At 45.1% G+C, this 71,567-nt stretch overlaps 2 protein-coding genes across 10 annotated transcripts in view; both read right to left on the bottom strand.

The window, feature by feature from the left end:
- The window catches only part of Treh (trehalase), a 13,566-nt gene extending 11,764 nt beyond the window's left edge, over positions 1-1,802 (bottom strand). The window contains exon 1 of one of the 2 annotated variants that reach the window (XM_006993365.4): positions 1,491-1,802. In XM_006993365.4, the coding sequence (XP_006993427.3) occupies positions 1,491-1,717 (227 nt within the window). In that variant the 5' untranslated portion in view covers positions 1,718-1,802. The remainder of the gene's footprint in view (positions 1-1,490) is intronic. The other variant, XM_006993366.4, reaches the window with a different exon arrangement.
- A 26,199-nt stretch (positions 1,803-28,001) lies between these two features.
- Ddx6 (DEAD-box helicase 6) lies at positions 28,002-63,688 on the bottom strand. Of its 8 annotated transcripts, none has more exons than XM_015986872.3 (14): positions 63,548-63,688; positions 59,642-60,109; positions 56,491-56,554; positions 55,115-55,219; positions 42,681-42,810; positions 41,810-41,956; positions 39,817-39,911; positions 38,173-38,295; positions 36,336-36,464; positions 34,841-34,957; positions 33,474-33,537; positions 31,492-31,593; positions 29,943-30,125; positions 28,002-28,728 (listed from the first exon to the last, which is right to left on the bottom strand). In XM_015986872.3, the coding sequence occupies exons 2-13, from the start codon at positions 59,839-59,841 to the stop codon at positions 29,950-29,952; spliced, it is 1,452 nt and encodes a 483-aa protein (XP_015842358.1). In that variant the 5' UTR covers positions 59,842-60,109; positions 63,548-63,688; the 3' UTR covers positions 28,002-28,728; positions 29,943-29,949. The 8 variants fall into 8 exon arrangements, with proteins under 8 accessions (XP_015842358.1, XP_076432217.1, XP_076432214.1 ...); XM_076576102.1 differs by lacking the exon at positions 63,548-63,688 and adding an exon at positions 63,226-63,365; XM_076576099.1 differs by lacking the exon at positions 63,548-63,688 and adding an exon at positions 63,051-63,189.
- Positions 63,689-71,567: the final 7,879 nt, after the last annotated feature.

Below are 71,567 nucleotides of genomic sequence, written 5' to 3'. Positions count from 1 at the left end.
AAGACCCATGATGAGCAACAAAGACATGTGAGAAGTTCCAAAGGCTTAGAGACAACCTGCCAGGAACCCAGGAGGAAGACCATTCGGATCCTTCCTCATAGCAGAAAAGCTCTACACTGCACAAGAGACTCGTTCCCACCTGCACATCACCAAGCCCCCAATCCCCCAGAGAGAACAGCGCAAAGACACCAGAATGTGCCGCCTGGTGAGCGTTTAAATGGGGCTTGGAGCACTGGGTATCTTAGACTAATGCTGTGATTTATGGTGGGGGCAACAGGCCACACAATATCAGTTGAACCTTTGGAGACCTGGGAAGGTCACTGTGAAGACACCCCCCCCCCAAAAAAAAAAACCAACACCGAGACTCGGGGGAGTCTCCTGGTTGGCAGTACTCCGTGTGCACGTGCCCTGGGAGAGGACAGCTGGAAGGTTGAGTTCCTTCTCTCCTGGACTCTGCCCTCTACATCTGTCCCTTCAATGGCTGTCATCCACAAGCACACACGTGACTGTCCGAGTAGAGCCCTGACGTGCCAGGGACAAGCAGCGGGCATTTACGTTGCCCACTCTGTAAATAGCCTAACAGGACTCAAGAGACTGCATCGCATAGCCACTCTGAAATCCTGACTACTGCTGATCAAACAGGTCCTGCTAATTATTCCAGATCCTTCCTCTCCTTCTGTGCCACACAGTTGGTCATCAACAAGTCTCCACAACTCCGTCTTCAAAACGCACCCCTTATAGACTCCGCCCCACCCCGTCCTGCCGCCAGAGCATGAACACTGGTCTCCTTTCCCCTCATGGCCTCTTCCTGCTTCTGTCCCAGATTCCTGGGACTTGGTGACCATTGAAAGACACCTGGGAGCCTCTGCACTGCAGACCCTGCCTGGCTGTCCCCAAAGGAGGCTCCTTCCAGGGTTCCATTTGTCCATTGCCTCCTCTGAGACGCGCTCCATCGTATCACCCTCTGTTTAGTCCTTACTCAGCCCCCCAGCTTCCCTTGGCTTCTTCTCCCTCCTAGGCTCTGGTTTTACCCTTCTCTCAAGAGCTGGTGATGTGGGAGTCCGTGTGGAAGAGGGACTGGCAGAGCCATGTCCAGGGGGCAGGATGGTGCTCTCATCCGTGCATTTGCCGGCAGAAGCTTGGGCTCAGGGGACAGGTTTGACTTGCCCTGGGGCACAGAGGGAGCAGCAGGGCAGGCTGAACCTCATGGGTTCTTGCCAGATCCTAGACTCCCCTCACACCAGGCTAGGAAAGGTTTGCTAAAACCATGGAGGGCACAGCCCTGCTCAGTCCAAGGAACAGCTTGGGTGGTGAGCTCTGGCGGGCTGTGGTCAACAGCTCTGGGGTCACCCCCGACACAGTAAGTTTGGTGTCTGGCACAGGACCTACCTCTTCCTTGCCCTCTGAGAGGCCGGCCCTCAGAGGGCAGCTCTCATCCCAGCCTGCCACCCCTGCCTTCCTTCCCACACGCAGCTTCCCCAAACTCCTACCTCTCACAGGGTGGCGGTAGGGCCTCCTGGGACCCGAGTCCCAGCCCCAGCAGAAGCAGCAGGTGCAGCTCCCAGGTCATCCTGGGCACAGTGGCTGTGGCTGGAACCGAATGAGCAAGCCCTGGCACCTCTGGCTTGCGGGGCACAGCCTGCTTCACTTGCCTACCCAGGTCAGGCAAAGTCCAGGCCATGAGGTGTGGCCACCCAAGGTGGGATGTGTGCTTCATTGCATCGTGTTGTTAGCACTTTCCAGCCACAGTGGCCACTAACTACCCCATCAGCCACCATTAGTGTTTGTTTCTTTCATTTCTCAATCCCAGCTGACGTCACATGCTCAGGGACTTTCCTCAGAGTCATATGTGTGGGCACCCAAGGGCCAGGGCCATAGTTGCGGTCACCCGTGTATGAGTTAGACACCAAATCTGTGGGTGGCTCCCAAGTCACTCACGTCAGAAGGAAGCATTTCTTTTAACATTTTAGACAGAGTGGCTCAAGGCTTCTCCAGTGTGATGCCAAACTCAGACGCTGATAGTTATCTACAGGAGACACTGTGGGGACACAGGACGGCCTTTTCGGAATGGGTCAGGGAGACCCACCGTAGGATGCTATCTGCAGTGAGTCTTGAGGAATACAGTCAGGACACCATTCCACCATATGGGGCATCCAGAGACTTGGCATCAGTGCAGGGGAGGTTGTGTGGCAGGCTGAAGGGACATGTTGGCACCAGTTTATAGTGGCAATGAATGAGGCAATGGTTTATCTGATAGTCAAAAGGGGTTTATTTGGCCGGGCGGTGGTGGCGCACGCCTTTAATCCCAGCACTCGGGAGGCAGAGGCAGGCGGATCTCTGTGAGTTCGAGGCCAGCCTGGGCTACCAAGTGAGTCCCAGGAAAGGCGCAAAGCTACACAGAGAAACCCTGTCTCGAAAAACCCAAAAAAAAAAAAAAAAAAAAAAAAAAAAGGGGTTTATTTGGAGTCAACTTACAGCAAGCTCAGGGGGCCGGTTACAGGATCAGGAGAGGTGAGGCGCAACCCAACACGGCTCTCTGAAGAACTCTGACCTGGTCTGCGGTCCAGCATCCAGCATCCAGAATCACGAGGTAGCCAACTGAGTGAGCGCAGATGCACTGCAGGTCTTAAGGGGTCCCCGTCTCTGCCACGCCCCGGGCAGGGGCAGGTACCTAGCAGTCACCTGCTGCCTACTGGGGCGGTGCTACAGAGGTGAAGCCCAGACAACCACCCTACACCAGTTAGTGAAAAGGTCAAGACACAGAGGCGTTCAGTTCCCCAAAGAGAGCCAGTTGTGAGCGGAGCAGCAGGGTTAGGCTTTCAGAAGCTCGTGGCTCCACATGGTGCGGGTGAGGAGGGGAGGCGTGTTGGACAGAGACACAGGGCCCTTGGGAGGCTGCTCCCAGGACACAATAGAGGCCATCCAGGTCTCGGGCCTGAAACAGGTGTGGGAGTGGGGGGAGGCGCGGGGAGGAGCTTACTGGCAGCCATGGCTCCTTCTGAGCTCTGTGGCTGGCATGTCCTTTCCTGCAGGGCTGAGGCTGGCAGCCACCAGGCTTAGCACTGGTTGTCACCGCTAAAAGGAAAACCAGACAAATCACACCGAGCGGTGTTTACTTGAGCAAAGGAGGCATTCAGGAACCAGATGGCACCTCGAGGCAGTGCCGGGTTAGAGAGCGTTAGCCCGCCACCTGCAAGGCAGATTGACAAACAGCAAAAGGAAGGGATGTCGGTGGTGACGGCTTCACCCATGCACATTTGCCTTCTGTGGACTGAGAGCAGATCTCAGCCTGTGGTTGGCCAAAACCTCAGCCGCTGTGTTTGGCTGCCTGTGAGGAGGCTCCCTCCAGTTAGACTTCTGATTACTCACAAAGTCTGCTTATAGTCTGCAGGGGTGCAAAGTAGCTTTAGGACTAATGAAAAATTATTCAGCCTCTCAATTTTAAGAGCGCGACTAACTCCCTGGACCCAGCCATCACTTTTTGTCACCATTCTAAGGGACTTCTTTGGCCTTAGTATGGATTCACAATTCACAATGTCAAATTAACTGGTTGCTAATTCTTCCTTGGCATTTTGCTCCTCTGTTCAGATAGAATAGGATTGATATAGAAAAGATGGCTGCCAAGGAGCACTTAGCACTCTGGAGAGGAACAGGACACCAGAGAGATTATTATGCTGGACATAATAAAGGATGACGCCAGGAAGCTGAAGGACAGTCATCAACAGGTGTAACTCATCAGAATCAAGCAATTCAGAGTCAGTGAGGACAGTTGAACTGTATTCTAGTCCAGTAAGTCACAGTCTTTGTTCAGGGTCTGACTCTGATTAGAGACCCATGGTCTTCTGTGGCCTGAGATGAAGAGCCATCTATCTTGTGATTAACCCAATAACACACGTCACAGAAACCCTGAATTCCATTGTTCTGCTTTGGGTCTGAAATGGTCCCCCAAGCTCATCATGTACTGAACTCTTGGTCCCCAAATGCAAGTGTTCAAAAATGACTCTTGGGAGATGGTCGGATCATAAGGGCTCTGACCTTATCAGTGTTTTCATGATTAGGATGGCTTAACCTTGGGAGGAGGTGGAAACTTTAAAGTGGGCCCTGGCTGAGGAATGGGCCACCGGGAGTGTGTCCATAGTGCATTCCCCCTTCTGTCTCACCACAGACTCCAAAGCAAGTGGGCCAAATATAGACTGAAACATTTGGAAATATGGGCCAAAAGAAACCTTTCCTCCTCCTTTTTTGTCTGTTTCTTGAGACAGGCTCTCACTATGTAGCCTTGGCTAGTGTGGAACTCACTATGTGGACCAGGCTGTCCTAGAACTCATAGAGATCCACCTGCTTCTTCCTCCCAAGGTCTTGTGCACCACACCTCCCCCAAACCTCCTCCTTTAAATTGAATGGTTCCAGGGATTTTGTTACAGCAATAGGAAGCTCACACCCACTAAAAGATTCAGGAAACTTCAGAAGGGAGCCAGGCATGCATGGCATCCAGTCTTAGCTATGTAGAAAGCTCGAGGCTAGCCTAAGCTACATTAGTGCCTGTCTCAAACGAAAAGAAAAGAGAAAAGGAGGGCTGGAGAGATGGCTCAGAGGTTAAGAGCACTGACTACTCTTCCAGAGGTCCTGAGTTCAATTCCCAGCAACCACATGGTGGCTCACAACCATCTGTAGTGAGATCTGGCGCCCTCTTCTGTCATGCAGGCATACATGCAGAACACTGTATATGTAATAAATAAATAAATATTAAAAAAAAAAAAAGAAAAGAAAAGAGAAAAGGAAAGCTGCATGGAAGAGCCAACAAAGTTCAAGTGAAGAGTCAGGCGTGGTGCCTGCAAACCAGCTCTTAGCTGCTCTTAGAAACACCTCATGTAGCCAGGTCTGGTAGTGTAAACACCTCATGGGGCACACCTTGGATCGCAGTACTCTGGAGGCAGAGGCAGGCAGATCTCTGTGAGTTCGAGGCCAGCCTGGTCTACATAGTGAGTTCCAGGACAGCCAGGACTACACAATGAGACCCTGTCTCAAAAACAATCAGCTTCCCATGTTCCCTTTCTTTTTGAGAAATTTCCTTGAGAAAGTGTCCAGTGGGGCAGGATCTATCTATCTATCTATCAATCAAAGGCAGTATTTGCCATTCTGGGTGAGGTGGGGTAGCAAGATGGTTCCGTGGGTAAAAGCACATGCTGACAAGCCTGACGACCTGCGTTCGATCCCCAGAACACACTTGGTAAGAGACCTGACCTCTCCACACACGTGCACAAATTGAGAGCACTCGAGCACACACATGCATACATACATAGATATTAAATCATCAAAAATTTAAATTTAGCTTTCTGTAGCAATAAAACAAGGGTCAAGATATGTCTAACATCAGTTTTGTTCAGTGTATCACATGCAATCCCCAACGTGGGCAAAGAGGAATTCCACAGGTGCACACTGTTTCCATTCCCTGCTTTTGTGACACACAAATGTTCCCACCTGCCTTGTGGAGACACACTTTCTATGTAAGCCTCTGGGGGCGTCTGATTGGTTACCAAACCCAGAAGTTCCTCTAATTTACAGTGTTCGATTGGAACTTCCCGTTTGCTCCGGAAAGTCCCACTCTGTCTGTCTGTCTGTCTCTCTAAACCCCGCCCTCTCAGAGAATCTCCAACAAAGAAAAGGCTACAAAAAGTCCAATTCTGCATTCCTGGCGACTATTGCAACTTCCTCCCCCGTTGCCACCCGGAGCCCAGGTCCCCACCTAAACATTCCAGCTTTTGACCATACCTGGGCACAACCCCAGCTTGTGGTGGACAAGTCATCACCCCTCGCCTACAGCTAGATAATTCCCCTGCTTTAGTTTGGGCCTGTGGCTTCTCTGGCCTCCATCTCTGGGACTGGAGAACCCACCAGGGAGTTAGATGTTGGTATACTTTTTCAATTCGGCTTGATCTGGCTTACTGCATCAGTGGAGAAACCTATTATGGAGGGACAGAAAACCTATTATATAGGCTAGCCTTGCATGTGTTACTTGACTGGGCACTTGACTGGGCTTTAGTTCCACAACTAACCGGCACCCCACTAGCAAGAGCACGTACTCAGTAGCCTTGCTGGAAGCTTTTCTCAGCAGAATGAACGTATCTTCATCTATTTTGAGATTGCTACTAATTTTGGTTGACTATTTCATTTCTGTTTATGGGGGATGCAATGGGCACTTCAGAGACTGTGTGCATGAGCCAGATCTGAAGCAGCGAGAAGGCAAAAGAGAGCGAGCCAATTCCTCAACGGGCGCAGGGCCTTAGGGGCTGGAAGACGGGGCCACCTAGTGGCCTCTGAGCGAGTTCTCTTAAGTTTGTTTTGGGTCTGTGTAGACCTGAGCAAAGTCTGATGGGAAACTTGATTTAGACAGGGTTTCTCTGTGTTGCAGCTCTGGCTGTCCTGGCACTCACTCTGTAGACCAGGCTGGCCTCAAACTCACAGAGATCTGCCTGGCTCTGCCTCCCGAGTGCTGGCATTAAAGGTCTGCAGTGCGCCACCACCACCTAGCAATTGTGGTTTCTTAATTGCATGCTACAAGAACCATTAGATCTATTGATTGAAAGAGACTTTGTTGGACATAATACAGTGACATTATATATAAGCAATTACCCATACCTAGATAAGTAGTCCCCAGGTCATGAGTACTTGATGCCTGGAGGCACAAAATGCCTAGAGATCCATCCGCCTGCCTCTGCCTCCCGTGTCCTGGGATTAAAGGCGTGTGCCACTCCCCTCACCTCCCCCCACCCCGCTACCTTTTTTTAATTAACATTTTTTCCATTTATTTTACACACCAACCACAGTTTCCCCTCCCTCTTCTCCTCTTGTTCCCTCCCTCTGACTCCCATCTACCCCCTCCCCATCCATTCCTCCTCTGTCTCTATTCATAAAGGGGCAGGCCTCCCATGGGCTTGAAAAGAGAGCAGGGCACATCAAGTTGAAGCAGGGCCGAGCTCCCCACTACCTGCATATAGGCTGGGCTAGGTAATCTAGCATGGGGAACAGGTTCCCAAAAGCCAGCTAAGTACCAGGGACAGGACCTGATCTTACTGCTAGGAGCCTTACACACAGACCAAGCTACACAACTGTCACACACATGCAGAGAGCCTAGGTCAGTCCCATGCAGACTCCCTAACTGTTGGTCCAGAGTCCATGTGCTCCCATCAGCTCAGGTCAGCTGTCTCTGTAGGTTTTTCTGTCATGACCTTGACCCCTCTGGCTCGTATAATTCCTCCTCCCATTCTTCAGGACGACAAAATACCTTTTGCAAGCACTACTTGGACAGGATTTGTATATTTGATAGCAACTAGGCCAATAGTAGAAAATATCAGAGTATTGTGTTAATCTGTTTTGAATTACTCTAATGAAATACTTGAGGCAATTCACTTATAAAGGGAAAAGGTTTATGTTTGGCTTATGGTTCTGGAGTGACCTGGTCTTTGGGGCCATTAGTGAGGGTCCAAGATTGAGTGATCCTATTACTTTGGGCCTCTGATGAAATGCTGGCAGGACCACGTGCTTACATCATAGGCCCGGGAACAGCAACACAGAGAGACTGGTCTCCCACAGTCTCCTTCACGAGCTTGCCGAGCTTGCCGCCAGGGCCCCGAGGACATCATCTAGGCCTCACCTCTTAAGGTTTCTCCCTCCTTTGTTGTTGCTGTTGGTAGTGGTGCTTTGTTACTTTGTTTTTTGAGACTGGGTCTCATGTGGTTTAGGCTGGCCTTAAAGTCACTATGTAGTGACTCCCAGGCTCATTCTTAGCTTTCTTACGCTGTTCAGGATCACCAGCCCAGGGAATGGTGCCACCCACAGTGGGCTGAGCTCTCCTACATCAAATAACAGATATGTCACAGCAGCCTGGCTGGACAGTCTCTCAATTGAGACCCCCCCTTCTCAGGCGACTCTAGGGTAAGTCAAGTTGACAGTTAAAGCTAACTCGGACAGACCCAAACTGATCGTGGATCCAGTTCAGTAAACATTGCTCAGAATCAGTGACCTCAGGAAACAATTTTGTGGAGCTTGACTGTAAAAGAGAACTCATGATGCCGGGGGCTGTAAGAGACCGAAGGGCACAGCCAGCCCTAGTCACACCCTCCTTCCTACCTCGGGGTGATGTGGCAGTGCCCAGTTACTCTAAAGTGACGGACAGCGGTCTTGGGGAGGTGTCCTTCTTCCATCGAAATGAACACCTCACCTGCCTTCCTCCCCAGCACCGCACCCTCGGTCATGTGGGGCCTCATTCATTCCCAGAACAGGACTTCAGTACTAGAAAAGGCTTCAGGAAGGACCCGTGTCCCAGCCCTGACCCCCAAGGCACTACCTTCTGCAGAGGACAGTGAGGGCGGGGCCAAAGTTTAATGAGGTGGAAGATGGAGCCAGAGGAGGAAGTAAAGGCACCCAGGTGGTCAGTGCGACCATTCTTCTTATAGGCACCATGGCGGGAAGCTTAGCAGAACATAGACTCCAGACAGTGCAGTTCAGGAGTACCAGCTGAGGCCAGCAGTCACCACAGTGGTCCAGGAACACTAAGGCCACTCCACTGGTCTAGTTAAATCCCTCCTGGGGAGAGGCCAGGCCAGTGAGGCTAGACTTCTGAGGGCCCCAAACCCTGGTTTGGGGGGTTCTCTCCTCTCCTGCAATGCAGCTCAGGGCACACCAATCATTACCATTCAGGATTACCCCATAGGCCCACATTCCTTGCACCCTGAGGCCTCAGAAGGCCATGTATGTTCTGGGGGACAACAGATCCAAGCATTCTCCCTGGCTGTTCACCTGGACCTCATCTTCCTCTCCTCTGCCTGGGTGTCCACTGTTCTGATGTCATACTGTCCTGGCTGGTCTTGTGTGTCAACTTGACACAAGCTGGAGTCATCAGAGGAAGGAGCCTCAGCTGAGGAAATGCCTCCATGAGATGCAGCTGTAAGGCATTTTCTCACTCAGTGATCAGTGAGGGAGGGCCCAGCCCATGGTGGGTGGTGCCACCCTTGGACTGGTGGTCCTGGGTTCTATAAGAAAGCAGGCTGAGCAAGCCATGAGGAGCAAGCCAGTAAGCAGCACCCCTCCATGGCCTCTGCTTCGGCTCCTGACTCCAGGATCCTGCCCTGTTTGAGTTCCTGTCCAGACTTCCTCCGGTGATAGACTATGATCTGGAAGTGTAAGCCAAGTAACCCCTTTCCTCCCCAACTTGCTTTTGGTCATGGCGTTTTGTCGCAGCACTAGAAACCCTGACTAAGACACATACCGAGGATGAGCAGTTGTACAAGGGTGGCCCTCCCCCACCCGCAATGGTCAGGGAGCGTCCTCCTTGCTGGCTGGACTTCATAGTTCGGGAAGGTGCTATGTAGACTGCTGGAGAAGGTTTCACCCAGCTATGGACTCTGGGTGCCACACGAGTGATCCGCCAGCCATGGTGAAATAGCGGTGAATGTGCCGTAGGGGTAACCGATGGTTTTCTGATTAGACTTGAGGCCTACGACCCAGGCAGGAATTCATGTCTGATACTGCAAACCTGGTCAAAAGCCCTGGGCTGGGGACGCGAGAGGCCCTGGGGTGGAAGCGGTAGTTGTCTTGTTAAATGGATACGGTATGCCCAAGAAATTTCCCTTGAAATAGTTGTGCTTATTCCTCACCAATGCTTCTGTCAGAGAAACGTCACTGTATTTGATTGCTTGTTTGTTTTTGAGACGGAGTCTCTCCACATAGCCTTGGCTGGCCTGGAACTTCTTATATAGACCAGGCTGGCCTTAAACTCAAGAGCTCTACCTGCCTCTGCCTCCTAAGTGATGGGATTAAAGACGTGCGCCACGCCTCAGCCTAGAGAACTTTCTTTGTGCCGTGGGCAGCAGTGACTGCAGACTCAGAACTGGTAGAAGTGGGAGATTCGGTGACCGTTGAGTACTCAGTCATAAATGGGACACCTGTGTCCCTGATGCCAAGGCTTGAGACACATCAGGGAAGGGAGTGTGGAGTGTAAGAGCTAGAGGATGGGTGGACTGTCATCAGAAGTTATCTCCCAGCTACAACAATGTGGCTGCTGCTCACAGCACAAAACCTGGACAAGGCTGGGCCTGTGGACATCCTGACGTGGAGGAGGAGGGACACACGGGGCTCCAGACTTCCCTGAGGGTTTATGGAAGCTAATGGTTGCTAGGGGAGGGAGATGGGGTTTTTTTAGTCGTGTAGCCCTGGTGAGGTGCCATGTTCCTGTAAATAATCTCTCATCCATGCTCCCGTAAGCCACCCTAATGAAACTCATTGAGTCATCCAAAAGAGAGGCGCGGAAGGAAAAGAAAGACTAATCTGGAAGAGGAAGAGGACCAGAGGGATACGGAAGGGGTCATGTAAGGTAATAGAAAAGGATATGATCAAAGTATATTATATACATATATTTTTTGAAAGTGTCATAATGAAACCATCACTGTGTATAATCAATACATGCCCATAAAATATATTAAAAAGGATGAGTTGTAGGCGGGCATGGCCTGGAGGCCCAACACCCAGGCCCAGGGCCCAGGGAGAGCTGGCCTGGCCTGCAGCTCGGGCCTCTGCAGTGACCAAGCACGGCCACTAGGGGCCGCCACAGTCCTGAATGTGCTGTCCGGAGATTGGCTCTGCCTCACCTGGGGAAGGTTCTGGAGACAGAGGGATGCCCCTCACCTCATACACTGCTGACCGAATAAATGATAAAGTTGGTTTTGATTCAATTCTGGGACCGCTGGGAAGCCACCTCCCAGGTCTGAGGGAAACTGGTTTAGCTGTCCCTAGACTCGCCACTCCCACCAGCCAGGATCTGAATACAAAAAGTCCCCACCCTGAGCAGAGGGCTTCCTCTCCCCAAGGCAGGCCCTCAGACCTCTGACCTGGACCCATGGGCCCTTAATCCAGGACTTCAGTTTGGAGGGAAGGAGAGGAATGCTGGGACCCACTGGACAGGTAGGGGTAGATGTGCCCGCTATAGGGTCCCCAGTAGAGCAGGAGAGGATGAGGGGCCCTGTATTCTTGTTCATGCCTCCCAGTACATGCCTGGCTGCCCCTATACCCCTGGTCAGGCCTTGGTGGATGCCCTCTGTCTGCCTCCATACATGCGGGAAATCCCACAGCTAGAGAGAGCCCATACTGGTAGGTCAAGATCTGGTTGTCCTAGAAGGTTCCACTGTGACTGTGGGTGGTGGCTGAAGCCAGAGCCAAGGACACTGGGCCCTCAGGGAAGGCAGATCTGCCCCTCCTGACCCTTCCCTTCCCGCCTCGCCTCACGGCTGCTCCCAGTGGCCTCAGAGAGAGAGACTTGCGGGCTGAGACAGGCACCCCAGCAGGGAAGGGAGGGTCCTGCCTCCAGGATGCCAGACCTGCCCCCAGTCCCCTCACCTCCAGGTATTTCAGAGCCTTGTCAATGGCGCTAGGGTCTGAGAAGCAGCCAGCCCAGAGTGGGGTGAGGTTAGAGGGGTAAAACTCCAGGTTCTTCTTCCCTTCTTCCAAGTCATAGTCGAACCAGGCTCCCTTCTGCTCGTCCCACAGGACGGCCTCCATGGCGGCCAAGCTCTGGGACCGCAGGTTTCTGTACTTTGCGGCCTGGGCGTCGTTCCCTAAGTGGCACACTGCCGTTAGCCTCACCAGGCAGGAACCTGCCAGTGGGTGTATAGGGGACCCTCTGACCCTAAGGAATTTCTAGGTCAGAAGGGATCATCTCTTAGCTCCACTTCCTGCAGGGAGCCTCGGGGACCCCAGGCCGGTCTAGCCAGCCCTGGCATCACTGGGCTACCTGCTGCATCCTGTGGGTGTAGCAGAGGCTCACTTCAGGCCATGCGTTATCTTCTGACCGTAACTGGCCTACAAGAGGTGGTCCTGTGCTCAGCCCAGTTCTGGGGGACTTTCTTTTCTCCAACGTCCTTGTTATGCAGTTTAGGACCAAATCTACTGATCGTCTCCGATCGCTTCCTTTATTGCTTCTTATTTATTTATTTATTTATTTATTTATTTATTTATTTGTTTATTTATTTATTTATTTATTTTTCCGAGACAGGGTTTCTCTGTGTAGCTTTGCGCCTTTCCTGGAGCTCACTTGGTAGCCCAGGCTGGCCTTGAACTCACAGAGATCCGCCTGGCTCTGCCTCCCGAGTGCTGGGATTAAAGGCGTGCGCCACCATTGCCCGGCTATTGCTTCTTATTTTGTGTGCTCGGGTGAGGTGCATGTGCACATATTGGGGTGAGTGAATATGAACACGTGGAGGCCAGAGAGGAATGGCACTGCCTTACCCCCTAGACAGAGTTTCTCATTGGCCTGTGCTAGACCGGCAGCCAATGAGCTCCAGAGATCACCACCTCCGTCTCTACCCTCCACACACTAGGGTTATAGGCTCTGGTGACAATGGCTGACTTTTAAATGAGTTCTAGGGATTTGAACTCAGGTCCTCAAGCTTGCACTCTTACCCTCTGAACCATCTTCCCAGACTCTACAGATGCTTCCTTTCCCATCATGCCCTACAACTGGTTGTTTACCCGGGCTATAGCTCACTCTTCCAAATGCATCCCTTACAGACCTGCTCGGTGCCAACCAGCCCTACCACCAGAGCTCTGGTCCTGCAAGCCATCACATCAGTTGGCCTGTTTCTGCTTCTGTCCCAGACTCTTGGGACTTTGTGACTCTTGAAAGCCACCTCAGGGCCTTTGCACTCCAGACTCCTTGCCTGGCTGTCCCCTCTCTACCTGCTCAGGGATGCTTCTGCCCGCCTCCTCTGAGCGGTATCCCATCCTGTAGAGCGTCCTCTACTCTCCTTTCACATGGCCCCCCGGCCCTCCCTCTCCTTGACTGGCTTTACTGTAGTTCTAGGGGCTGGGGATGTGGGGATGGGGTGAGAGGAGCGCGCACATAGAGTGAGGCAAGACAGTGCCTTCACATCTGCTTTTGCTGCTAGAAGCCGAAGCTCAGAGGAAGCTTTGACTTGCCCTGGGGCACGGAGAGCAGTGGGTAAGCTGAACCCCATGGGCTCTTGACACATGCCGGCTAGGCTCCCCTCACACCCAGGCTTGAACAATAGAACAGCCCTGGGAGGTCCAAAGAGCAGCACAGACAGAAGGCTCTGGCCGTTAGCACAGAGGGTGAGCTCTGGCCAGCAGCCCTAAGGCCTCATGTGGCTATAGGTTGGCCCAAGGTGTAAGGTTTGGTGCCCGAGGGAGCCAGATGCAAGCCAACAGGCTGCTGCTTCCCCTTCCAGAGAACTGTCCAAGGTCTGCAATGGGGACTTGTTTCCGTGGGCAGCCTGGCGGCAGAAGCGGCTCCTTGGTGGTGGGACCTCTTGGAGTTCTGTGTCCTACGCCGGGATGTTCCTTGGACAGGAAAGACCCTAGTGAGGAAAGGGCAAGGCTTACAGGGCAGGGGTACAGGGGAGCTATACCTGAACCCTAGAAAAGGAGGGGTGCAGGGGTGTGTGGCCAGGCACGTGGGGCTTGCTTCTCTGCGGTTTGGCTGCCGGCTTGATCCATGCAGCGCCCCTCACCCCCAGGGCAGAGCCTCCCATTTGGCCAAGGACTCTACTCAAACCACAGCCACCTGTGGATCGAAAACCCAGCCCTTGCGCAGCCAAGCAGGTGCGGCAGGGTGTCTCAGGCATCCTTCTTCCTTTCTGCACAGGGCAGCAGTTTTGCAGAGAGGGGGTGGAGGCTGCCTCTGCCTCACACCAGCCAGCTGTAGCTTTTCCGCACCGCCTCTGCCTACTCTACCTGCCCAAACTCTTGTTAGCACCCCAACCACTGCGGCTTCCTGTCACCCCGTGGGAACATGGCATGGGGTCAGGGGACTCACCGTGCCCAAGTGACGGAGCAGCTCCCTGCTAGACAGACCAGGTATTTCACAGCTCATGTCAGCAAGGTCCGTGCCACCTGGTGGTCCAACGCAGGTCAAGTGGCCCCCATGGCCGTTTCTGCCCAATAGGCTGTGCAGTCCCTGAGATTTCTTTCCAGTGTTCATAAATCTCGAAGAAGGATGTTTTAAATCAGAGCTAAATCTTAGCAAACCCAATGAGGACTTGGCCACGCCTTAACAGGCTGGGAGCCCCTGGTCGGGTATGTCCCTGTCTTTGCAGGACTTTTCATTGTTAACTGTTTCAGGGTGTCTTATCTAATTGCTTTTGTTTGTTTTGAGACAGGATGGATCTCACTATGGAGCCCTGCCTGGCCTGGACCTTACTATGTACATCAATCTGGCTTCGAACTCACAGAGATCCACCTGCCTCCACCTCCGGAGTGCTGGGATTAAAGGTATTTGTCATCATGCCCTACTGGGTTTTTATTTTTATTAGGCTTATTTTTGCCGAATGGTGGTGGTGAATGCTTTCAATCCCAGCACTCAGGAGGCAGAGGAAGGTGGATCTCTGTGAGTTCAAGGCCAGCCTGGTCTACAGAGTGAGTTCCAGAACAAGTATTCTTTTTATTTGTGTGTGTGTGTGTGTGTGTGCTCATGTTTGCACATCCACCTGTGGAGGCCAGAGGCATTGGGTATCCCTGAAGCTGGGAGCTGGAGTTCCAGGTTAGCTGACTGACGTGGGTACTGGCAAACTCAAGTCCTCTGGAAGAGCAGCATGCACTTTTGATTACTGAGCCATCTCTCTAGCTCCATATTTTTGTTTTTTTCTGGGACAAGTTCTCATAGTACAGGCTGGCCAAGAACTAAGCATCCCAGGCTTGCTCAAACTCACAGCAATCCTCCTGCTTCAGCCTCTTTGCACTAGACAGCCTCTTTAACTCACAATAGTCCTAGACTCCTGTTAAATGAGACAAATAAACCCCTTTGCTGCTTAAAGGAGGAGGCAGAGGCAGGCAGATTTCTGAGTTCAAGACCAGCCTGGTCTACAGAGTGAATTCCAGGATGGCCAGGGCCACACAGAGAAACTCTGTCTCAAAAACCAAAAACCAAACCAAACAAACAAAAGAACTTCCCATTCTTCATCTCCATATCGCCATGACATTTCCAGCCACATGCTAATGTCTCCATGTTCTCACCCCATCCCCTTAACCCCTGCATGGATTTAGAGGCCAGAAGTCAGAATGGGCTATCTTCCTCAATTGCTCTCTATTTTAATTTTCAGGAAGGGTTGCCCACAAAACCCGGAGCTCACCGATTTGACTAGACTGGCTGGCTAGACATTCCCAGGGATGCTCCTGTCTCTGCCTCTCCAGCACTGGGACTACAGGCAGAGTGCTGGAGATCCAAACCTAGGTCCTCACTCAAGCCCCCGCTTTGGAGCCCTGCAGTATTTTTGCCTGCCTGCCTTAACTGTGGCCGGCTGAGGGTGCAGGAAGAATTCAAATGGCCAGCCCTGAGAAGATACAAGTAACATTATACAAACCGAGCAGGTTGTTTGTATTTATGTATTTAGGAGCACACATGCACACAAAACGTATACATACATATACATGTCATATACATGTAAGTGTGCAACAACAATTAATAAGAAAAAGGGGCCATGAATCTGAGAGAGCAAGGCGGGGTGTATGGGAGGGTTTGGAGGGAGGAATGGAAGGGAGACATGAAGCGATGATATTATAATCTCAAAAAACAAAAGAAATAATTTTTTAAAGATTTATTTATTTATTATGTATATAATGTTCTGTCTGCATGTTTTGCCTGTAGGCCAGAAGAGGGCACCAGATCTCATTACAGATGGTTTTGAGCCACCATGTGGGTGCTGGGAATTGAACTCAGGACCTTTGGAAGAACAGCCAGTGCTTTTAACCACTGAGCCATCTCTCCAGTCCAGAAATAATTTTTTTAAAGGCCATGTCCTGTCTACATAAGAATGTGTCACCAGGCTGTGGTGGCGCATGCCTTTAATCCCAGCACTCGGGAGGCAGAGGCAGGCGGATCTCTGTGAGTTTGAGGATAGCCTGGTTTACAAATCGAGTTCTAGGAAAGGCGCAAAGCTACACAGAGAAACCCTGTCTCGAAAAAAACCAAAGGGAAAAAAAAGAATGTGTCAGCTACCTCTCTGGTGGTGCAGAACATGGCTGCTTGCCTCCCTCACACTCGCCAGTCACAGCATGTGCACCTGGTCCAGCTACCTGCCCTTCATGGCATTCCCGGGCAAAGAGTTCCTAGTTTTCTGGAGGCACAGGGATCCTAGAATGACATGATTCCATCTTCCCAACCCTGGAGTGCTGACATGGTTGATGTCCTGACCAGTGACAAGGTGTCTGCTTGTAAGAGTCGGTTAAGTCAGGCGGTGGTGCACACCTTTAATCCCAGCACTCGGGAGGCAGAGGCAGGCGCAGGCGGATCTTTGTGAGTTCGAGGCCAGCCTGGTCTACAGAGCAAGATCCAGGAAAGGCGCAAAGCTACACAGAGTAACCCTGTCTCGAAAAAACATATATGTATATTCTTTAGCCGGGCGGTGGGTGGCGCACGCCTTTAATCCCAACACTCGGGAGGCAGAGCCAGACGGAGCTCTGTGAGTTCGAGGCCAGCCTGGTAGCTCCAAAACTACACAGAGAAATTCTGTCTCGGGAAAAAAAAAAAAAAAAAAAGACTCTGGTAAGCAGCTACATGTGTCACACGCACTGTCCTGTGTCCTGCTATATGTAGCCAATGGAAAGTCATTTGAAAACTAAAAAAGCCTACCAAGCGCTGGGGGGTCAGCCCCATTTGACAGGAGGGGAAAGGGCCTGTGTGACCACATGCTGGCACTGAACAGCAGCTTCTAGCCTGAGGAGCTGTGGGTATCCGGTGATGGGAGGGGACAGGGACGTGGGATGGCGGGTCGGGTGGTATGACTGATCCTCTGAGCGCTAATAGGAAGCCACACACCGTTCATCCTCCTAGAATAGCTGTGCACCTGCAGATAAGAAGTTTCTGTTGTGGTGAGAAACGGTGGAAGAAGAAATACAAAGGAGGCCAGGGCCAAGCTGGTCCTGACTGTGACAATTCTTTTCTGTGGTTGAGGTTGCTATGACCTCACACCTCCCACTCATCGTCAATCAGTGCCACCTGCGGTCATAGCCCGTCAAGCCACAGAGACACCTGCGTGGAGGGGCAGCCAAGCCCATCCCCAGACCACCCACCTGGGCCTGCTGAGGTTAAGGCTACCCCCAGTGAAAGCCTCAGAGGCATGGACCTTGGTTCCGCCATATTTGGTCTCCATAAGTAGAGAGGCATCAGATAGACTTTGTTGGAGCCTTGATTTTCTTTTTCTTTTTCTCTTTCTTTCTTTCTTTCTTTCTTTCTTTCTTTCTTTCTTTTCTTTTCTTTTTTTTCTTTTTTCTTTTTTTTTTTGGCCAAGTGGGAATAAGGATAGCTCTCTTCAAAGGCTGTTGTGATGCAGTCCGCAGGGGGCCAGCTGAGGGAAGTGTCTGTTCTGTTTGTGGGTGGAGATGCGCCAGTTAATCTCCTACCCCATTGTGCAGGCCTGTCACGTGGCTGGAGAATATTCCACTGGCTTGAGAGAAGGTATGTTTAAGGCATGATCAGGGTGCTGGCTAGTTTTATGTCCACTTGACGTAAGCTAGGATCATGGGAGGGGAGGGGACAATGCCTCCATAAGATCTGGCTGTAGGCAAGCCTGTAGGGCATTTGTTAAATTAGTAATTGATGGGGAGGGCCCAGCCCATTGTGGGTGGTGCCATCCCTGGGCTGGCGATCCTGGGTTCTATAAGAAAGCAGGATGAGAAAGCCCTGGGAAGCAAGTCAGTAAGCAGCACCCCTCCATGGCCTCTGCATCAGCTCCTGCTTCCAGGATCCTTCCCTGTTTGAGTTCCTGTCCTGACTTCCTTCAGTGATGAACAGTGATGTGGAAGTGTAAGCCAGATAAACCCTTTCCTCTCCACGTTGCTTTGGTCACGGGCTTCATCACAGCAGTAGTAACCCTGCCTCAGACAGACAGGTCTCTCTAGGAGAACCTCCTTCTCAGCCACCACCACAAAGCTGGACCCTCCTGCTTATGTGACACCAGCTTGTGGCCTGAGACATAAGCGCAGGGCCCACCTGGGCACCTCCACAGCACGGGTCAGGGGAGCAAAGAGCAGCCTCAGAGCATTGTGCAGGACAATGTCCCGCAGTGTCCTCTTGGCTCAACTACTCATGAGAACAAAGCAGCGTAAAGGACAGCTAGGGATGCCTAGGGTCACAGGAGCCACAGCCCAGCAAGGGAAATCGATCCAGAAAAGAGGAGAGAGAGGAGAGGAAGCAGGAGGGACAGGAAGGGGTAAGGGGAGGTTAGGAGAGACCACATGAACAGGGTAAAACAGCAGAAGTAGAATAGGTCAGATGTGGTCAGATGTGGTGGCGCACACCTTTAATCCCAGCACTCTGGAGGCAGAGCCAGGTGGCACAAGGCCAGCCTGGTCTGCATTGTGATTTCCAGGACAGCCAGGGCTACACAGAGAAATCCACCTCAAACAACTTCCCACTCCAAAAAAAAAAAACAAAAAACAAAAGTTTCGGCAATTTGGCATTCTCTCTCTCTCTCCTCTCTCTCTCTCTCTCTCTCTCTCTCTCTCTCTCTCTCTCTCTCTCTCTCTCTCTCTCTCCCTCTCTCCTTCTCTCCCTCCCCCCCTCTCCCTCTCCCCCACCCAAGACAGGGTTTCTCTGTGTAACAGCACTGGCTGTCCTTGAACTCACTGTGTAAACCAGGCTGTCCTTGAACTCAGAAGATCCTCCTGCCTCTGACTCCCAAGTGCCGGGGAATAAAGGCGTGCACCACCACCATGCCCAGCCAATTTGGCTTTCTTATTTTCACTGAATTAGCTTATATTTATCTAATCTTGTCCAATGCCCCACCCCCTGCAACAAAAGATGCAAAACACACAGCAGCATAATTTAGAAAGTAAGCATTAGCCCGGCGGCGTTGGGGTGCATGTCTGTGGTCCCAGCTACTGGAGATGCTACAGTGAGAGGAACCTCTGCGAACAGAGATCGAGACCAGCCTAAGCAACACAGCACAGCCCTGTCAAAAGAAAGACAGGGTGGGGAGAGAGAAGACAGCGTTGCCATGATTATTGGATCAATCAGGGGGCCTGGGGTCTTTCATTAGGTCTGAAAACTTGGCAGCCAGTGCCTGTATTTTCTTCTCACACCTTTTGTTTTCCCCTTTTCTTCCCTCTCCTGCTCTTACCTTCCGGGTAAGGAAGCTCTGGGTGGCTGCTTTGTGTAGCTCTGCTTCCTCTCCACTTCCCTCTGGTGCAGTGTGACCTTCAGGCCACAGTGACATCGCTCGCCACATTTTCTTCTCCCACAAGTTCTGTTTTCTAAATCTTGCTCAAATTTTCTTCCAGCCAGTTTTGATCCGAAAGCAAAGAGGGGAGGAGATTTAGGGGAATTGGCTAAATTGGCATCTACGACATGGAGATTCAAGTGGCCAGATGACAGAATCATCATCGTCTACACCTGCTTACCCGGCATTTAATCACGTCTCTTCTGAAACTGTTTGCATGTATGTTTGGTGCAGCATATGTGTGCCCCTGTGTGGGTGGAGGCCGGAGGTTGATGTGTCCTCCTAAATCCATCTCCACATTATTATTATTATTATTATTATTATTATTATTATTATTATTATATTATTATTTTGATCCAGGCTCTCCACTGAACCTGGAGCTCACAGATGGAGTGACGGTAGCTGGCCAGCAGGCTGAAGGGATTCTCTGCTCTCCACCCCTTGAGGCTGGAACCACAGGCCTGTGCCACCACACCTGGCTTTTTCACAAAGGTGCTGCCCCAGATCCTCATGCTTGTGTTGTGGGCACTATGCTGTCACCCCAGCACCCCCAAAACAGATCCCTTAAAAAGCCTGGTACAAGAGGCATTGGGATTTGAAGTTTGAGATCATCCTTAGCTACATATTGAGCTGGAGGTTAGCCTAGGGATACGTGAGACTCTGTCTCCCAAAACAAAATATTAAAAACATGCTAAACCTCACTGTGGGAGCAGATACCAATTCTTTCATGTCGCTTTCTCCTCAGTCCAGGCTTAAGCCTCTTTTGGCTGAGGCCCAAACCTTTGACTAAGGCACGAGAGGCCAATCTTTATTATTATAGCTGACGCGGTGGGAGAGTGGGGGAGAAGAGAACTGAAAAATAAATGAAAGATGGAGAAGTACTCAGAACTATGCAGTGGGCCGCATTTCTGCAGCTGGCGGGGCGCTCAGAAATGCTCTGTACTTTGCTTCCTTTGAGTACTTGGCTTGTCCTGAAGCCTTGCCTGTTGAAACAACCCACATCCTAAAAAACAAACAAAAAAGGGGGGGGTACACGCCTTTAATCCCAGCACTTGGGAGGCAGAGGCAGGTGGATGTCTGTGAGTTCAAGGCCAGCCTGGTCTGCTGGACAGCCAGGACTACACAGAGAAACCCTGTCTCAAAAAACCCAAAAACAACAAAAAAAAAACAAAATAATTTTTCAGATCTGGCAATCAAACTCAGGGACTTGCATTCAGTAGGCAAGCACTCTGCCAGTAAGATACATCTCAGGTGAAACCTTCCTCCATGAGACGTCTGGGCTGTTAGCTGTTTAGGCTACCCTAAGACAGGGTCACTTTGGTCATCCTATTGGACGGGAGCCCTGGGGACCTACCTTGTCACAGACATATTCTTCCTTAGCCTCCGAGTGCAGCTACAACCCAGTTTCATTTTTTCCAATCAAGATCGGCCACTGAATATAGTGTTTGTTTTGCCTGTTGGTTCCTTAATCCCAAGTGGGCAGGGAACAATCTGTCGCTAATTTAATGGAGCCATCATCGAATCCCTTGATGGAGGTATTCCTCCAATGAGAACCAAAACTTCTGGACCAACAAAGCTCAAAGCTGCCTTATAGTTTAATGAACTAGGTGATACGTCGTGTGTAGTGGGCAGCTCAAAGCACGTTGACTTGGTAACACATACTTAATGTAGTACCTGATGACTCAAGTTTTGCTGATAGCAAATTAGGAGCTGTGTTTCAAGCGTAGAATAGTAGTCAGGCAGTGGTGGCATACTTTTGATCCTAGCACTTGGGAGGCAGAGGCAGGCAGATCTCTGAGTTTAAGGCCAGCCTGGTCTACAGAGGGAGTTCCAGGATAGGCAGGGCTACACCAGTGAAACCCTGTCTCAGAAAAAGAAAAATAATATATGCAGAAGATGGCACAGCTGTCCATCAAAATCCTCAGGGTCTGTGCTGTGGTTCACCTAAGTGATTCTGGCAAAGGCTTCATAGAGCATCATCCCTTCCTGTCACAGACACTGAGACGGACCCTAAGGACCAAATGCACATCTGATACATCCTATCCCTGTTGCAGTCTCCTCTTGTCCTCTACTACCCTCAAAACCAGCAACAACTCTGATTTTTCAGCAAATGGTTAGAAGAAGCCATACAAGTTCAGTAGACCTTGTGTCTCTAAGTTGTGGGATGGTCAGCGGAGCGATTTGTCTAATCCTCAGAGAGATGTTGCAACACGTCCCAGTCCACGGGGTTTCCAGAAATGTCACTGAAGAAGCAAGTCCATGATTTTTGGTGGAGGACTTATTTTATCTGACATAGTAGACCAACACAGTGTCCCATAGATCCAGAGGTGAGTAAGGCCTCTCCGCACATGAGGGGGGCATCAGCTGAAAGTGAGCTGTTCTGAAAATAGTTGTCCGTCTGGAGCAAAAAGCTTTCACTAAATCAGGTGGTGAGGGTATACAGCTTTGGTCTAGCCAAAACCCCGAATACCACATCTGGAATGGCAGCTGGAGTTTACAATAGTCCACTGTCATTCTCCTGAATTTTCTTCTGCACAGACCAAATACATGCATGAGATGGAGATATGGTAGTAGCATTCATCTTCTCAATCTTGTTTTGGCAGAATGTGCTATTTTTGGTTTACTGTTTTGACAGTTCTGGTGGCTTCCATTTGGCTCTCTCCCCTTCATCCTCCATCCCTCCCTTCACCTCTTTTTTTCAAGATAGTTTCACTATGTGGCCCTTGCTGGTCTGGAACTTGCTACATAGATCAGGCTGACCTCAAACTCAGAGAGCAGCCTGTCTCTACCTCTGGAATGCTGGGATTAAAGATGTGGGCCGCACCCAGCTTCTGTTTGGACTTTTCTATCAGGATGTTCCTTATTATGTGGGTCAAAGGACTCATCTGTAGACTTAGCTGAGGCTGTCAGTTCCCACCACATTGCCTGGACCTCTGCTTATACAAATTAAGTAAAACCTCTGTAGATTGCCATCCATTTCAGGCCTAAGAGCAAGGTAATCAATTAGCTAAAGTTATCTACAGATGAAGAGAGGACCCTTCTTTAAAATACCCAGGTCTTCTTACATAAACTCTAGATGTTGATCGCATGCTCTTAATTTTCTTGCTAAAAATCTCATCCACCTTCCTCATGCCCTGTCATTGACCACCAGCCACAATTAGAACTGAGGTTATCACTGTGTGTCATGGACTGTCCAGTTGCCTGCCTGGTTCTTTCCCACAAGCACATATAAGCTTATTGCATTCATCAGATGTAACTTAACTCTAGAATCTCATTTACTTTTTCCTTTTTTTGATTTATTTCAAGACAGGGTTTCTCTGGCTGTCCTGGAACTCGCTTTGCAGACCAGGCTGTCCTGGAACTCACAGAGATCCACCTGCCTCTGCCTCCCGAGTGCTGGGATTAAAGGTGTGCGCCACCACCCAGCTAGAATCTAGTTGTTTGTTTGTTTCCAGTTTGTTGCCTGGGGCCACTAATACCATGTGCCTGTCAATCTGGATCCTGACAAGAAACAAATGACACATTCCTAACAGGTTCCTGTAAGGAGGGCTTATGAGTAGGCACAGGGGACCTAACACGAGAACAGAGAGAGAGGTGGGAAACTGAGTCTGCGATCTCACGACAAAGCAGCCAGAGGGAATCCTGCCAAAAAGGAACTGTTACAAGAGGGCTGTATTCTCTTCCCTGCCTCCAAATTTCTGAGGGGGTGGTAAGGGGGCTGGGAATCCCTGGCAAGCAAGTCTAAATGGAAGCCAATGATCTGATGCTAACTCAGCTCCCACAAGTCAATCTGTGGAGAAAGTGAGGAAGCAACTGGGAGGCAGAGACATTTGGACCCTAGACTCAAGGGGAGGATGGAAGTGTGGCCAAGGAATCCACACCCTCCTACAGCATGGGCTCTGCCCTACAGCAATCTCAAAAGGCACAGGTCACCATGCCTTCATGAAGAAATGTATTAATCCCAGCACTCCGGAGTCAGAGCCAGGCGGATCTCTGTGAGTTCGAGGCCAGCCTGGTCTACAGAGTGAGATCCAGGACAGGCACTAAAACTACACAGAGAAACCCTGTCTTGAAAAACCAAAAAAAAAGGCTCAAAGCTACACAGAGAAACCCTGTCTCGAAAAACCAAAAAAAAAAAAAAAAAAAAAACCAAAAAAAAAAAAAAAAAAAAAAAAAAGGCATGCACCACCACCACTTCACACAAAACAGTAATGTTGGTAAATTGATTTAAATCCCAAACTAAACCCATTCTAAGCCAGCACTTGCACTATATATACCCAAATCACGCCTAACGGGCCAAATCCAGCAAGATCCCGAGTTTCTGAGGGGAGGGGTAAAGGAGATGGAGAAAAGTGATTGGGATCCGTTTGCCACAACCTCCAAAGCAGCTGAAACTTTGGGGTGTTATGCCGTTTTCCACGACCCGTTTTTGTGCAATACTTTGCCAGATGGAGACCTTCTCTTGCAATATGGACACCCAATAGTTCAGCCTTCTTTGTTGATTATCCTTTCTCCACAAAACTCTGCGATGTCAAAAATCTATTGTTGGTGTGGTGGCACATGCCTGGAATCTAAAGCCCAGCTTGGGCTGCATACTGAAGCTTTTGCAATAAGCAAAGCAAAATTGTGCCATCTACTTTGGGGCTTCTTTTTCCCCAATCCTACAATGCTCTGGACAGTTACCTTTCAGCTGAGTCCGACATTTGTTCTTGTATATACAGTATTGCTGTGGCATGGCCACTCATATAGTCTGTCAGTTTATGGGCATTTATACAAATGTGTAAAGACTGGAAATGTAGATGGAGTCAAGCTAAGGACACTCGGTGACCGGTGTTGCCTCCCAGTCCTGTTCTCCCCGACCCCATCTCTCCACCTGAGGTTGATCTTTCACTAGCAGATTTGTTGCATTTTAGCAGCTCCGAGGGAAGACTGGCAAAGGTTGTCTTCTGAGTGTTTGGCATCTCATCTACATTCCTTGTAGTTCTGTAAGACTCTGAACATTCTGCTTGACAATGATTCTGGGAGCTGATGACTTCGAATCCCAACTGATCTTGGCTTTCACCTATACTATGAAAACTGTGTGAGGCAGGAAATCTAGGGTGGATGACCGAAGTCTACAAGTTTATTCAAGTAGGCACACAAGAAGCCCGCTGATTCACAACCTCCAATACCACAATAAAATGTTCTAGGATTCCTGGGGGCACAACTTGCTTCAAGAACATACATACAAGACACACTTGGAGTTCCAGTGGGCTTTTATTGAGATAAATTAACAAAAAGAAATAATCAAGATTTTACCAACCATCTTTTCTGAACCACATATAAACTGTGAAGACTCGGGTCCTAGACATGTACATACAACGTAACACATCCCAACAAAAACATACCCCCCACTGGAACATTTGCCAATTAAACAGAAAGCCAATTTTCCCTTTCCCCAAAATGTTTTCAAAATTTTAAGTTCCCACTGTTGAAAGTGGAACTGGTCCCTTGTGGCTAGGGACGTTAGAATTTTTTTTACTGAACAAAAATTGTAATTTTTTCTAATTTGTTTTGCTTCAAATAAGGGAAGTGACTTTGTTTTCTCCAGGCCCCCTTCCCAAGAACCACTGGTTAAAATACAGCAGCCTGTCTCTTTAACTAACCCAGGCCCACCCCTCCCTTACCCTGCCCAGCTTTGTCTACTGGAGATTTAAATACACTTCTGTTGGAGTCTGTCAGCTGTGGAGGGGCAGAGTCCAGGCCAGGCCAGCTCCCTCTGACCTCATACTGGTTACAACCCTTGGACACTTAACTCTTTATTCCAAAGATGAGTTTTTATATCAGAAGAAAATAGATTTGCTTTGGGAGTTTTAAAAAACTATCTTTATGAATATAAAGCAGAACTACAAACTCACCAAAGTCCACATAAATTCACCCCAAAGCTGGCTTATTTCACCTCCCATGAGGCCAATAATTTTGCCTGATAAAGATACTTGGCAAGAAAATCATTCCACAGTAACAATTTTAAAGATACACAGAAAGTTGAAAAAAATGTACCCAATTAAAATAACATGGCTTAATTCCCAAGAACTTATTTCATCTTTTTGTTACTCATCTGAAGGTCAGGAGTGTGGCTAAAGGCAGTTTCCCATGAGGTTACAAGCTTCCAAAGTGTTTCTAAATCCTTAGTGCAGACTCCCTCCCTTTTGGGACACAGTACCCTCCCCCCCACCCCTATTAAAAAAAAGAAAGAAAAAAAAGAAACCAAACAATCAGAATGAGATGTTTTGTTTCCAACACTTTTCATCAAAGCTTTGTGCTGTGCTCTGTTCTAACTGAGCACGATGGTGTCCAACACAAAGCAAGTGGCCAAGGAAAGATGCCCTCACCTCATTCTGAAGATGAATTATGACAACCACCCACCCCACCCCACCCCTCTGGGCCAACCCAGGATTACAATGACAGTACCCATTTGGGAATAATTTAGAACTAGCTAGGCTCTTCTTTCCAGGAAAAAGCATTTTATGGTAAATGTATTCCATTCCTAACGGAAAGTTTTGTTCACCTTCAGAACATAAAGGAAGAGAAAAACAAAACAGGCCCTGAGGCAGCAAGGTGTGTAACAGTCTTATAACTTATTACACAACTGTATGACCAGAAGCTAAAACCACTGAGGTGGATATAGTCTGAATACTAAAAATAAGATGTAGTTCTCTCATCCAAATGAACCACTGGAAAAAACAAAACCATTACTTTAAAAATTACTGGAAAGAACCTGAAAGACAATTTCCAATAGTAGCAATGTTCCTTATTAGGAGGGATTAAAAAAAAACAACAAAAATACAGACCGGGCTTTGACCCGGTCAGTAGGGCATCTTCCCATTACCAGCTCGAGTGAGCTGGGCACCACACCCACCGCAGCCTCCCCGCTGTCCTGCGGTGGTGCCAGCTAGTCCAGGTGCCACAACTCATCAGAGGCTGTATTCAGTAATGCTCTCCATGTGGAGTCTGTGCTTTAAGAGGGACCTGTAGGCATGTGGCACCCGGCAGAGCAGCCCAAGGTTGGCAAGAGGCTGCATTTTTTGTTGACTCACCCACATGCCCTCTGGCGAGATCTCAAATGCATTTATACTCCTTTCCTGCAATGTTCTACATGGATGATCCCTCTCATCTCGCCAAAGGCAGGAAGAAAGAGAGCCGCATCAGTACAAGGGCAAGATTTGTTGGTCAAAAGGATATTTTTTTAAGACCCCTCCCCCACCCTCCCTAAAAAAGTGACTTCCTTAATTTGGTTTAAGTTTAGTAACCAACATACACTGGACTTGCCTTCTGGGGTTTGTACTGTGCAGCTCTTGCTACAGTTGTTACGGAGTCAGGGTTATGTCTCATCAGGAGGCATCTGCAGGATTTTCATTCCCAAGGAATTTGGGATTGAGTCACAAATAGTTTTGCTTTAGAGCTAGGCAAAGTCAAAAAGCATCTTTGAATAATTGATTCCTTTATTCAGGTGAGTTAAGCATGAAAGCATACACATACCTTGTCAGTTCCAAGGTTTTGAAAAATGATGGAATATGGAAATCAGTATTTTTTTAAATTTTGTTTTTTGCTTTTTTTGTTCCCTAGATGCCTCCTGACTGACCTAGTACACTGGGTTAAAAGGGAATTAAAAACATAAAAAAAAAAAAAAAAAAAAAAAAAAAAAAAAAAAAAAAAAAAAAAAAAAAAAAAAAAAACCCAAAAAGCTCACTGGTTGATTCATCTCACTCCTTTTGCCTGGAGATCAGGCCAAACATCGAGCTTGTTGGGAGGGGCACAATTGACAGCAACACTCCCACCTAGAGCATCTGCCAGCGATTTACAGTGCAGAATGACAGACAGCGTTCTCGTCACGGCAGCAGAGAACGCACGGCAAGCAGCTTTCTGCAGCAATGAAGTTAACAGTGTTCAGGGGTTGCCCATTCCTGCAAAAGTGTATGTATCAAGGTGGGCCGAGGGCAACTCACTCCCACACCGCAGGTGACTGAGGACAGCTGAGCTTCACAACCGCCAAGCCCAGGGAGCTGGTACTGGCTGGTCCTCTGAAGTGCAAATGCATGCGTCACACACTCTGCTCTCAAACTGCACTCCATACCCTTCTCCCACTCCAAGGAAGATTAATCTTTGTTCCCCTATGCAGAACTTGGGAAGTTCCTCAAACTTTTAGAGCAGGAGAACCCAATCAGAGAGCTTCTCAAAGCTCTCAGGAATCAGATTTCTCATCTTCCTTGCTCTCTGCACTACAAGAGCAGTGTGGTGGCAGACAGTGCATCCTGGGCTTCTGGGTCCCTTTCCAACCCAGGGCTCCACAGAGGTCTGCTTCCTAGAGTCAGAGGCCAAAGCACTTTTTAGAATTTAGTGTTGCAGGAAACTGAGCCCCTCTCATCTTTAGCTGCTCCCATAATCACTCTAATCCCCTTAATCCCAGCAACCTTCATCCAAAAAAAAATAATATATATATATGTATATATATATATATATATATATATATGAACCCAGAAAAAAAACTTATTTACAAAGTTTATACAAGTATACACATCCAATTTTCTACGGGACGCGCTTTGCCACAGAGGAAAGAGGGTCAAGGCTCTGATAGGTCTCCACGTGAAGTGCCACACTGCTCATGGAGGTGTGAGCCAGGGTAGTGTTCTCTGTAGAGCACAGAGGCTTGTCATATGGCTCCTGCAGTGAGAGGCTGCTCTTTCCTTTGGGAGCGACGATGGTGCGTCTACTCAGCCCAGAAGAAAATTTTACTTGGTATTGTTTTTTTTTTTTTTAAATACATGTATTTACAGTGTGGATGGACTGCAGTTGTGAATCAACTCCTCCATATAAAGAAAAGGAAAATGGCGCTACCATCACTAGTCCACCTTCCGGCCCTGGGCATGAGGACTGGTACAACAGGAAGAGACTTCAACTCGAAACAAAAATGAACAGGCAAAGAAAAAAAAGAGAAAAGAAAAGAAAATAGAACATGACTTTGTTGATTCCTTGGGCTGTGTGTAAAGATGATATTCTTAATGGTCTCGTAGCATAAGGCACTTCGCACAAATAAGTAATAAGCTCTTCAGGCTTAAAAAACGGATGACTAATCAGGGAGAAGTTGAAATGCAGTAGAGTCAGCTATTGGAGAATTGTAGACAGGTGTGTGTGGTCACCAAGGTTCTTCTCTTTTCAGGGTTTCTCCCTCCTTTTCTTTTTCCTCTTTCCGTGTCCCCTTCCCCCAGAAAACATCTTTAAAACCCAGCAGTTAGTGCAACAAATGTTCAGTCAGCACACAGTGCAAACAGTGGAACAAAAAACGTCTATTTCTTCTTCTTCTCATTTTCTCTTTACCAGTTTAAAAAAAAAAAAAAAAGAAAAATGTCTGAGCTCTTATATAACTCTTCATAGTTCCAAAATAAAGATGAAAAAACCCACAAAGAGAAGAGCACCCCCCCAAATGATGTGTCACAGATCCAAGGAGCCTTTTGCAGTTTGTCAAAGCCTATGAAAAAAGTTTAGAAATTTAAGATTAACACCCATGAAAGCAATCTAACACAAAGAGACATGTTTTCACAACCCCCTCCCAAACTCTCTTCAGCACTCTCCTGACACTACTGGGGTCTACGAGTTCCCTGCAAGAACCTCCGCTGGATATGGTGGCTCACGCATATCAATCTGAGCACTCAGGAGACCAAGGCAAGAGGGTCTGAGTCAAGAGACTAAGGTATGAGTTTGTTTTAGGCGAGCTAGGGCTATAGACTCTGTCTCAGGAAAAGGGGGGAAAAAACCCAACCAACAACTTTCCCCACATGCCCTAGGATTCTGATAGAAGAATGAATGACAGTCTCCTTCACAATAATTAAGAGGCCAAGTGTGGTGGTATTTACACATCTTTAATCCCAGCACTTGGGAAGTGGAAGCACCAAGACCAGATTCTCAAGGCCATCCTACAGTAGATGAAGAGTTTGAAGGCACCTCTGGCTCCCCAAACTTTCTCAAAAACAAATAAACCACGCCTTTCATTGTATTTTGGAGACAGAATGACTTTGCCCTCACAACTCTCCAGTCTCCAGTGCTGGGATTACAGGCACTCCGGGCAGCACATGCAGCAGGGAGTTAAGCCTCCTCTTCCTGCAGGACTGCAGGGTTAGTGGCAGTGCAGTGCTCTCTCTGTCTTGGGTTCAATCTCCAGCACGAAAGGTCTGCACTCTGACCGGAAAGTGAGGCGTCAAGCCCAGTCAAGGTGTCTCTCTCTAAGGAAAACTCTACCTCACACCTGAGCATAGCCACAAAAGGAATGTGAGAAACCAGTGGGGCATTTTAAAAAGACATGTCTATAATGTGTTACATATTTGATAACAAGGCATTATAGGTAATTTGACCTAATTTATTAATGCACCCATCCAAAGAAAAAAAAAGGACAGGGTTTGTAAAAAAGGGGAGCAGGAAATCCTTTTATACCAAGACTGCCACTGCCCTTTGCCTTTCATTACTCCGAGCCCCCAATCTGTGTTCGGTGCCACTCCTATCACACTCAGGAAGGTGTCCCCGAGCGGCACTGGCTTACTCTCTAACGACATGGTTGCCCCACCCAAGCGAGTCTTGGTTCTCATTCCTATTTCTGACGCTGGGCATAGCTCCTGAGGCCGGAGGAGGAGGAGGACCTTATTTCTTTCCTAAGTCTGAAGGTGCTGATCACTCTGGCCAGATACATACGTGCTTGTTAGGGTTTCTCGTCTTCTACAGGCTCGCTGTGGTATTCTGCCACATACAGGCTCTTGTCAATGTTGCTTGGGATAGGTTTAATTTCTGTTCCCAGTTGCTCCTCAATACTTTTCAGGTTGAATCGATCATCATATGTGATCAAGTTGATGGCTAAGCCAAGATGACCAAAGCGACCTAAAAAAAGTGTTTAATGAATTTAAACTATGCTAAAAAATTTAAAAAGTGGTAAATAAAATGAGTTAAAGCAACATGTATGTTCAAGTCTGTAATAACAGCATTAATATTTTCAATTGGTGACATTCTGAATGGTCGAAACAAGACAGAAAAAACAAACAAAACAACTTATGGTTTTTCCTTTGGCTCATCAACTGTCCTCAACAGGAACCGAATTTTCTGGGGCACTATTCCCTGAACACAGTGTAAGACCCGCTTACAAAGCCAGCTTGTGTGCACAAGCTACTGCAAAGAAGTACTTACGGATAAGATGTGCACCACTTATATGCAAATACCACATGTTTAAAGAGACTGAAAATACCAGACTTTGATGCTGGCAAAGGTCCTGGAACCCATTTCACACGAACACTAAGGGATAGCACTATACTTACTTTCATCAAATGACAAAATGGATGTTTGTTTGCACAGCTGTCAAAATACACAACTGAAGAGCACACTCACATCACACCATCTCATCAACACAGCTTTCTTGTACTCCATTTCAAATTAAGCATACAGTAATTACTTGAACCTTTTTTTCCTTTGGGGGTGGGGTGGGGAGTGAGATACTATGCAGCCTAACTTTGTGTTAACAAGCTGCAGTTGCAGGTGGTTTTATCTACTTGATGTGGGCGTGGGAATCAAACTAAAGAGCTTTACAGGTTCTTTAACAGCAACTCTTACCTCTCCAGTCTAACCCCGCCCCCAATTTTATTCATGGTCCTCCTGCCTCAGCCTCCTAAGCCCAGGGATGATAGGGTATGTGTCCCCACGTCAGTTTGAGTTTACTTCTTTTTTTTTGGTGTGTAGCGGGGGTTGGTTCTCAATTATGTAGTCCTGGCTGCCCTCAGATCAGTATGTAAACCCAGCTGGCCTCTGATGCCGACGTCACCAGCTTCCTCTACCCAAGTGCACCACATCTAGCCAGCCTACCTTCAAAAGCACTTTTTAATTTTATTATTATGTGTTTGTGTGTGCATGCACGTGTGCTGGCAGCTGGCTCTTTCTACCATGAGTTCGAGGACTGACTTCAGGTTACTGGGCTTGTGCCGCAAATACCTTTACTCACTGAGCCACCTTGCCGGCCTCCAGCTTAACTTTAATGAATGACATAAGCCACCACACACTGTAATTAGACTTAGGAGGCTGAGGCAGGTGCATTTTAAGTTCCAGGACAGCCTGGGTTAATTAAGTAGCTAAACTTTGTCTCTAGACACAAAGATTTATTAAAGAAAAAGCATCAGACAACTAAACTTCTGTGATTGCACTGCTCTCATAGCTATTATATTCTACAAAAGAAAAGTTAGTGATTATATTTGTCACTAACCTGATCTTCCAATACGATGAAGATAGGTCTCTGCCAGCTTTGGGAAGTCAAAGTTTATTACCACATTCACAGCTTGTATATCAATACCTCTGGTAAACAGATCTTCAAAAAAAATTAATAATTTTCATTTTATTTTTGAATTGAAACAATTAGAACGACAATGCATTGATTTCTAATGTATCCTATGTTTATTACTGCATTCAGTTACTATTGGCACTCTTCCATGATTACATACATTATCATAAACAACTTTCTGTTCCTGTAAAAGAAAAGTCTTAAAAACTATCTAGGGAACAGCAATGCAGGAAGATGATTGCATAAATGAGTCTACTGTCTATTTAATCCGAGACTTACAAATTCAGAATAGTTCAGAAAGGGAATTCTAGAAGTCATTCACCCACTTATCTCGATGACTAGTGCCCACCCATCACAAACCCTCAAACAGGGTCCTAAGTGGGTCCTCTTGCCTCTCTCTACATCCCCCTTCCAAAACCATTCATGGTGTTGCTTTTTTTCCTTTTTGAGATAAGGTCCCTGGTGGCCCAGGCTAGTCTTGAACTCATGCTAGGAATACGAGCACTCACTGCCATACCTTGTTAGACCTTTATGGCCCATTTTTTTACCCAAGTCTCAAACCTGAAATCCCCTTTTCTCCACATCTCAAACTTACCCAGTTTATAAAGTCAATTAATACAGCATCTCATCTGAAACTACATGACTTTTATACTCTAATAAACACCAGAACTAGTAATAATAAACACTTCACACATTATTCCCTTGTCAATCAAGCTCAATTTTAAAGACAGGCCTCACTCACTCTGTAGCTTTGGCTGGCCTTGAATTTGCTAGCAAACCAGGTGGGCTTTGAACCTGAAACAACCTTCTGCCCCATCCCAGTGCTTGATTACAACACTTGGCACCAACTAGCATTTTTTTAATATTTTCTTTTTACTGTCCCTCCATTTGTATACTATTTTAAGGCTTCTATCTGAGCTGCTATGGCAAAGCCTAGTACTTCCAATGAAGATTATATGGTATGCAAACTTTGCTTTTAATTCCATATTTTCTGAATAAATCACCATTTCTTAAAGGAGAAGCAGCATTTTATTTTTATTTATTACTTTGCTTTTTTGAGATAGGATCTCAATCTGTAGCACAGGCTGGCCTCACACTGCCTCAATCACCCCAATGGGTAGGATTTTATATATGGCTATTTCTACATTCCACACATAAGCAGGCTGACTGAGTGCAGTGCAGAAAACCCTAATCTTAGGATTGGTTCCTAGCATCCAGTAAAACTTGGCATATTGGTGCATACCCATAATCCCTGCACTCAGGAGAGGAAAAGCAGTTATCCTGGCCTATATGAGACCCTGACTCAATAAATAAATAAAACCAATTAATCAGTGTAGTACTTTATGTATTATATAAGTATTGTTAATTACTATCAATGTCTTCCCTTTTCTTTATTTTAGTGTTAGAGACTGAACTCATAGATCCTAAGCCCCAACTTTTTACTTACAAGTGGAAAAATAGTGGGAAGGTGCCTGATGGAATGCAGTTTCTGTTTTCTTTTCTTTTTGGTTTTTCGAGTCAGGGCTTCTCTGTGTAGCTTTAAAGCCTGTCCTGGAACTAGCTCTGTAGACCACAGAGCTAGTTCTGCCTGCCTTTGCCTCCCAATTGCTGTGATTAAAGTTGTGTGCCACTACTGCCCGGTCTAGTTTCTATTTTCTTATGTAAATTGAATTTGATTAACAACTTTAACATTCATCAATAAGCTACTCTATGGGTTTCCCAAATACAGGAGAAAATATAATGGATACATCTATAAACAACCAAATATTTCCCTGCAATTTAAATAAGTTAACCACTCAATAATATGATTGCCCAGGTAAGACCTGCAATGTCATGGCTTCACTATGTTACAGAAAGTAATCCAGACAATACAGAAAACAGTGGCCCAAGAAATACAAGACACTTACCAGTGCAAACAAGATTGCGGCATAAGCCATTTCGGAAATCATGAAAGACACGATTTCGATGTTCCTGGGGGAAAAGGGAGGATAAACTATTTGAGTAATATTTATATGCAACTCAAAATGTCCACCACGGTTTTTCCTATCCAATCAGTTCTTCATACAAAATATCTTTTTTACAATTAAAAAAAATAGTCAGTTTACAGACCACATATATACTAGCTTAGCTTCATCCTTGTTTTTAACTCGATTTCAGTTATCCATAATCAACTTTGGTATGAGAACTTTGGAAATAATTCCTAAGTTTTAAAGGACACACTTCTAAGGAGTGATGTAATTTGTCTACGATGTGAATCATCACTGTGTCCAGTGCATCTACAGTGTAAAGACACTGCCCATGTCCTTTAACTATCTTGGTTATCAGTGTTCAAGTCACCTTTCTGTAGCAGTCAAAAACTGCATCACTTACTATGTCTGTGTGGTCTTCTTCATTTCATCAGGTGAACATTTTATCATTTTGTGTCAGCCCAAGGAGGATAGGTATAAGATAGGCTGAGATCACATTCATCTAACACTTAGGACAATACATTGTTATATACTGTTTTATTATTCTAGTAAACCTTTTATTATATCTAATAGTTAAACCATATCATAGTACACATGCATATACAATCTAGTACTGTTTATGATTTCAAGATATCCTAAGTAAGGAGAAGTTACTGTGTATTAAATTCTATAGCAGCACTTTCTGTAAGAAAAAAAATGTATGTATTGTTATCCTCCAATAAAGGAGTCACTAGCCACAGGGAACCAACAGAACCTTTGAAATGTACTAATCTGACTGAGGAACAAAACTTTAAATTGTAGTTGCTTTTAACTAATTTAAATGGCTACATGGAGCTATCTATCTATTAAGGTTATTGCATTAAACAGAACAAATATAGAAATTACCTGGGACAGAATGCATTCCACTGTGTTCTTCCTGTGCCCTCCCCCTCCCCACAGGGTTTCCTGCAGCTCAGGCTAATTTCAAACTTACTATGTAGCAGAGAATGACCTGAATTCTTCATTTCCTCTCTACATCCTCTAAGTGCCAGGATTTCAAGCATAGACAAAGAGAGCTGACATTTCTATACTGTTCTTGGTGGTTTAAATGAAGGGTTGTTAGGCTACTAAAGAATAGTTCTTTTGTTCATTCTTTTCCTGGTATGGGGGATTGGAACTCAGGACCTTGCTCTATCACTACACCCTAAGCCAAGCAGTATATTCTCAAACAAAGGCATTTATGGGTCACCAAAAATAAGAAAACAAACACTTAAAACAATATTTTTTGTTGGGGTTTAAATCTATGCAAGCTCTAGACTCACACTCACCTGCCTCATTTTAGCATGGATATAGAAGCAAGAATAACCCAGCTGAGAAATCTTCTTGGCCAGTAATTCAACTCTCTGAGAGGAGTTGCAGAAAATGATGGACTGGTTGATCTGCAGCTAAACACAGAAGAAGAGTAGGAGAAAGACAAAAACACGTGTTTGGCCAATCTTGAATATATTATTTAGCAAAAACTTTAAGAAGTCTAAAATTGAGAGTCTCCTAAGAGAGATGGGAAGTTGTAAAAAAATGTAAAAATTTAGTAAACAGTTGCTGGTAAGAACTGTTTTTGTTTTTTGTTTTTTGAGACAGGTTTTCTCTGTGTAGTTTTGGTGCCTATCCTGGATCTCACTCTGTAGCCCAGGCTGGCCTTGAACTCACCGAGATCTGCCTGGCTCTGTCTCCTAAGTGCTGGGATTAAAGGCACCCGCCCGGCGCTAAGAATTGGTTTTGCTGCAGCAGAGTGTTTCATAGGGGCCACCTAACTGCCCCAGACAAAAATACAGACGCAGTGGTCACAGAAATCATGCCCCATAAAGCCACTGCTAACACTGAACCAGCAAATAAGAAGCAATGCTTTGGGGCTGGAGAGAGTTCAGCAGGGGAGAGCACACACGGCTCCTGCGGGAGCCAAGTGCAGTTCTCAGCACACACACACACAACTTAGGACTCACAACTGCTGTAACTTTACTTCCAGGGGCTCTGACACCCTTTTCTGGACTCTTCCATTCCAGCAGCTGCACTCATGTGCATATAACCCCACCCAGACACAGACTCATACATATACATAACTAAAATAAGTAAAACGAATAAAAAGAACTACTGTTTCTAGTGAAAATACAGAGTTAGGTACTTGTGAGCCTCTGGTTACATTTTGTCAATAGATAAGCATGAAATTTCATTTCTTTAAGCATGTCTTACTTAATATATCTATATTCTCAAACCTAATACCTATTTTCCCTGCACAGTCTGTCAGCCTTCTTGTGCTGAAGAGGACAGGACACATTTCAGCAACAGTGTAGGGCCATTTTAGAATGAAGTCACGAACAGCACCAGAATTTGAAAAAGGCCCAATGACTGAAAAATGGATGCTTATTCATAGTGTGAGAACTAAGACAAGAAGGCAGATTGTCCTCTTCTTGGACCTTATCGGGGACCAATTTTTTTTTTGTTTTTGCCACATTGCACATGTCTACAAAATGACCAGAACACCTTCAGTACTGATTTTGAGGTCATAAATAATTTTAGCAATTAGGTGTATTCACAAAGATTGAATCTAAACAATCAGGATGAAGTGTAATTAAGGTAAATTATTTAACAATAAAAGTAAAGCACCTGTGTCAATCAGCTTTAACTTTAAACCAATCAAAGCTGTCTTTAGGAAACACTACTAAGACTTTTTTTACAGTGAAGATAATGGAGAAATGATACAACTGTCTGGTTTACTGGGAATTGGTGGAGGACAAGACTCAGCAGGAAAGCCCGCCCACTACTTACCCTGGAGAAAAGTGTATTGAGGCAGTGTACTTTTTGGCGCTCAGTTACATATGCGTAGTACTGGGTTACTCCCTTCAGAGTTAGTTCCTCCATCAGGTTAATCTCATAGGGTTTTTGCAGATGGGAATTCTGGAGGGGTGGAGAGGAGAGTAAAGGAAGTCTTAAGGTAAATACTGGGATTCTTGATTAAACTGAAAATGCATACTTTTTTTTTTTTTTTTTTTTGCTTATTTTTGGAGGGTGGGGGGAAGGTATTGAGGAATTAAACCTAAGGCTTCAGGCATGCTAGGTAAAGAGCTCTACCCCTGAATTCAATTTCTTTTTTCTTCTGAGACAAGGTTTCTCTGTGTGGTCCTGGCTGTCCTAAAACTCACTCTGTAAACCAGGCTGGCCTGGAACTCAAAGATCCACCTGCCTGTGCCTCTGAGTGCTGCCTCCCACTGCCTGGTGTCTGAACTCAATTTCTTACCCTAAATTTTTATCTTTTTTTGGGGTGTGTGTGTGTGTGTGTGTGTGTGTGTGTGTGTGTGTGTGTGTATGTGTGTCTTGCTGTAATAGATGCATCTTTTTTTCAAAACAAGTATTCATAAAATAAACAAATTAACCTAAAATGGTAGATCTCAGATTCAAAATGTAGCTATGTTAGAAATGGGCATAGTTGTACATGCCTGTATCCCACCATTCAGAAGGCTGAGACAGAAAGATAACCATGACCACACAGGTAGTTTCTAGGACATGTTTTGTGTATAAGATAATGCTCTAACCAATTTACCCAGCATCTATGGAATACGTCACCTTGGCATGAAGAATTAAATAAAATTAGAACTCACTTTCTCTCTCTCTCTCTCTGAGACAGAGTCTCACAGCCAGGCCATGGTGAATCACACCTTTAACCCCAGCACTCAGGAGGCAGATACAGGCAGACCTCTGAGTCCAAGGCCAGCCTTGTCTAGAGTGAGTTTTAGGACAGCCAGGGCTACATAGAGAAACCCTGTGTTAAAAAAACAAAATCAAACAAACAAAGAAAAGAGAGAGAGAGAGAGAGAGAGAGAGAAATATAAAATGTCTATGGCACTATGTAGCACTGGATGGCTGGAACACCAGGCTGGCTTTGAACTCAGAGATTCAGTTTATATAATTAAAAAAAAAATGTCTAAGCCAGATGTGATTGCACACACTTTTAATCCTAGCACTTAGAAGGGGGAGTCAAACCTCTGAGTTGGAAGCTAGCCTCCTGGCCAGGGCTACAGTGAGACCTTGTCTCAAAAACAAAACAAAAACCCAATTGTGGGATATCCTGTATGCTGTGAATATATTGTTGCTATGATTGATTGGTAAATAAAACGCTGACTGGCCAGTAGCCAGGCAGGAAGGATAGTGTAGGCGGGACAAGGAGGGAGAAGGCGGGGTGGAAGAAGGCTGAGTCAGAGACGCTGCCAGACCTGCCGCCATGAGTAGCAACATGTAAGATACCAGTAAGCCACGAGCCATGTGGCAACTTATAGATTAATAGATATGGGTTAATTTAAGATTTAAGAACAGATAGCAAGAAGCTGCCATGGCCATACAGTTCTTAAGTAATATGAGTCTCTGAGTGTTTACTTGGGGGACACAAGTGGGAGAGATCTGTCCCGAATGCCGGCAGGCTGGGACACAGGAAAACTTCAGCTACCCCCAATTATAATAAATCCATGAACCAATCTTTACTGACTACATGAAAAGAAAACCCTGAAATAGCATAAAGCATACACTCTGAAAAAAGGTGTAATTACAGGTAAAAGCACACACTCTTAAGTACCGTGACGACACAGATTCCAAGCACAGATTCCATACTTACCATGAACTTTTGTACACTAAGAGGGAAAGTAGCGGAATATAGTAAAATCTGCCTATTTTTAGGTAGTGTGAGAATAATATCCTCCATAATCTGCACAAAATCCTGTGACAACAACTTATCTGCCTGTAATACAAAGAAAAGGCAATTTTAATGAGTAAGGCAATAAAAGTTTTGGTTAGCATATAAACAAAGGGCAAACCACAACCTACAGGCTGTTCCTGGCTATGAACATAAATTCTTTCACACATACAGTATTCAAGGTTACCAAGACAAATCCTCAGTAATTCAGGAGAAAAGGAGCCAAGTATGGTAGCATTTGCTTGTAATCCCAGTACCCAAGTGGCTGAGGTAGAAGAACTGGGAGTGTGAGGTCAGTCTGGGCTATACAATGAAACTGTCTCAAACAGAGAGAGGAGGCTATAATCCCTACCTAAAGAAAATTATTAAAATAATAAAGAAAATGGTCCCCAGAGGGAGTGGCACTATTAGGAGGTGTGGCTTTGTTGGAGTAGGTGTGGTCTTATTGGAGGGAGTATCACTGTGGAGGTGGGCTTTGAGGTCTCATACATGCCCAAGCCACGCCCACTGAGACAGACCACTTCCTGTTGCCTGTGCAAGATGCAGAACTTTCAGCTACTTCTCCAGCACCATGTCTGCCTGCATACCACCGTGTCCCAACATGATGATAATGGCCTGAACCTCTGAAAACTGTAAGCCAGCCCAACTAAATGTTTTTGTTTATAAGAGCTTCCGTGGTCATAGTTTACAAAACCAAACCAAACCAAGTTCTGAATTCCAACCATTTGGGCTGAAACTGAAAACAGGCTATCTACATCCCACAACAACTTTCTAAGACACCTTGATCGTATCAGACTGTAAAAATTAAGTAAAAGCATGTTACGGTGTACTTAACGTTGACATAATATTTGGGTGCTATTCCTCATTAGTCAGTCAGTAATCTAAAACAAACCAAACAGGAAAATATTCCAAGACATTAATACTGACAAGCTACAAGCATAAAGCACTGCTAGATCCAAGGGACACAGCTGAGTACGTTTTTAAGACCCGGCCTCACTGTGTAGCCCTGACTGGCCTGAAACTTGCTGTGTAGACCAGCTGACCTCCAACTCAAGAGACCCATATGACTCTACCTCCCAGGTAAAATATCTGGCTTCAGTTAACTAAGTTCTTAAAAGGAATTTATATTAGGTTATAACCCAAAGAGACAACAAATTTCAAAAAGAGAGAACAATATCAAGTAGCAGATATGATAGGCCTTACATGCTTTTAAAATGTACCACTGAATAGGAAGACTTAAAATGAACTTGGCGCCGGGCGGTGGTGGCTCACGCCTTTAATCCCAGCACTCGGGAGGCAGAGCCAGGCGGATCTCTGTGAGTTCGAGGCCAGCCTGGGCTACCAAGTGAGCTCCAGGAAAGGCCCAAAGCTATGCAGAGAAACCCTGTCTCGAAAAACCAAAAACAAAACAAAACAAAAGGAACTTGGCTTGGTTATTTGGTAACATAAATATCTGGATATGTTTACCAAAAGGTCAAACAAAAACAGCTTTTGCTTTATTCACTGAAAACTGTAAGTAAAGCTTCTGATAGTACAGAAAAGTCCTTTTAAATGAAGAAACATTACCTCATCCAATACTATCATCTGGACATGGTCAACCTTTGCTACTCCTTTCTTGATAAGATCCAGGATTCTGCCAGGGGTAGCGATCACCACATGTACTACATGAGATTTACAGGAAAAAGAGATTTCAGAAACATACATTCTTATTAATTTTATCTTGCACACAACACACACAAAATCTACATAATTTTATAGTATGTATTTATCATTCTAAACACTGTTTATAGAGATACAAATTAATACAAAAAGGTAAAAAGATGTGTTTTGGGCTGTATACACTCCCATTTCACCCCATGACATCTAGATAATATTTGTTTCATTTCTACATTGAGTAGGCTAGTTTCCCAAATCACCATTCCAACTAAGTGGCATACAGCTTTTGTCGTATGATAATCTGCAAGAAATAACAGCCAGACCACAGGGTTTCCCATACAAAAGACAGGCCTTCAATCTAGGCAATATTGCTCAGACTGTTTTAAAGGGAAAACAGAATGGCTACTAAAAACAAAAACTGTACAATTAAAAAATATTGCCAAGTTAACCAAATAATAAATAATACATATTAACATTCTGACCATACTTGATTTTAAATGTGCTCTTGCTATTTTGTTGACTCTTCTATACTCAGCATTACACCATGGAGAGCCTTTCATGAAAACTGAATACACGTCAGCCATTCTTTACTTACTCTGGGAAACTACACTCAGGCTATACCTCACTGTATTTAGCCAATCTTCCAAAATATTTAAATTTACCTTTTTTTGAGTATTACAAACCACACCAGAATAAAAAACTTTCTATGTGTGTATGTATGCACACACAAAAACGTTGTGTGTGTGTGTAGCCTATTTACCCAGTTACTTGAAAATAGAAATCCATAATCTGAAATATTCTGCCATGTATATTGTACACTCATGTTATAACAAAGCCTACTTTCCACAAATGTGCATTATTGATAACTAATACTTCTTAGCCTTGAAAATTAGAACAATTTTAATATAAATTCAGTACTCTGAACCAAATTAAAGAATACTAAAAAATATTTAATCCCAGCTTTCAGGAGGAAAAGGCAGGCAGATCTTTGCGAGTCTGAGGTCTGAGAACGGCCTGGTCTACATAGCAAGTTCTAGGACAGTCAGGCCTACATAGAGATACTGTCTCAAAAACAAAACCTGAAAATACTAATAAAGGTGAGTATCCTTTTAGTTATCTGTTTATTTTTCTTCAAAGAAATGTTTTTTTCACTGTTCATTTTCTACTGCAGCACTTCTGATCCTGGATTCCTTGTTTTGTTATGACGGGGCATCATGTGCTCTGGGCTGGCCTCGAACTCACTATGTAGGCGAGGATGACCTTCAACTTTTGACTTTTGATCCTCTTGTTTTCACTTCCCTAGTGCTAGGATTACAGGCACATGCCACCAAATCCAGTTTATTTGGTGCTGGGGACAGGAACACCCAGGGCTTTGTATATGCTAGGCAAGTGTTTTACCAACTGAGCCACCCACCCTTAGTCCCACTGTTAACTTTTATTTATTTATTTTTTTTGGTTTTTGAGACAGGGTTTCTCTGTGTAGCCCTGGTTGTCCTAGAACTCTCTCTGTAGACCACTCACAGAGATCCACCTGGTTCTGCCTCCTGAGAGCTGGGATTAAGGGCGTGTGCCACCACCACTCGGCCCCACTGTTAATTCTTAAAAATATTTTTTAGTTATTCTCTAAAAGAAAACACTTGGGGGCTGGCTAGAGATGGTTAAGAGTTCGTACTGCTCTTCCAAAGAATTCAAGTTCAATTCCCAGCACCTCCATCGGGTGGTACACAACTGCCTGCAACTCTGGCCCCAGGGAATTCAATGCCTTCCCCACTGGGCACCTGCACACATGTGTGCATAACCACCTCCTACACCCACATAATTAAGAATGCGTCTAAAACATAAGTCAAAAAGAGGCACTTGTGACTACATTGGTCAGAGCGCTGCTCCATCACCCATTCCCTACCTGTGTCATCAAGCCTCATTATATCATCCCGTAAATTGGTTCCTCCTGTGGTCGCCATCACTTTGGCACCTCCCATATGCTTGCTGACCTGGATGCAAATTTGACTGACCTGGAGAGCAAGTTCTCTAGTGGGAACAATCACCATAGCTAGAAAATGTCCAAGAACAGAGGAAGGGGAGGAGAGAACATGTCACATTTTAGAAGCTTAAGAAGCTATAAAAATAGTTTCACTGGGGTATTAAGTCTAATCACGCAGGCATAACATAAGACAATATTTCTAAGAGTCTTAAACTACATTTGACAGAAGAGATTCACTAAACTATAGTAAATGCCTCCTGCTCAGATTCTACTTACATCATATGAAAGTAAAGTGAGATAATTATAAACTTAAAGTTGGAAAATTTGAGAAAGCTTTAGAGGTGAAATCTTAATTATAGGAACTGACTCCAGAGAAAACTATAGAAATTTGCTTCTTTTCCATCGTCTAAGCTTTTAAAACTCCCAAAGCTCAAGCCTTTACAACAGAAGCACTTAGGAGCCCTGCTTACACAGCTCCCACAAGGGAATTCAGTTTCATAGGCCATAAGCAGTAACAACTCATTTAACCTCTCAACAATTCAGTTTTCTTAACTAGAGGGCAATAAAACTTACTTTTCTTATCACACAGGGATATTCTCAACTGTGTGTCATATAAAAGTACCCTGAAAGTGGGAAATCCCCTCTAAAAGTTGGGATCACTTTTAGACAATTAAGCCAAATACTGTAAGAACAGAATAAAGTCTGGATTGCATAACTTTGGACCAAGAGTAAAACCTACAACGCTCCAAGTGTAACCAAACAGTTTCTCTCTCACACACTCTGTCCAACTAACCTTGAATAGTGTCCTTCTTCAGGTCCAGCCGCTCAAGTAAGGGGATGAGGTAGGCACCGCTTTTGCCTGTTCCATTTTTTGCTCTAGCTAAGATATCCCTACCAGATAAAGCGATGGGAATGCTCTCCTCCTAAAACAAGGCAACAGAAAAATTACTTGTGAATAAAAGCAGTCCATCCATAACCAGATTCTTCTCTAAGTTACATTGAAGAATAAATACCCTTCTCCATACTGCTTTCAAGTGTCCTGTTCAGATTTTGCATGAATGGCAAAGACCCAAGTGGATTAGAAGTGATCATTAACACCATTATGAACCAAAAATTTGCCAAAACTGTTCACAGAAAATATTCTGAGTTTAATCCCGGAGTAACAGAAAGGGCAAGCGACATAGGCTTGGTGGTACACACCTCTCATGCCAGAGGCAGAGGCAGGCAGATCAGAGTTCAAGGCCAGCCTGGTCCTGACAGCCATAGATAATCTCTCTATGCAGAGAAAGATTCTGTCTCAAAAATCAAACAAAAAACCAGAGTGCCTGTATGTGTATACAAAGAAAGTAACAGAGGAAAAGGAAATCTCAAAGAGCTGTAATAGTCCTGAAACAAAAAGCCAGACACAGTAGCTCACGCCTGTAATCCAGTGGGCAGGAAGTGAAGACCAGTTTGACTTATATAAGAGCCTGTGTGAAAAAATAGCACCAACAACTCCAAGGAAAGAATATATAGCATATGCTATTTTCAGGCCAGTAAAGCCAGGAAAAAAACTGAACACTGGACTGGAGATGTAGTGACTGAATGCATGGTTAGTCATTTGCAAGGTTTTTGGTTCAGTGCTCAGCCCAAAAACCCAAACAAACAAAAAACCCAAACAAACAAAACAACAAAAAACAAAACCCAAAGCAAGAAAAAAATTGTAGATTAGACAGCTTCTCCTTACACAAAATAGAAATATAGCAGTATAGCAGTAACCTAAAAACATTTATCCCTGGGTCCTAGGAGGCACTTATTTTTTATTTTATCAATCTCCAGGGTCTTTCCCAACTTCTTCGTCCTGAATCATGTTCAACTGAAGATGCATCACTTAAGTGAAACTTCATTTTCTTGTTTGGTTTTTCAAGACAGGGTTTCTCCATGTTACAGCCATGGCTGTCCTGGATCTCGCTCTGTAGACCAGGCTGGCCCTGAACTCACAGAGATCCACCTGCCTCTGCGTCCCAGCACTGGGATTGAAGGATGCGCCCCCACTGCTCCCCTCACTTTCACTTTTGAGCTTACTGTGTCATGTATGTTTTCAATAACCACAACAAAAATAATACTTATAATCTGGGACACAGTGAAGGATAACCAAGTGACTGAAAACTAAGCACACACATAGAAATTAAAAGGGAAATAGGCACAAATTAAGACAGAACCCACTGTTCAGCTACGGATTCCCTACAAACAACCTGCTCACAGACTTGTCACTTAATGAGCTCTAAGTTTGACAAGAGTATTGTAAGACAAGGTGGTTAGCGTACATGTAAAGTTAAAAAAAAAATTAAATTTTGTGTGTGTGTGTGTCTGTGTCCCTGCAGAACAGAGTGTCCAAGTCCCTGGAGGTGGAGTTACAGACAGTTATGAGTCACTGAGGTAGGTACTGGGAACCCAACTGAGGTCCACTGCAAGAGCAAGTGCTCTTAATTATTAACCATCTCTCTCCAGCTCCATAAAAACCAAGGTTTTTAAAATCCAGGGGGAAAAAAACCCTCTATAATTTTCTTAAGGCAAATATCTATGTAATAATCTAGCAATTAAATTTAAAAAATGGTGGCGGTGGACGCCTTTAATGCCAGCACTCAGGAGATAGAGGCAGTTAGATCTCTATGAGTTCAAAGCCAGCCTGGTCTACAGAGGTGAGTTCCAGGAAAGCCAGAGCTGTTACACAGAGAAACCCAGTCTCAAAAGAAAAAACAACAACAAAAACTATGTTCTGCCAACCTCAAAACTGACATTACAAGTCAACTAACTATGCAAACACTCATTTCTTATCCCCAAGCTTCATATAATGGCTCAACATCATTGCACTTCAGAGACAAACAGCTTTGGTCATGAAACACTAGAAAAGACAAGGTTACTAAGAAATAGTGGGAGCTAGACATATTTAGGCATAGAACCCTTCACATTTGGGAGAAAAGAAACTTGTTTTCCTTACAAAAGCTTCTTTTCCCTTATTCATCTCAAAAAAGTCAAAGCGTGAGAAACACTCGGCGTTCCCTGATTTGTTTCTTCATACGGATTCTCTCCGCCTGCAGCTCTGGCTGCTCTCAAACTCTTGGGGAGCCTCTTGCCTCAGCATCTTGAGTACTAAGATTACAGGCATGAGCTGCCAAACTCAGTGAAATATTTCAAAGACAATGTTTTAGAAAATTGTAGTTTGTTTTAGAGCCTTTAGCCTCACCCCCCACCCCAACCCCTGGCAGTTCCTAGAGTAAATTAAGAGTTTATTTTATAGCTGAACAGGCTCAGAAAAGACAGGAAGAGCCCTTGCTGTACAAGCCTGCTGACCCATCCCTGGATCCCATGAGGAAAGGAGAGCCCAACACCTGAAAGCTGTGCTCTGGCCCCCCCCTCCCCCCCTCCTTCCCCACATTCTCAAAATGTGCAGGAAAGTCAAAGAATTGAGCCTGCTCAATGGCTCTGGAGCTCCAAATTCAAAATATTGTTTTTGAATAAAAGGCCAAATATAGTAATTTGCTAATTATACCAAATATATTTTATATTATCTAAATTGAGAATAACCATCTATATATGGCTTTTGGAGGAGAGGGAACAAAGGGTCGCTTGTAGCCAAGGCTGGCCTCTTAACCTGCTACGTAGCACAAAATGACCCTAAAATTCCGATCCTCCTTATCTCCATTTCCCAGTAAGTGAGTCAGTCATCTCGCTCAGTTTATTTGGTGCTAAGGATCAAATCCAGGGCTCCAAGCAGGCTGAGCAAGCACCCTACTGAGTCACAGCCTGGGCGGGGGGGGGGGGGGGAGAAGAGGGGGGGAGGGAGAGAGAGAATAAATAAATACATTCATACATATGACCACTTTTTAAAGTAAAGCTCAAGGACAGTTTGTTAAGTTTAAACACAAACCCCGAGTAGGCCAGTCGTGGATCTCAGCAACTACTGGGAGAAAGAAGGAAAAGGGCCATGGAATTTAAAAAGTCAGCTACAGGGGAACAGAGAGGCTTCAGAGAAAAGTGGAAGCCAGGTGGTGGCAGTGCACGCCTTTAATCCCAACACTCCAGAGGCAGAGGCAGGCAGATCTCTGAGTTCAAGGCCAGCCTGGTTTACAGAGAGTTCCAGACAGCCAGGGCTACACAGAGAAACCCTGATTCGAACTCTCCCTATCCACAAGGATATAGAAAGAAGAAAAATGGTAAATTATGCTCTTCTGAGTAATTCAGAAAAGTGAGAAATATTTTTAAATGATAGCTTTTCTTCAAACTCTTCCACAAAGAAAGGGAAGAGCCTCTTTCAAAACACAGAAAGTTTTCATTAATCATTACTAAAATAAAAATTAAATCATATCTTAAATGATGACAGATCACTTGTGTAGTATTTCTGAAAACACAAATACTGAATAGTTCTGTTTGTTTGTTTGTTTGTTTTTTGGTTTTTTGAGACGGGGTTTCTCTGTGTAGCTTTGCGCCTTTCCTGGAACTTGCTCTGTAGACCAGGCTGGCCTCGAACTCACAGAGATCCACCTGCCTCTGCCTCCCGAGTGCTGGGATTAAAGGTGTGCACCACTACTGCCAGCTGTTTGTTTCTTAAAAACAAATTTTTATCTTTTGCATGTGTAACTCTGCTGACTTGAGTCCCATACCCCAAACATGTCCTCTGATTTCCATGTGTACCATTGAAAGTATGCACACATACTCTCTCTCACAAACACACAAATAAAAATTTTAGAAATTAAAAATAATGAGATTAGCCAGGTGGTGGTGGCACACGCCTTTAATACCAGTGCTCAGGAGGCAGGGGCAGGCGGATCTCTGTGAGTTCTAGGCCAGCCTGGTCTACAGAGCCAGTTCCAGGCAGGTTCCAAAGCTACATAGAGAAACCTTGTGTCAAAACAAACAAGCAAAAAACAAAACAACAAGAAAGATTAAAAAGAAATACAATGTCCAGTGAGACAGGGTTGGCTGGGGTGGGTCAAAGTTCTTGCCTGTTGACTTTGAGCATACATGGAAAGAGCCAACTCCTAAAGGCTGTCTTTTGACCTCCACATGTGTGTCATGGCAGCCATATGCTCACATTCACAATAAATGAAATTAGAAAAAAAAAAAAAAAAACATGAGCTATCCTTTAGCATAATATACCATGCCACCGTAAAAAAAGACAAAATTCCTACTCATACTTGTTGATAAAGGCTAAGAACCAGAATTCATGGAGGTGGGCATGGAGGTGGTGTACATCTTTAATCCCAGCACCGAGCCAGAAGCAGGAGGCCAGCCAGAACTACATGCTAAAACTCTAGGTGGGGGTGGCTTTTCTTCACTTGGCACTAAACCCAGTGCCTGGTGCACACCAGGAAAGCATTCATCACTGCGCTCTGCCAACAGGCTTTTCTTTAAGACAGTTGTTATGTTACTATGTACCCCAGGCTATCATGAAATCATGAAACCCAGGCTACTGACTTTACAGGGGTACACACCTCTACAGCCCACTATCAGGAGTATTTCTAGCAAACCCTAAAAGCTTAAAAAAAAGTGTTACTCATGGTGGTTCAAAACTTTAATCCCAGTACTCAGGAAGCAGAGATACGAGGACTGCCATCAGCTTGAGGTACCCTGGGCTATTAAGACACTAACTATCTCAACAAAATAAAACAAAATGCTGGAAAAAAAATGTTCAGGGACAAGTGTCCTGTTCAAAGTGATAAAACAGAGTAAGGAAAGTCCATTCACCTCTCTGGTTTGGAAGTAAACTGCAACAGATGGTTAAATATATTTAAACTACATATTTATATGTATGTATTAGAAGGAAATATGGAACTTCAAATTTTTAAAACTAAAAACAAACAAAAGCCAGGAAAATACAGATTCACAACCATTGACATATGCCTATATCAATTACCAAAAGGAATAGCTCTATGGTTTTAAAATTATTACAGAATAAGTCACAAATAGCCATGACTTCCACCCCCTACCATATTTTTTTTCTTTCTTTTAGAGACAGGATCACATGTAGCCCAGCTGGCCTCCTGATGTAGCTGTGGATAACTATGAACTTCTGATCCTCTTGAGTGTTAGGATTGCAAGCATGTACCACTAGGCCTGGCTGACAGTGCCAGGCCACCCGGTTTATGTGACACTGCTCATAAACCCAAGGCTTTTCAGACATGCTAGGCAAGCCCCCTACATCCCTAGTCCTTAATGATACATTTTCTACCTACAATCCAAGTCACAGGCATCAGATGATAATGCTTTCTGTTTAGTTTCACAGACAGCATTAATGTCTGCTTACTATACACAGTAGTCAACAAGAAAAGCTGTGAATTTGGCCTCCTTATGTAGCTGTGGATGACTGTGAACTTCTGATCCTCTTGCGAGTTGGGATTGCCTTCTGGTCTTAATGCCTTCTTCCTGCTTTGAGTCTATTTTGTTAATCTTCTGTTGTATCAGAAGCTGCCATTATTACCACAGGCTGCAGGTTTTAACAGGCTACCCACACACTACTTGATTCCACAGCATTAAAAAAAAATTAAGATTGAGGTTGGGGATATAACCCATTCCCCACATTGCAAAAACACAAATAAAAAGTTAAGACAGTTGGTATTGAGGGTTTCTCAATGCCTGGCTACAAAGTTCTTTAAAGGGTATGAATTGGGGCTGGAGAAATAGCTCAGCGATTAAGAGCACTGACTGCTCGCTCTTCCAGAGGACTAGGACTCAATTCCAAGCACCCATATGGCAGTTCACAACTGTCTGTAACTTCAGTTCCAGGGGACCAGACACCCGTGGCAAAACACCAATGCACATAAAATATAAATAAACAAATGAAGTTTTATGAGTTTATCTTCTCCTTAATCTTGAGTTCCTGATATTCCTTCAACAAATGTCTTTTTCCCTGAGTTAGAACCTGTTAGTGTTCTATTGCTACAACTGAAGAATAGCACAATTCCCAATTCTCTAATATTAAGAGATGCTTCAGACTAGAGTAGCATCCACAAAAGTTCAAAATGCCCATCTATCTGCATTCGGAGTAAATGCTTCCTCTCAAATCCTGGTTAAGAATCTTAACTTCAGCTAGGTATTAGTCCCAGCACTCATGAGGCAGAGGCAGGAGGATCTCTCTGAGTTCCAGGCCAGCCTGGTCTACAGAGCAAGTTCTAGGACAGGCTCCAAAGCTACACAGAGAAACCTTGTCTCGAAAAAAAACAGAAACAAAACCAAAACCAAAAAGAGAAACATATCCAAACTTCTTGTAGTGACAACGATAAAGAAACGCTAGACTTGAAGACAGAGAATTTGATTCTTTAGCTCTTATTTTAACCCAGGATTAGCTCAAGTAACAACTCACTAAAGGAGTCAGAAGGCTGCAATCATGTTGTATAAGCTATTCAGCCTTGTTAGACCTAGTTGACAAAATAATCCAACTTTCTTGACCTAGTATGGACTTCTGATGCTAACAGTAAGAAGTTTCCATTTCCCCCTCAATCATTTCTTTGCCTTGTCCAATAAATTGAGGGTGTGAATATTAGTTTAGTAATAGTGTTTAACTAGCATGACCAAGCACAAGGACCTGAGTTTGAATTCCCCAAGCCCACATAAAAGCCAGGCCAGGAATGATAGTCCCTATTTGTAATCCCTTAACTCTATGGTGAGATGAGAGGTGGAGACAGAGAGTCCTCAAGGTCCAGCTAGCCTGGCATATACAGCAATTAGGGGGAGGGGGAAGGACACAGGAGACCCTCTGCCTTAAAGTAAAAGACAAGGACCGACACCCAAAATTGTTCTCTGATCTCTACATATCGCATCTCCTCTCTTCTCTCTCTCTCTCACACACACACACACACGCACGCACGCACGCACGCACGCACGCGCACACACACACACACACACACACACACACACACACACACACACACTCACTCAGAATCTCAAAGTGAGTGCAGTGCAGAGCTAGCTAGAGCAGATTCCCAGGCCCTCCCAAGGAGTGTGCTCTACCTTTAAAATAAAATCACTCTCTGGACACAGGGCTCAGAGTGAGCACCCATCACAGGTGGCTACATCTAGAGAAGATAATTTCATATGCCTCATTCTCCAACAATCTTACAGCCAATTCCTAACTAAATTCCATCTCTCAAAAATGGTTCAGGAGGCTAGGCAGCTGTAGTGCACACCTTTAATCTCAACACTCAGGAGGCAGAGGCAGATGGAGCTCTGAGTTTGAGGTCAGCCTGGTCTACAGATTGAGTTCCAGGACAGCCAAAGCTATGTAGAGAAACCCAGTCCCGAAAAAGTAAAAAACAAAACCAACACAACAACAACAAGAAGTCAGGTGTGACAGCAAGGTCTTGTAAACCCTAAGGAGGCAGGACAGACAGACCCCTGGAGTTCACCAATAACCAGTCTGGCCTATTTGGTGACTCTCTAACACTAGAGAAAGAAAACCTGTCTCAAACATCAATACAAAAGGGGTAGATGGTAAGTGATGAGTAACACCCAAGTCTGCCCTCTGGCCTGTGCATACACACACAACAGAAAGTTTATCTGAGAACTGATAACTCATACCTGGAATCCCAGTACTTGGGAGGATAAGCCAAGAGGATTGCTACAATTTCAAGGACAACCTGGGTTATACAGGGCATTCTAGGCCAGCACGGGCTACAGAGGAAGGCCCTGTCTTCAAACACACACAGAACAGCAATAAGAAAAAACCAGTAACGGGGTGGGGGGTGGGGGTGGAAACCAACCCACAATTCAAATATACACAGCTTAAACATCTAGTCTAAAAGGCTTTAATATTTTGGGGGAAGATATCCATTAAATGGTTTAGTGGTTAAGAACACTTGCTGTTCCTGCAGGGGACCCAGGTTGGGTTCTCAGAATCCATAGAATCGCCAACTCCAGTTTCAAGGAATCTAACACTGTCTTCCAACCTCTGGGACCAGGCCTGAACATGGTGTACATACCCAGCCGCAGGCAAAGCAGTCATACACATAAAATAAATAAATCAAAACAAACAAACAAACAAAAAAAGTCCTTTAAAACTATACTTTTGGGGCTGGAGAGATAGCTCAGTGGTTAAGAGTTCTTTTAGAGAAACCAGGTTTAATTCCCAGCAACCACAGGGCAGCTCACAATTAGCTGGCTCTAACTCCAGTTCCAGGGGATCCAGAGCCATCTTCTAGCCTTAGCCAGCACAGCACCAGGTGCATACACACAGTGTGCACTTATATACATAAAATTAAAAAACAAACCAACTTTGAAAAATGAAACAACTGCAGTCTTAAATACTAGAAAAAGATGATCATTTTAAGAAAGGAAAATGAGAAAATGGGATAACAGCTGAGCACAGTGTTACACACCTTTAATTCCAGCAGGAAGCAGGCAGATCTGTTTGAGGCCAGCCTAAGTCTACAGAATGAGTTCTAGTATAGCCAGGACTACACACAGACACACAGACACACAGACACACACACACACACACACACACACAAACAAAAACAAAAACAAAAAAACCTGTCTTGAAAAGCCGAAATAAGAAAAGGAGTAAGGAATGACTATGGGTAGGTAGGAATGAGGCCCAATGGTCCATGCCTTCAATTCTAGCACTTGGGCAGGCAGGAGGGTCTTCAGTTACAAGTTAGCTTATCTATACAGCAAGATTCTGTATAAAGAAAAATGAACAGTAGAAGGCAGCCCATTCATTGTATGACTGGACTCCTGCATTAGGTGACCAGGAAATTTCTTTTTGGATCTACAATTCTCATATTGCTTTCTTAATTCTGAATGATTCTAAGAATCACTATTTTATACTTTCCATAGATGCTAGGTTTGATCCTTGGTACTGCATAAATTGGGTGTAAAGTTTACAGTCATTCTTGGCTGCATAGGGAGTTCAAAGTCAGAAGTAAACAAGGTCCCTTTCTGTCTAATAATAAATTAATATCTCACACATGCAGGCACACACGCCGGCAGGTGCTCGCATCAGGTGTGCTGGTCTACAGTTTTAATCCCAGAACCCAGAAGGCAGAGGCAGCTGGATCTCTAAGTTCAAGGCTAGTCTAGTCTACATAACAAGGACAGCCAGGAATACACAGGGAGACCCTGTCTCAAACCACAAAGAAGCCACATCCTGTTGGGTGGTATTTTGTTTGTATTCTGAAAAATAAAACTTACCTGGAGATCAGAAGATAGAGCTAGCCACTAGTTAACTATAGAGGCAGGCAGTGGTGGCTCATGCCTTTGATCCCAGCACTTGGGGGGGCTCACATCTTTGATCCTAGCACTTGGGAGGCTCATGCCTTTAATCTCAGGAGGTGGAGACAGGATCCCCTCCTCCCCCAATTGGGTCAGATGACTCAGAGATAAGAAGTCTCTAGTGGCTGCTGCTCTGCTTCTCTGATCTTTCAGCCCAATATGACTGTTTTCTGATGGTCTTAGACAACTCTGTGAAACGGTTATTTGAGGACCCCCCCCCCCCCTGCAAAAGGGGCATCACCCATAGGTTAAAAACCACTATCTTAGAAGATCATTTCTAGGCTGTCCTATCTTCCTTGATATATAATATGAAAATGCAAACAACTCCAATTAAAAAGGTACCCACTGTGTAATATTAAAATTATCTGTTCTCAGCCAGCTGTGATGGCACAGACCTTTAATCTTAGCTCTTTGGAGGCAGAGGCAAGTGGATCTCTGAATTCAAGGCCAGCCTGGTCTTACAGTAGAGTTCCAGAACAGCCAGGGCTACACACAGAAACCCTGTCTCGAAAAACTAAAAAAGTACTTCATAGATTCCAAGGTCAGAGCATAATAAGCATAAGATAAATAATTCTAATTATCATGTTACACCAAAAGGAACCGTTCAATAAAAATGAAGAGTTTATCACAAATACATGTATGAATCACCCTGAAGGAGTGAAATTTGTAACAACTGAGACACAAAAACATGCTTTTAAAGAAAATCGTGAGTCCACACAAATATACATGAAGCAGGAAGGAGAAAGGCTGGTAGTAGATCTCAGTGGTAGAGTGCCTGGCTAGCGTGACCAAGGTCCTGAGTTCAACTCCTAACATCACAAACCCCAAATACTCTTTTAAAGGCACATATAAGGGCAAGTTCTTCTTTATATGGGCCAAATGTGGAAGGATTGCTTGAGATGAAACTTACTACAAGAAACTCAGTACAACCCAGACTGATGAGATCACGAGTAAGGATGGTAATTAGGAAAATACAATAATCAAGAAAGTTTGATAAAGACAATGATAATTTGTTTTGTCTTTAAATATTCTCTAGAATGTTGACTAGGAGGGGGCAAAAAGTAGTTGCCATCATTCATTATGGATTAAAAAAAATCAGACAACACCTGGACAAACTAATCCAAATTAATGACACCACCCATCAGGCTATATGCACCTTCAAATTTGATACCCTGAGAAACCTGTAACAGGAGTTTTGCAGTATTTTTGTTGAGAAAGTATGACTTGAGCCTAATCACAGGGACCCATCAGAGATGTCTGTTTAAAAAAATAAATCGAAGAGACTGGAGATATAGCTCAATTGGTAGAGTGCTCCCCAAGCACGCACAAAACCCTGACTTCGATTCCCAGAACTATATAAATACAATATAAAATTTTACAAGCCTATAACCCTAACTTTCTTGTATAGAAGGATTAGAAGTTTAAGGTTACTCTTGGCTACACAGAGTTTGAGGTCAGCCTGGGATACATGAGACCCTGTCTAAAAAACAACAGGGCCAGTAGATAAATGTACTTAATGCTAAGTGCAACAACCTGAATATGATCCCCAGTACCTACTTAGAAAAAGAGACCCTGACTGCTGTAAGTTGTCCTCTGACCTCCACACATCTGTGCACACGCTCTTAAAGACATACACACAATGTTAAATCAAAAGCTAGGGGCTGAACAGACAGCTCAGGTGTTAAAACCACTGGCTGCTATTCCAGAAGAGCCCAGGTTTGATTCCCAGAATCTACAAGGCAGTTCACAATCACTTTTAACTCTAGTTCCAGGGGATCCAACACCCTTGCCTGGTCTCCTCAGGCACTGCATAGCACTGCATGCACATGGTATACAGATATACATGCAACCAAAACACTCATACACATAAAATAAAATTAAATAGGCTGAGCATGGTGGCCCATGCCTTTGATCCCAGCCTGGTCTACAGAGAGAGTTCTAGGACAGCCAAGGCTATTACACAGAGAAACCTTGTCTCGAGAAAAAAAAAAGTAAATTTAAACTCACCAAACAATAACAAAAAAAGCTCGCTCTCTCTCTCTCACACACACACACACATCATCCCTATTCTTAGGAAATATATGCCAAGAGACTCACAAGTAAAGGGAAGTGATTCTATAATTTAACCTGTACAAGCTCAAGAAAGGGGCTGGAGAGATGGCTCAACAGTTAAGAGCACTGGCTGCTCTTCCAGAGGACTTGGGTTCAATTCCCAGCACCCACATGGCAGCTCACAACTGTCCAACTGTCTGTAACTAACTCTCTCTCTCTCTCTACACACACACACACACACACACACACACACACACACACACACACACACACACACATAAAGTTCAAGAAAAGGCTGAGAGTGCTGATGTTTGCCTGTAATCCTAGACTTGGGAGGCTGAGGCAAGAAACAAGAGCTCAAAGGCCAGCTTCGGCTACACTTCCAATTTAAGACTAGTATGGACTAGATGAAACCCTGCCTAAAAAAACACTAAAAAAGTTCAGAAAAATACTGTACATGTACACACACACACACACACACACACACACACACACACACACACACACACACAATCACACAATCACACTATTCCCACAGGTAAAAAAAAAAAAAAAAAATCAAGTAGGGGCCAGAGAGATGGTTCAATAGTTAAGAGTATTGGTTATGCTTCCAGGCATCTTTAACTCCAGTTCTAGTTCTGAGGCCCCCTTCTTGCTTCTGCAGGTACTAGACATATATGCAGACAAAACACCCATATGTATAACTTTTGTTTGTTTATCAAGACAGGGTCTCTGTAGTCCTGTCTGTCTTGGAACTCACTCTAGACCATGTTGGCCTTGAACTCACAGAGATCTATCTGCCTCCCAAGTTCTGGGATTAAAGGCGTGCACTACCACCCAGTTATAAAATCAGTATTTTTAAAAGTGTTTGTTGAAGTATATAACGCATGATACATAACTTTCATGTAACAAAAAAGGTAAACATACCTGAATAGGAGAGGGCTTTTCCCAGCCCATTTCAAAAATTCCCATTAGCAACTCCCGTTTTAAACAGTAATCTTCAAACTCATTTCCTTTTGTGGAGGTCACATCCTAATCAAACAAACCAATAAAATAAAATACAATCCTGGTTCTTTCATAGTTAGCATGCTTTAAAAAAAAAAAAAAGTGCCTGATGGACCCGAACCTTTTATCTACTTCATCTTACAAATACATATTACTATTGCTTTAATTTCTATTTCAGCTTTCCCTGGAGAATAACTCAACAAATACACACCACTTAAACATGGAGCTTTGGGAAAAGCCACGTATGACCACTGACTAAGGCAGAATATTTCTACATAAATAACATTCAGTTAATGACAAGATATGAATTCAAACCCGAGTTCTCCTACTCACTAGCTAACAGTATCTTTGGCTATGTCTGGGTTTCTGAAGCAAATAGCTTTGATATTTGTGGCCAGTAATTGTTTTGAGGCTATTTCTATATCGATCCAGAGGTGACAACAACAACAACAAAATACCTCTTAGTTATTGTTAAATGTTCCCTTGGTCACAAAAAAAAAAAAAAAAAAAAAAAAAAAAAAAAAAAAAAAAAAAAAAAATCACCCTTGGTTGAGAATATTGGGATAGAAGAACTCTGAATGCCTGTTCTTACACATTCATATACAGTGGATACAATACCTAGTCTGAATATCTGAGAGGCTGAGGGAAAAAATTACAAAATTAGGCTAAGATATGCAGTTGGAAGGTGGGGGGAGGGGTAGTGCCCAGCTTTAATCCCAGCACTCAGGATGCAGAGGCAGGTGGATCTGAGTTTGAGGCCAGCCTGGTCCACAGAGCAAGCTCCAGGAAAGCCAGGGCTACACAGATAAACCCTGTCTCAAAAAAACAAAAACCAAACCAAACAAAAAAGGAGATATGAATATGCACACATTACTTTTACATTATACATATACACATTACTTTTAATATATGAAACACCTTATTATTACATAATCCCAAAGACTGGTAGGATTTTTTTTTTAATCAATCTACCTATTAACTATAGTTTCAACCATTTCAAACTGCTTTAAGATTAAATTTATACAGCCTCTGCCACATAGTAAAATCCTATTTTGAAAAGCCTGAAGATGCTCAAATATCTATTTGCTAGCCTGTTGGGACATGCCTAACTAGACTCTCGGCACTAAGGAGACTGAGGCAGGAGAACCCAGAGTTTGCAGTAAGCCTGGACTATATAAGACACTATCTCAAAATGAAAAAATACAAGAAAAGGACTAAACACACGGTGTCATCTCACGTAATCACTTTACTTGGAACTGCCCCATTCTCCCATTTTTGAACTCAACAACCCAACTTACCGAAGTTTTGATTCTTAGATCCTTTGGAGGGAGTTTTAAAGTCTTTTTCCAGTCATCACCAGGTCTAGAGAGAATATAGTAAACATAAAGTTATCACAATTCATAGCTTCCTCCTTAATGCAAATGTTTATTTCAAATAGTACCACCCCTCTAAAAAGCACAGTAAGTTTAATACACTCCTGTACTTAATTAACAAGAGCATTAACGAACATGCTCTTTGGGAAATCATCTAAGGGAGATGAACTTACAAACAGAAGCGCTGAGAGCATTCATCCTCCTATGATTAGAAGTGTAAGTGTTTGTCAAAACATGTTTTATTTGATCTACTGGTATTTTAAAAAATTATAATTAGCCACAAACATTTAACACCTAGATTTCATGAAAAGGCTGTTTCTGGATTTTCTTGAAAAACTGCCAAATCCACAACAGTTCAGGGAGACACACCTTGGCAATAATGTTTCAAGTTCTTGTATGGTAACAGTTCGGCAGAACTTAGTAACTATAACCTTTTCTTTTTCCTTCTTTATTTAATGCTAAGAAATTGAACCCAGGTCCTTGGAAAAGCCAGGGAGTTCCCAGTGGGCAACCTAGTACCAGAACTTAAAATCAACAGGTGCTGCTTTTCAACAGTAAGTACCTTACTTATTCAGCACAGTACCCTCCATCATCCAAGCCTGTAACTTCTGCTAACTAGCTGATTCTCGTTAAAACCAAGAGTATCTGTAGTCCCAGCCATCCAGGAGAATGAGGCAGAGAGACCACCTGAGCCTGGAAGTTCCAGGCTAGTCTGAACAACAGGAAGGAAGACCTTGACTCAAAATGCAAAAGCACAAAGTCCTGACATTTCTAACAGATGATGTCTTGATTCTATCCTTATCCTTTTGTGATGTGTCACCAATTACTTCCCAACCCTCTATTCTCTCACAAACTAATAATTTTATCAGTAATTTATATAATGATGAAATGATGACACACACCAGGTGATTCCAGCACTTGGGAGGTGGAAGTAGGGGGTTTAGGAGTTCAAGGTTACCCCTGGCTACATAGTTACTTGGAGGCCAGTCTGGGCTACATCAAGTGCTATCTCAAAAAAAGCAAATTAGGTAATTTATGTAAAACAGCCAGGATTAACACAATAAGAACTTAGCTTGGTTTATCTAATGCTAGAGCCTGCATAAAGAGCAAACAGTATAACACAGGTACCTTTCTTTTAATTTAAATAAAAGCCTGCTATATAGCCCACATTGGCCTTGAACTCATGATCCTCTGCTTCTGTAGACACTAATGAACTTTCTAAGCAAAAACACCAGATAACAACCTAGTAAAATAGCTTGCCATAGTCAAACTCAACAATATATGTAAGATATAACACAAAACTGGCCCACAAATTACACTCAGATACATCTTAAGAGTAGGAAAGCAAAATGAGGAAATAGATGACACAGGTAAGTACTGAAGAGTCTGAAACAGCTGACGAAATCAGAATCCTTCAAGAGATAATACACTCAGAAAATGCCAGAAGAAAAACTGTTATCTCAAATCAAAAACTAAGTGAACAATACTTTCATAATGAAGTACATATCTGCCCTTAGGAACCGAAAGGAGCCTCAATTTTCCTATTTTTGTTAAAATAAACTTCATTTATAAAATATTCTCATTTCTATACTAGTTAAAACTAATCCCACTGTGCCACTAATCCCAGCACTCGGGAGGCAAAGGCAGGCAGATCTCTGAGTTCCAGGTTAAAGGTTACGTAGTGTGGTCCTGTATCAAAACAACAAAACAGTGGGAATTCTTAGAGACCAACAATAAACCACACAGCAATAAGTTATACATTCTAGTAGCCAGGGCTAGGGCAGACTACTTTTCCCAGAAAGATCCATAATACAGTTCAAATTCAGTCTAGTGACACACACCTATAATGCCAGCATTCAATCAGGGCAGGGCCACAGAGACCCCATCTCAAAAACAAAACAAACAAACAAACAAACAAAAAACACAAGTCAATAAACCAAGTATCACTCACTATATGAAGATTTGTAAATGTTAAACCATTTTACGTAGGTCTGTATTTTTAACAGAAGCCCAACTTCCATTGGGGTGAAGTTTTAAATGCTAATTCCTTATAAATCAATCTTTAGAATGACAGCACCCCTCCCCCCCAAATAAAGGGTTTCTCTGTATAGCTCTTGCTGTCCTGGAACTTGCTCTGTAGACCAGGCTGGCCTCGAACTCACAGAGATCCGCCTGCCTCTGCTTCCCGAGTGCTACAATTAAAGGTATGTGCTTCCCCCACCCCCGTGAGACTCTGGTCTTTAAAAAGTAAGTGCGGCTGGGTGATGGTGGCGCATACCTTTAATTCCAGCACTCGGGAGGCAGAGCCAAGCAGATCTCTGTGAGTTCGAGGCCAGCCTGGGCTACAGAGTGAGTTCCAGGACAGGCTCCAAAGCTACACAGAGAAACCTTGTCTCAAAAAAAACAACAAACAAACAAACCCTCAAAAGTCTGAATCTTTAAATTTGCTTTTCCAGGAGGCTGGTTAAGAGCGCTGGCCTAGGTTCAATTCCAGCACCCACCAGGAGGCTCCCCACCACCTGCAACTCCAGTTTTAGTAGAGACATGCATGCAGCAAAATGCCCATGCACATACAATTTCAAAACAAAAAAAAATTGCTACTTTAAACAAATTTTATTTTTCAAATTTTCAAATAGCCTCTAACTGTTGTATAAAGTAGGGCAAGTTATAGTGTAACATTAGAAGCCAAAAAGGGAGGGAAAAGAGTCAGGTGTGGTGGTGGCTCACACCTGTAACCCTAGTACTTGGGAGACTGACACAGGAAGACCGCCACAACTTCCAGGTCAGCCTGCGCTACAGAGTAAGCCTGTCTCTAAACACCAGAATGGAATCATTTTATTCACATTTAAACAAACAGCACATTTATTTCTAAACAGAGTAATTTATAGATGCCTATGTTTATCACTTGCTCAGTTAATTATGGCAGAAATACATTATTCCATTACAAATACCTATTGGCCATAACAAAGTCATCCGCCCTCCACCTGCAATCAAAAGGGTTAATTTAAGGCACGAGGCAGTCAACAACAAAAATACACAGAACTGTAGGTCTCCAAGCTCTGCTTCTAACACTTACTTGATAGTGGCGGTCATACTCTGTGCTTGCTGCTGGGTGCCATTGTTGATTGTGTTGGTGTTTTTCAACTGGTTCATCTGTTGCTGTGTCGGTGTGCCCCCTCCTCCAGGGCCACCACTGGGCTTCACAGGGCCCCTCAGCTGACCATTCTGACTGGACAGACCCATTATAACAGGGTTCTCTGTTCTGGCTGTGCTCATGCTGTGTTAACTGCAAAGGTGTCTCTTCCAAACTTCAAAACTTTTCAAAGTCAGTAGAGAAACTGTAATAACAGTTTATGAGGCTCTCCAAAATGAAGAGATAAATAAGTCTTGCTCAATATATGAGTCCTTTATTGCAATTTCAGGCAAGCACCTGTGAGTCTCTGAACAGTAAGCAGCAGGAGTTAACTTGCTCTCATGCACCGGATCAACTTTTTTTTAAGCCCTCTAACAAGCTTGAATTATATCTGAATTCACTCACTTTAATCTGAAACAAAGAGAAAAAAATTAAATTAGCAAACAGCAAAGTCAGGGTGAAAAGCTGTCCCCTTTTAAAGAACTCCTAACAGCCACATGCAGGCCAAATCACTAGTTGAGATAGGAAAGACAGAGTGAGAAACTGCCTTAAAAACTCAGTCTACAAGGATTCCAACCTCACACATTTAAAATTTTGAGATCAAAGCAACCTATAGAAAATGAGGCAGAAAGATACTAAGGATAAAATTCAAATTCACTGTCAAATAACAATCTGGTCTTCAATCTCCTTTGATGAATTCTCTCCAAGTCTTACCACCTCCAAAAATCATTGCATTTAATTATATTAAGACTTGAAACTCAATTTACTTAATGTAAATTTGAACAAGGCAAGACAATTCACTAACATTTAATTTCTGACAGCAACCAAGATCTTAAATGAGAAAACTGTTTCAAACAATACAAAAAGATTTATCAGTTTCAACTACAGAAGTTGTCTTTTTTAATAAACTTTTGTCCTTATCAAAATAAATAAAGCAGTCAAAAGATCTGTATGGAGCAATCTACATGTCAAAAATCTTTTGCTTGAAAATCTAAGACTCCCTCTAACTACAAAAAACAAAAACAAAACAAAACAAAACAAAAAACCAACCAACCAACCAACCAAAAACCCTCAAACTAAAAACTGTTAGTGTTGCCTTTCAACAACATTTTTCAGAAAGTATATCCTAATTTAAAATAACATTGTTAAAAAAAAAAAGAAATTTCCTGTAGTTAAGGGGGCAACCCCAGGGGGTTAAACAAAATTGTAACTTTAATAAAATTCTCCCAAATATCCAGAGTACTAAGTCTAATTAACAGTTATTTTAAGAAAGAGTTGGTCAACCTCCTCTATTTTAAACTGTTCCCCAAATGGAATTCTCAAGATTTAGTAAATAAAAAATTGCCAAGGCCCAGAACACAAGCCCAACTTCTTTGGTTTTATCTAGTAACTCCCTTACATTTTACCCTCTCCCCAAACACTAGCTTAATCGGTGCTGGTGATTTTTTTGCCATACACCACCAATGTATCCCACATCCAAAATTATAAAGTCAAAAGATATCTCAAGTTTTGTTAGCAAATACTGGCTGCTAAAACGAAACAAAAAACTTTATACATCAACTTGCTCACAAATGTGGCTTATCTCATGAAGTTGTTTGTTCTGTTAACAGGTATTTTCTGTATTGACAGGTTCATATTATGATCAACAGTATCAGGTACGTCCAACTGGAAGGCTTACCTGTTTGCAAAGTGCTAAGAGGATGAAGGGGGCAATCTCTGAATACTAAAGGACACCATCACTACTGTCAATCATGCACAGTAAGACCTCCTATTGCCTTAAATCCAAAGTGAGACGGCTCCCTTCTTAAACTGACACCTGCACGCACCTTTATATCTCAGGGGAGAAAATATTCTTCCTACCCTTCCCAATTTAGATTTGCAAGTTATATTCCCACATTAAAAAAAAAAATCCACGAAGGCACGTAGACTTAGTTGGGAGGAGCCCCTGGCGGAGTTAATTACAGCACTTCCCAGACCGTGGTTAGCAATTGACAGTTTCACACCCAAGACAGTATCATCTGCTCCAACAAGGGCTTTTGTTTGCAAATGCAGCGCAATTTCTCTAAGCCTCAGCAGGAAGTTAGGGTTATTCTGAAGGAAAGGGGGGCTACGGGAAAGGGAAGAGCCAGGCCAAGGATTGGAGTCCGGTAACCGTAGGGCACTAATTCCTCGCCCCCTCCCCCAACCCCACTCTCCAAATCCAGTTCTCTCCCATCAAAACGCAAAAGGGTCCGGTGCCCTGCAATCCAATCTGCGCCACAAGAGCCGGAACCAGCTCCGCGGGTCGGAAACAATAGGGACTCCCCTCAGAGAGCCCGGAAGAGAACCCCCGAAGTGGAAAAAAAAAAGCCTCTCCTTTGCTCTAAGTCTCCCTACAGCCCCCGGTTCCCACCGACCTGCAAGGCCTACTTGCAGTCGAGGAGCTGCGGGGCCTCTCCGTCTGGACAGCACGGCCCTGCCGCCCCCCACAGGGCAGCCGGGTCCCGGCCGCCGCTCCATCCCCTCTCCCGTGGCCACACGGCTTGCCCCGGGCCCTCGGCCGCTCCTCCTCCGGACCGGGCCGCACACATTCCCACCGCTCCGCTCCTCTCCGCCTCCCCCGCTCCACTCAGCGGCCGCCCGCCCGCCCGCCCGCCCGTCCTCCCCGGGCCGGGCCTGGGCCTCGGGCCTCCGCCCCAAGCGTACCCCGCCGCCCGCCCGAGGGGGCCCCCCGCCACCTTCATGGCCCTGCCGACCCCGACCACACCGCCTCACCCCCACGCCCCGCGGCTCGGGCCCGACGCCTACCACCGAGGCCACTCCCGCTCCGCACCCTCGGTCCTTTATTGTTGACTCGAAGCTCCCAAAATGGCGGCGGCTCCTTCCTCCTCGGAAACCTCCGCCCGCCCCCACCCGGCCCCTCGCCGCGCCGCCCGCCGCCCCGCCCCGCCCCTCGCCGCGCCGCCCGCCGCCCGCCGCCCGCGCCGCCGCCGCCGCCGCCACCCCGCGCTACCTCGGCCGCGGCCCCGTGTGTCGGCGCCCCCGAAGTCGCCGCGGGGCTGAGCTGCCTCGGCTCCTCTGCCCCCTCCCTCGCTCGCCGCCGCCGTCGCCGTCGCCTCCCTCCCTCCCTCCTTCCTTCCCAGCCTCTCCGCATGGCGGCGGCCGCGGCTCCTCCTCCTCCCTACAAGATGGCGAGAGCTCGGCCGCTGCAGCCGCCGCCACCGCCACCGCCACCACCGCGGCGGCGTCACGGCTCCCTCGGTGCGGCGGACGAGGGTCGGCAGAGACCCCTTCTCTGTCGGGGCCGAGCTCAGGGACCCACGGGGCTGCCTCCCGGGAGGGAGGGACGGACGGACGGACGGGGAGGCCTTGCCTGCAGAGCGGAGGAGACACAGTCGGGGAGTGAATGGTGGCCGGGCCCCGTCGTCCTTGTCTCCGTCCCTCCCAAGCTTGGCTCGCGGGTCGGGGCCGGAGGGAGGTCCGCTGACTCCCGACCAAGGACGCGCTCCGAGGGCGGCCTGCGGCGGGCTCGGGGCCGGGGAGCTGACCTGAGATGGCCGGGAGGCTGGCTGCTGCGAGGCCAGGGCGCACCCTCCGCCCAGGGACGCGCGGAAGTGGGGCCGGCGGGGCCCACGCTCCTGGGGACGCTGCAGGAAGGGGCACCGGCCCCGAGCCCGCTCCCGGGAAGAGCGGGAGCCGGGAGCGCGCCCTCGGTCGTGGGCTACTTCAGCCCAGAGTGCGGGCGAGGTGACCCCTTTGTTCCTGCCCGCAGTGACACTCTTCTAGAAGGAAGGGCGGCCCGCCTCCGCGAGCGAGGACTCCCTTCTAGAAATGGTTTGAAACCGGTAGCTTCTCCTGTCCGACCCTCACCTGCAGAGATGCTTGTGCATGTGTTTCTACGGTTTTCAGATCCCAAGGTCTTCACAGGAAAACAAGCCGTCTTGTTCCAAGTAAAACAAACATTTAGAGGTAAAATTGAGCTGGGCCAAAAGGGAAAGCAAAATCCTGAGTCTCACGCAGCTGGTAGGCTGGAAATACTGACAATGGCCAAACCATATGTGACATTAGACTCCAGCCCCGAACACCGACATTAACGGGCCCCGGACAGTCAACACTTAGTCACGAACTGGCAGCTCCCATTTTTCTTTCTTTCTTTTTTTTTCCCTTTTTTTTTTTTCTTTTGGCGCGGCTTCCAACTTGAGACCAATCAGAGAGAGCCAAATATGTTCTCTAAACCAATGATTCCCTGCTTCTAGCCTGATTTCTTGCCAACAACATCCAATCAGAATAAGCCTGAAGCCTTTCTTCCCTCCCACCCCAATTTTTTCTTTTACAGGAGCGCTTAACTTTTTTTTTTTCCCTTTGAGGGCTCAAGTCGTTACCAAAGGCCAGTGGATGCTTGCTGACCTCATTGCCATAGCAAGCCCCGAACAAATAAAAGCCTGTTGTCATTTGGTGATTCTGATTTAGTTCCAGAAGACTGTGCTTTGTTGCAAGACAGCCTCTTGCAATGTAGCTCTGGCTAGCCAGGAACTCATGGCTGGGATTTACAAGAGTGTGCCACCACACTAAGCATTTTATTATTATTATTATTATTATTATTATTATTATTATTATTATTATTATTATTATTATTATTTTACCTTTTACAAGTCTGAATTTTTAAAGCGTGACATCTCCCATCCAGATTTTAAAATGGCTACTCATGCAAGGGCCCGCACCTGGAGAGAAGCTAAGTGAGCTAAATGAACCCTTAAGAAGAGGTATGAGGCCTTGTTTGTCCCTTCTTGTTGTTTTTGGTTCTTGGTTTTTAAAGACAGGGTTTCTATGTGTAGCCCTTGTTCTCCTTGAACTCTGTAGCCCAGGCTGGCTCAGACTCAGATTTGATTGCCTCTGCCTCCTCGAGGCACGCGCCACCACTACCAGGCCTAAAGTTGTTTTTCTTTCTTTCTTTTAAATGTATTTTAGGGCTGGAGAGATGGCTCAGCTGTTAAAGGCTAGACTCACAACCAAAAACATAAAATGTATTTTATTTGATGTGTATGGCTGTTTTGCCTATGAGTATGCCTGTGCATCTTATGTGTGCCTGGGGCCTGAGGCCGGAAAGGGGCCTTGGATCGCCTGAGCTGGAGTACAAATGATTGAGAGCCACCACGTGAGTGAGAACTAAACCAGGATCCTCCACAAGTGCAGCCCATGGTGGTGCACTTAACCGCTTAGCCATCTCTCCAGCCCCTGTCTGTCCCATTCTTAAGAGGTAGGGATTTGGAAGGATCCCTGTCTCTTGTGGGGTCCCTTTCCCCTACAGTCCCATACCCATTCAACATATGGGACCAGGCCAAAAAACAAAAAAAAGTGGCGGCAGGTGTGTGTGTGTGTGTGTGTGTGTGTGTGTGTGTGTGTGTGTGTGTTAACCTTCACAAATAATTTTCAAAAGGGATTGGGTTCGAGTAATGACGAAAACTAAAGGAAGGAAGCAAGCAAATGAAAGAAGCTGTATGAAATAGCTGTCCCCTCTCAGTAGGAGTCCTACTGCCAGCACGTCAACAGTCGGCCTACTTTTAAGGTGGTCAAATACCCTTTCTACTTAGCTGTCTATGGCAGCCCTTTTCTGGTGGGAAGAATAGGAGGTTCACACTTAAATTGGCACCATTTGGACCTTGTATTAGGGTTTCTATTGCTATGAAGAGACACCACAGCAACTCTTTTTTTTGGGTGGTGGTGGTGAAAGCTGAGAGATCAGAGGAATAGAACAAGCCACAGCCAACCTCACCTTACCAACTCCTCAGCCTCCAGAGAGCTACTTCCTGTATACTCATGCCTATATACCTTTCCCACAGCAACTCTTATAAAGGAAAACCTTTAATTGGGGTGCCTCACTTACAGTTCAGAGGCTCAGTCCATTATCATCATGGTGGGACATGGTGGCATGCAGGCAGATGTGGTGCTGGAGTAATAGCTGAAGAGTCCTACATCTTGCAGGCAAAAAGGAAGAGGTCTGAAACACTGGGCAGTCTCTTGAGCATTTGTGAGACCTCAAAGCCCACCTCCACAGTGACATACTTCCTCCAACAAGGCCACACCTCCTAATAGTGCCACTCCCTACAAGATTATGGGGGCCAATTACATTCAAACTACCACAAACCTTTTTTTGGTTTTTGGAGATAGGGTTTCTCTGTGTAGCCCTGGATGTCCTGGAACTCACTCTGTAGACCAGGCTGGCCTAGAACTCATAGATCCACCTACCTCTGCCTCCTGAGTGCTGGAGTTAAAGGCATACATGACCACCTCCCAGTCTCCATTTGGACCCTTTTGGTATGGGTTCAATTTTACTGGTTGTGATGTCAAATGGTCACAATGCATATTTTCTCCTTAGTTCAGATTAGCACTGAGCTAAGCTTCCAGCTCATATTCTTATTTTTTTTTATAGATTTTATTTACTTATTATGTACACAGAAGAGGGCACCAGATCTCATTACAGATGGTTGTGAGCCACCATGTGGGTCCTGGGAATTGAACTCAGGACTTCTGGAAGAGCAGTTGGTGCTCTTAACCTCTGAGCCATCTCTCCAGCCCCCTCATATTCTTATTTTTAAGGTGAATCCTTAAATCCATTAATGTCTTTGAAAAATACCTTTTTTGGAAAAAAAAATACTTTTTTTTTTTTTTTTTTTTTTTTTTTTTTGGACCAGGCTTATGTTCACACCCGTACTCCCATCACTTAGGAGGCAGAGACAGGCAGATCTCTGGGAGTTTGAGGCCTTCCTGTCTATATAGTGAGTTCCAGGCCAGTCAGGATTTTTTAAAAAAATCAGGTAAAGGTTTGTGGCCGGATGGCCCAGTGGTAAAGATGTTGCCACTAAACCTGGCAACCTTAGTTTGACCCCAGGTCCAGAACTTAATACTTTACATTGTCCTCAACCTCAAATGTCTGCCCACATACAAAATTAAAAGTGATTTTAAAAAATACAAAGGAAGGTCTTGAGAGATGGCTCAGAGGTTAAAAGCAATTGCTACTTTTTTGTTTGTTTGTTTGTTTGTTTGTTTTTGGAGACAGGGTTTCTCTGTCTATCCCTGGCTGTCCTGGAACTCACTCTGTAGACCAGGCTGGCCTCGAACTCACAGAGCTCCTCCTGCCTCTGCCTTCCGAGTGCTGGAATTAAAGGCGTACGCCACCGCCCCATGCAATTGCTACTCTTGCCGAGCATCTGGGTTCAATTCCCAGCACCCACATGGCAGCTCACAACTGACCAGCTCCGGTTCCAGGAAATCTGACACCCTCTTCTGGACCGGACCCAACCACACCTGCACATACATTCAGGCAAAACACACATAGACATAGAAAAGTCAAACTAAAAATGAGATATTTGCTAATGCACATAGTATCTTTACATTTATAAAATATATACTTTTTCAGGAAAATGATTCAGAAATCCACCTCCAAGGTAAACAAATAGAAAAGTACTTTAGCAATAGGACAAACAAGGGGTGGAAATGGGTTAGCCACATTTCCCAAATCAGCCAGATGTAGTTTGCAGAGTTTTAGTCTCTATGACAGGTAACATCCCCTCACTACCACCAGCTAGCCAGCTCAGCCTACCAGGTGTCTTTGGGCCCCATCAGGGCACATGTTTTGGTCTGCTCATCATCCAGAGATCTTGCTGTTCACTTTGTTCTTTCATTTTCATAAGATTACTATGCATCACTAGTTTTTACCTATTAATTTGAAAATAACATGTGGCTGAAAAGACAGTGAAATCTGGAAACTAGCTTTTTAGGCATAAATTTACTTTGGTCTATTCAGATCAAGAAAAAGTTGACAGGGTTTTTGTGCCAGATGCCTTGGTCCCCTTGGGGACTTTCCAAGTTAGTTCTGGAACAGTTCCTGACAAATAACATTGTGACTTTGTTGAGTTGCTGGGATGCTGGGATGGGTACCAGGTCCCAGCTGTACCTGAGCCTGTGACGAGATGCTGTCTCTGAATACCCTTCTCTGAATGGACAGCAAAGAGCTCAAACAATCATGAAGAGTGCCCAGCCACTGGAAGTAGAACTGTAATCTTAAAAATGAGGCCTGAAGCCAGGCGGTGGTGGTGCACACCTTGATTCCCAGCTCTTGGGAGTCAGAGGCAGGCAGATCTCCAAGACTTTGCCAACCTGGTCTAACTGGGATTTTCAGGAAAACCAGAGCTACAAAACTAGAGAGAGCCTGTCTCAAATACGTATATAAAATGATATTGTTTTGTGTGTATACAGGGTGCAGCTGTTCACAGTGCATGTGTGCAGGTCAGACAACATCTCTCTAGGCTCAGTCCTCTCTTTTTACTTTCACCTGGGTTCCAGAGTTAAATTCCAGTCGCTGACTTTGCATCTACTGACAGCAAAGCGCCTTTACCTGAGGAGCCATTCTGCTGGCCCTAATCTATCTCTTATTGCATTTATTTATTTGTTTATTTAGCTATGGTTATCCTGGAACTCAAAAAGATTCATCTACTTCTACCTCACGGGGCACTGAGATCAAAGGCATACACTACCATGCCCAGGTTCTCTCTCTCTCTCTCTCTCTCTCTCTCTCTCTCTCTTTTTTAAATACTCTGTCACTCCTTCCAGTTCTTAGAATCTCACTTTGTCAGATCTCCCCACAACTTGGATTCATGCTCAAAATTTTCACCATTCTTTCCTTTGTTTGATCAGGGTCTCAGGTAGCCCAAGCTGGCCTGGAGCTTTCTCTGTAGATGACCCTCAACTCTCACTCTGCAGATGACCCTCAACTCTCACTCTGCAGATGACCCTGAACTCTTACTCTACAGATGACCCTGAACTCTTACTCTGCAGATGACCCTCAACTCTCACTCTGCAGATGACCCTCAACTCTCACTCTGCAGATGACCCTCAACTCTCACTCTGTAGATGACCAACTCTCACTCTGTAGATGACCCTCAACTCTCACTCTGTAGATGACTCTCAACTCTTACTCTATAGATGACACTCAAGTCTTACTCTACAGATGACCCTCAACTCTTACACTGCAGATGACCCTGAGCTGAGCCCCCTTGACTTTCCACAGGTTTCTCTCCGTTCAATCAACAAACTGAAACAATCTTCCCTCCCTCATCCGCCCTGTTAACGGTCTTCTGGGAATAGCAGCTCTGCCAGCTGCGGGAAAGCCCTGCAACTTTTCCTCTATATTATGACTTCCACCCCCATCTCTGCCCCCATGATTGCTGCCACCATCCCAAATCAGGAGTATTTTTTCTTCTTTTTTCTTTTCTCTTCTTTGGATTATTTAGGTAGCTTCCTAGACTTCCTCTCCCTCTCCCTTTCTAGCCCATTGTGCACATAAAGCCACAGGAATTTTCCAGTCAGATCACCAGCTAGCTCCAAAGGCCTTAAAACGATTCTCTATTACAGACAGAATAAAATGAAGTCCCCATCTCTCTTCAAAGCAAGAGGCTCCAAAAGTGGAGCTGGACCTACTGCTCTGAGTTACTGCTAAGACTATTTTCATGATTTAAAAAAAAAAATGAGTTCTTTTATGTATGTGAGTGTTTTGCCTGTCTGTATGTCTGTGCACCATTTACATGCCTGGGGTTAGAAGAGGACACCAGAGTCCCTGGAGCTGGAGTTACAGGTGGTTGTGAGCCCCTGTGTAGACATAGGGAACTGAACCTGAATCCTGTGAAAGAGCAGCCATTGCCCTTACCTGTGGAGCCATCTCTCCAGCTCTTCCTTTTTCTTTTCATTGTTAAAGATAAAGTCTTATTAAGTAGGCCTGACAGTGACCTTCTGGTCTACCTGCTTTATTTAGCCTCACAAGTGCTGGGATCACAAATACACAACTCCCTGCATTCTGGCACAATTGCGTGCATACATAATGGGATTTGAAGTTAGGCCCCTCCCCTCATTCTGTGTGCCATTTATTTGAACTGTCTGGCTTATTGGCTTGGCCCAGCCCGACTCAGATCCACTTCTCCCACTGAGTATTGCTGATCTGTCCCCAGTGCTCCTCCACATTTCTGCTACACAGGGTTCTTTTATTGCTAAGGTGCTCCTGACAGGTTGGCTCAGAAGAGTCTGGATTTTTCCAGGGCAATTGTCAATAGTGCAGCTGTTAATTTTCTAAAGTCTTTCAGTATGGACTGAACAGTAAGTTATATGGCCTACTGTGTTTATAGCTTTGTGCCATAGCTGTTCATAAACATGTTTAATTGTTTTTTTTTTTTTGGGGGGGGGGTTTCAAGACAGGAATTCTCTGTGTAGCCTTGGCTGTCCTGGAACTTGCTTTGTGGACCAGGCTGGCCTCAAACTCACAAAGATCTGCCTGCTCCTGCCTCCCAAGTGCTGGGATTAAAGGCGTGCGCTGCCACCACCTGGCTAACATGTTTAATTATAACACACTGAGGACAGGAACAAAATCATGTTGATCTTTCTTTTGCCGGTGACACACAGTAAGGGGCCTTGTATGCATATAGTAGCTCAGGAAATGTTTGCTGAATTGATTGACTAATAGACCAAAACAATGCACTTGAAGAGTCTTTCATGATGTCTAACACTAATAAATATGTTTTATTTATTTAATTATTTAATCTTTGGGGTCAAAGTCTCACTATCACCTCTGGCTGGCCTGGAACTCACTCTGTAGACCAGGCTGGCCTTGAACTCATACAGATCTGCCTGCCTTTTACTTCTAAGTGCTGGAATTAAATGCATGAGCTGAGCCTGGCAATGGCCACACCTTTAGTCCCAGCACTCAGGGGTCAGAGGCAGGCAGAAGAGGCAGCTGTCTATGAGTTCAAGACCATCCTGGTCTACAGAGTGAGTTCTAAGACAGGCTCCAAAGCTACACCAAGAAAGTCTGTCTCAAAAATATAAAATAAATAAATAAATAAATAAATAAATAAATAAATAAATAATGCATGAGCCACCACACCTGGCTAGTTATTTTCTTAGAGTTCAACAAATGATGCTCTCCCTTCTCTCAGATGGCTCCAAATGGCATGTCTTCTCCCAAGCTCCTTGTCAAACTGTACCTGACCTATACACTGCTTTATTTGCTTCTTCTGGATTTCCTGTGTTGTTGTAGATTATTGTAGATTTGAAGCTTGTTTTAAATCTAGACATGGTGTCTTACAGTTCTCCATTTCTCTTAGCAGACCACCCCCCCCCTCGCCCCCGTTTTCTTTGTTTTGTTCTGAGACAGGGTCTCACTCTGTAGCCCAGGCTGTATTCAAACTCACGATCTCTTCCCTCAGCCTTGCTGGCTGGTGCTGGGATCCCACAGGCAGGCACCCCATGCCCCACACAGGTTCTATTTGTAAACTGGTTTGTGGAGAGCTTTTCTACCGTTGCTGACTGGTTACTCTGCAGGACAGAGTGAAATGACGAAGGTGGACTCCGGTTCGCTGCCACAGTCATTTCTCTCCTTGAAAACACTTATTTTGGTGTTCCAGCCCCCAATGCGGGGTCTCAGCTGTCTGCCCTGCTGCCGCCTTTGGCAGTAGCTAGAACACAGGTGCGAACAGACAAGCAGTCTTCACGGCAGAACAGTGTCTTTTGGAAGCAGGGGAAGAATCACGGAGTAATAAGCCCTCCCAAAGCCTGTCCGCTCATCTGTGAAATGAGGCTGATACACGTGCTTCTGGGGGTGGAGCGTAAGGAAAGGAAGCGAGAAAAGCATGTGGCATGCTTAGCATGGAGCCTGACTCACTGCACGCCACAGTAAACAATGGCCATGTTGACTGTGGGCCATCTAGATGGCTTCAAAGCTGGTTTGATGCTAAAGGTGAAGCTAGCTTTTGCAACGACGTTCTCCACTTCTTAATTAAATCTTGTTTCTAGCATCAACAAGCTATAATTATTTACTTATTCATTCAACCATTCATGCTTTTGT

This window comes from Peromyscus maniculatus, chromosome 7 (genome assembly GCF_049852395.1).
Source record: "Peromyscus maniculatus bairdii isolate BWxNUB_F1_BW_parent chromosome 7, HU_Pman_BW_mat_3.1, whole genome shotgun sequence".
NCBI classification, from domain to species: Eukaryota; Metazoa; Chordata; class Mammalia; order Rodentia; family Cricetidae; genus Peromyscus; species Peromyscus maniculatus.
This window is presented reverse-complemented; position numbering and strand designations above follow the sequence as displayed.

Coding starts and splice junctions, on each gene's coding strand:
- Ddx6 (XM_015986872.3), bottom strand. CDS start 59,841: ATGAGCACAGCCAGAACAGAGAACCCTGTTATAATGGGTCTGTCCAGT. Junction 39,912..41,809: donor AATGAGGCTTGATGACACAG/GTAGGGAATGGG, acceptor AATCTCATGTAG/TACATGTGGTGATCGCTACC. Junction 36,465..38,172: donor TTAGTGTACAAAAGTTCATG/GTAAGTATGGAA, acceptor CCACCCCTCCAG/AATTCCCATCTGCAAAAACC.